General features: G+C 44.9%; 2 protein-coding genes across 2 annotated transcripts in view; both read left to right on the forward strand.

Moving 5' to 3' along the window:
* Window positions 1–1017, forward strand: part of LOC140247928 (uncharacterized) — a 12922-nt gene extending 11905 nt beyond the window's left edge. The window contains exon 19 of the mRNA XM_072328129.1: window positions 1–1017. This exon is cut by the window's left edge and continues 294 nt beyond it. Within this exon, the coding sequence (XP_072184230.1) occupies window positions 1–36 (36 nt within the window). The 3' untranslated portion in view covers window positions 37–1017.
* A 5840-nt stretch (window positions 1018–6857) lies between these two features.
* SPAG6 (sperm associated antigen 6) lies at window positions 6858–42010 on the forward strand. Its single transcript, XM_072330039.1, has 11 exons — window positions 6858–6968; window positions 7052–7147; window positions 16185–16351; window positions 19904–20087; window positions 26635–26840; window positions 27758–27931; window positions 29861–30013; window positions 32586–32777; window positions 33942–34058; window positions 36744–36889; window positions 39041–42010. Exons 1-11 carry the CDS (start codon window positions 6944–6946, stop codon window positions 39105–39107), a joined length of 1527 nt encoding a protein of 508 aa, XP_072186140.1. The 5' UTR covers window positions 6858–6943; the 3' UTR covers window positions 39108–42010.
* Window positions 42011–71576: the final 29566 nt, after the last annotated feature.

A 71576-nucleotide genomic window follows, 5' to 3' on the forward strand; every position in this document is an offset into this window, starting at 1 on the left:
TCCATAAATGGCTCCTCGGCCACTTCGTCCGGCTGATGGCCTGGCCTCGACCCTCCTCTCTATAGATCTCTCATGCCATTACAGCTTTATAGATGCTAATACACGTGACTCTCGTCCAAACTGCTTTCTTTTGTAGTGACACTGAACTTGGCTATGAAAGGCGAACTAGGTGACATTCGCTGTGGACGTTAATTGCGACGCGAGATTGAAATGTAAATGGTTTCCAAAGGACCGGGAAGCAAACAGAAGTGACACCTGGGTGTGCTGAGTGCTGCGGGGCCCTCAGCCCGACCGAGCTGGTAGAAGCCCTGGGACGTAGCTGGTTAACCCAGACTAACTCCTCCACCGCGTTCTCTTCGATTGTTATTGTTATTATGCCGTTTTGTGAACCTGTAGAAAGCAAGTGCTTTTTCATCTTGAAATTCGACGAAACAGAAAGGATATGCATAGAATAATGCATATATGTAGCCATGTCACTGTGAATAACAATTTTTGCGTATTAGCCATTTTGATTCTTATGTTGCATCCTTAATTCTCTGTTGCCGCGCAGAACCGATCAAACGAAAAGTAAACTTCAGTTTTACAATCTGTATGCCTAAAAGCGGGTATTACCGTTTTATTTACTGACTTGTTTAAATGATTCGCTTTTGTAAGAATCAGATGGCATTATGCTTATTGTACAATGCCATATTGGTATATGACATAACAGGAAACAGTATTGTATGATATATTTATAAATACTATAAAGAAAATATTGTGTTTCATGCACTCATGATATGGTTGTTAAATTTCAGAACCAGTTCGACCCTTGCAGATGCCGCCTGGTTGAGCTCTGCTCGCACTGCCATAGAGCCGCAGCGCTGAGGAAGCACAACCGCTCCGCTAACCTGGAGGCGATTGCCAATCCCCAAAGCATTTGACTGCCTTTGTCTTTTATTTTTCCCCCTTTCTTTCCCCCCCCCCTCCCCAGGTGTGGTTTATTTTTTACCGAATGTTGTTGAAGTGATGAAGTGAAGGAAAAAAAAAAAAAGAAAAAAAAAACACCAAAAAAAGAAAAAAAAAAAAGAAAAAAAAAATCCACCAAAAACCCAACAAAAAAAAAAGTGAAGGGAGATGAAAGTAATTGACGTGCTTGAAATTGACGTGCTTGATTGCCTTTTTATTACTCGGTGCGGTGGGGACTGTGTTTTTAAAAGCACACGGAATCACTCGAGAAGCCATAAACTATTTGGTATAAATTTTAAGGAGCCAGCGGTTGGCTGGGTGAAGGCGTTTTATCTAAATTTCTTTTTAATATATATGTATATGGTACAGTACTAACTTCATTAGAGCTTAACAGGTACTTGAATCCTTCCGATAAATTGCAGAGAATGCCTCCTCGGTGAGGGCCGCGTTTCCTGGGGGCTCCTGAGGGTGCGGTTTGTTCAGCAGAAGGGACTTTTCCGACACCAAACAGAACGGCCCGCAACACTTTTCAGTTTGTGCTTTGCTTTGGTCGAACTTCGTGTGTGTTCATCACCCACCAGTTATACATTTGTGAGGGTGTTTATTCTATATGGATATTGTTTCATGTTTGTACGGGGAAATTGTAGTTAAACATTTCATTGTCTCCAGTCTGCAAAAGAAGCACAATTCTATTGCTTTGTCTTGCTTATAGTCATTAAATCATTACTTTTGCATATAAATTGCTGTTATTTGTCCCGCTTGTTTTTATAGACCAGGTGATTGCAAACCCTCCACAAGGTTCTTGCTTATTGATGTATAATGTCTTGTTAAACAAGAGTTGATATTTTTTCCTGTAGTAAACATGTACAGTTCGATTTCAACGGTAAAAAACTTCAGTTTTATATACACGAATAACTTTCATTTATAGTTGATCAAAGAAATAAACAAATAAAAGGGATAATTCATTGAAAAAGAGCAGATGAACTTTGTCGGTAACGCGGCGTCGGAGACGTACTGCTCTCGTTGCGGGCTGTCGGGGCGGACGAAAGCCGCGCGACGAGCAGAGCGGCGCGGCAGTGCCACGGCGGCCCCGCAGGGCTCGGTGCCGTGGCGGCCCCGCAAGGCTCCGGCAGTGCCGCGCCGGTTGCGGCGCTCTCAGCGCACGGCCGCGGTGTGCCGGGCCCCCGCAGGGAGCCACGCGTCGTGCGGCACCGCCGAGAGGGAGAGGAGCGGGACAGGGCCGGGCTGGGGGAGAGCGGCGCGGAGCTGCGGAGCCGGGCTTTGGCGTCACGGTGCTCCGCACGGCCGTGTCTCGGCGCGGTTCCCTCGGCTGTCGGTTACCCGCTCCGTCCTGTCGGAAGAGATACGCGTCAAGCCCAGCCCCGAACCTAAAGCAAAGCGCTGCGCGTTCAGCGTGGTCACCGAACGGTGCTCGTTCGAACCGGGAGGAGCTGAAAATCACAGCTGTCAGAGTTTAAATCAAACTTCTCGTCGTAAAGTCTCCGTGCAGAGCGAGGCAGTGACACGGATGGATGCCTCCCTCCGAGGGCCGTTCAGCTCTCTGTCTTCTCCCCGCTCCTCCGCCAGAAGCGGAACGGCCGCCGCAGCCCCTCCCGCGTCGCTCCCGCAGCCGCCTCCTCTCACGCTCCCGCGCAGGGCTCGGTCCGGGAGCGGAGCGCGGAACTCAGCAGGGCGCTGCGCGGCGATCCTCTGCGGGCAGGGGCTGCGGCACCGCGAGCGGGTCCCCGCTGATGGAAAAGAGCTCCCAACCAACCGTGCGTGAGAGGAGGAGAGGAGGCTGCTCATCCCCAGCGCTGCGTTTGTTGGGATCGGGGAAGAAAAGCCGAAGTTCGCGGGACTGTAGGAACGCGTTCAGCAACCCGGCCGGATAAAAGCAGGGACGGGCGCGGTGCGGGCTGGTCTTTCTGTTTTCGCCAGTCCGAACTTTCCGCCCATCCTGGCTGCCAGAGGCTCCCAACCGTGCTCTGGGGATGGCGGTGCTGCCGGGATCGGAGCGGGGCGGTGGCAGGAGGAGCTCCGGGGCAGCGGGCAGGAGGCTGCCGGAAAGTGAGGCTGTGAGGAGTCGGGTTCCTCCTGGGGAGCGCCTTGCGGTAGGAGAGCTGTGTCCCGTCCGGCTGGGAGCCGTATCTGTGGCGGACACGGAAAGATGCGGGGGACCCCGCTCCCTTCCGAGAGGCTCTTCCCGGCTTTTTGGTGATGGAGAGGGCTCTGAAACGCTCAGGTGGGGACGTCAGGCGTCCTGCCTGGCGGAATCCCGTTGTTCTTTCTTTCTCCCCGCAGCCGTCGAGGACGTGCTGCTCGCCCTGGACAGCCCGGTCATGCCCCGCTCGTTTCTCTGCGGATTCTCCAGGTCGAGGAGCGACCGGCCCGGCTCGGGACCGCACCCCGCACCCCGCACGTCCTTCGCCCCTGCCTCGCTCTGTCCCGCGAGCCCGGGGCTCTGTCCACCCCCCTCCGGCCGCCGGCGGGGCCCGCGGAACTCCCGCACTTCCCATCCATGAACCGCACCGCTCTCAGGCCGGTGAGGCGGAGGCACCTCGCGCCCCCCCCGATGCTCAGAGGGTGAAATTTGGAGACAATGTTTACCCAGCCAAGTGTTTCCTGTTTCCGCTGTTAATTTTTAACGTCCTCGCTTCTACTCTGGGTACTTGAAACGGATTTCCTTCATTTAACTACAAACTTTCTTTTTCACGATCTCTCCGGAGCCGCGTTTGTTTTACAGCCGCGGTGATAATAAACAACAATAACAAGAAGGAGAATGAAGGGCGAACAGCAGCGGCGGGGCGGCACGGACCGGGCACAGCCTCGGGACCGCGAAGAGAAGGAGGCCGCCCTCGGGGCCGCGCAGACGGGGCGGGAGGCGGCCGCGCATCGCTCCACTTCGCGCCGGCGGGGCCAATACCGGCCGTACCGGGGCGGCCGCATCTCCGCCGACGCGGAGCGGTGCGGAGCGCGGCCTCCGCCCGGGCAGAGGCCATTTTGCGCCTGCGCAGCTCTCCCGCCTCGCGCCTGCGGAACTTCCCCCGCGCTCCGCCAGATTCGAAAGGGACCCGCGCAGGACCCGCGCAGCAGCGCGCAGCCGGCAGCAGAGCACCCCGTGTCCCCTCGCGAGGCGCCCGCAGAGCCCGACAGCCCCCGCGCCGGCCTTTCCCTCGCCACCTCCGCGCTAGGTGCTCGGGGCTCGCAGGCTGTGCAGCTGGTTTGTTGCTAGTGGCAACCACACGACAGCGATTTGCAGCTCGTTCTGCTGCCGGTGCCTCTCGTTCCACCTTCTCCCGCACACCGGCACGTCGCCGGAGGGTCCCCATCTTCCAGCGGCGGGGACAACGGTGGTGCTGGCGGACGGGGCGGGCGCCGGGCATCGCTCAGATTTTGAGTTTCCCCCGTTCGTTTGCGAGCTGCTCGCGGCTGCAGCCCGGGGCTGGGGTGGGCGAAGAGACCGTGGGACCCCGTAAGGATGTGCGGGAAGCGCGCGGTCTGCAACCGTAACCTCAGCGGTGGACACGAAGGGAGAGCTCGTTCCTTTCCTCTGCCCGAACAAACGCGGCTCCGGCTTTCGGTTTTGGACGGACTAAAAATATTTATCCTGTATTATAATAATTATTATTTTGATGGCAATGCGTAGGAGCCGGCGGTTCCGCAGGAAACCAGGGGTGCAACCATCCGCAGGCGGTAAAAGGGCTGAGCCCCAGCGGCTGGCATTTCCTGGCCCCATCCCGCAGGCAACCCGAAACACTCTGCCCATTTCCCATCAATTTCTCTCTCATCGTTTTTGTTCTGCCTTTGCCCACCGCGGCGGCGACGCACCGCACCCCACCGGCAGGAGCCGTGCGATGGTGGAACCGCGGAGACAAATGCTGATGTCCTCTTCGGTGAGGAAAAAAGAGGAATCTTCTTCCCAGTGCCCCGACGTCGATGCCTTCGCCCCACAGAACCACTTCGTTCCATAGGAGGGTCCCACAAATGGAATCCGCTGCCGGGAGCGCGGGTTGGCACCTCGGGACACCGAGAGCCTCTGAGAGCCGTGCGGAACCGCGGTAGCAGAAGCAACTGCGGGACAGCCCTGATGGAGTCACGCCCGGAGCCGGGCTGGTCGTGATAAAGCCGACCTGGGCTGCAAAATTAAATCATTTCTTGCAACGGTTCAAATATTTCTCTTGTAGTGTAAGACCTATCGCTGGATGCACACGCTCCGCTCAGCGATGGAGCGTCTCATTCCCCTACAGTCTGACCACTCGTGCCCCCCCATTCAACAAGCCTATCACCCGAACCCCGAACAGTGCGGGGAAACCCCGGTCTGTGCGCGTCGTCCTCCCACCGGCACGCGTTAAAATCTCTTTTTTGCAAACCTATCTGCGCTCAGAGACGGAACGATCTGCCGGACGGGGACACTCCGCGGGGACACCCCGTGGGGGCATCCCGTAGGGACATCCCGTGGCCGCCGTGCGGTGCGGCGGGACACGTTGCCTTCTTTCTGCCGGTGTCGTGATAGAAGCGGCCGCATAGCGGTACCGCCGGGCACGGGCTGTCGGGGGGCACCAGCTGAGAGGCGACAGCCGCGGAGCACCCCCGGCCGTGCCACCGCCCCGCGCCTCGGCTCTCCAGAGCTCCACGAATACCGTTACCGTCCACCGGGCCGGGGAAAAAAAAGCTGCTTCCCGGCACCCTCCGGCCGCTTTTCCCGAGGAATCAAAGGCAACGGTAAGGCACAGCCGCCAGAAAGCGAGCACGCGGTACCGATCGGGACATTCGGTGGCCGTCCCCCCGGTCCCTGTTTATTTCTGAAGCCGACGCGCCCGCTCACGGCGACGTCACCGCCATCAGAGATTTTCCGTTCTCGGTACTTTTGCGAGAACTCCGCTGACGTTTCCGCAGCCGCGTTTCCCCCCGCGGTGCCGTCCGCCCCGTGCGCTGCTGCGGCCACGCAACGTCCCCGCTCGGTGCGGTGCTGCGCCGCTCCGAACGTCGGCTTCAATTAAACAGAGAAATGAATCGATCGGCGATCGGCGCAGCTGCTTTTGGAAAGTAACCCGGCGAGCCATTCATCACCGTTTGTTTATTTATTTATTTGCAATTCGGCTCACTTCAGAACAGAACTAAGCGCACGGCAATGTGTTTAGCAGCTGTTCCCTGCCCGGCTCCACATGGCGATAATTTCCCCAACTATTTTTGTGACAAACGGTCCCGGCGATCCCATCCCAGCCGCCTCATCTCCCCAAACCCGCTCCGTTTGTTTGCTCCCGGGGAGCGACGTCGGCGTTAAAGGCTGCGGGCGGCGCGGGGCCCTCTGCGGCCCCGACACCGATCCCGCGAGCGGCGCTGAGCGCAGCCGGGGGTTAAAACTTGGGCGACTTTCTTACACTTCTCCGAACTTTTCCGATGAATTTTCCGAGCCGTGCCGCACAGCTTTGTCCCGTTACCCGCCGCACGGGGCGGCCCCTCGAGGTCGGCCCACATCCCAGCCCCGCGGAGCAGCACGAGGCCCGCGGGGTCCCGGCGGCCGCCCTCGGGAGCTCGAGCCGGTGTCGGTGGGAGCCGCTCCGAGCCGCAATGTTACTCAGCCCGCAGTTCGGCCGGCCCGGAGCCGCGGAGCCCCGGAGCGGCGTCAAACGGGAGGAGGGAAAGGGGAAAAAAGAAAAGGAAAAAAAAGGAAAGAAAAAGGAAAGAAAAGCGAAAGGACCCCGCGAGAATCACGGCGTGCCGCGCCCGCTCCGCTTTTCCCTTCTCTTTCCTCCCCCGGGCCGGCGGCGCCCCCAGCACCGAGAGCGGCGGCTGATCCCGGCCCGGCCCCGCCGCACTCCGCGCTCCGCACGCAGCTCCGCGCAACGCGCCGGGACGGGGCGGGGCGGGGCGCGGTGGGAGGGCTGGTGACGTCACAGGCAGCGGTTAGGCCCCGCCCCCCGCCCCGCTTCCGCCCGCCCGGTTGCCGGGGCGACGAGTACACAGCGCGGCCCTGCGCGGGCGCGCGGTCTCCGCCATGAGCCAGCGGCAGGTCCTGCAAGGTAGGCTGTGCGATGGGGCGGCGGGGCCGGGGCCGGGCGGGCGCTCGGTCGCTCACCCGCGGCCCCCGCGCTGCCGCCCGCAGTGTTCGAGCAGTACCAGCGCGCCCGGACGCACTTCGTGCAGGCGGTGGCCGAGCTGTCGTCAAGGCCGCAGAACGTCGGGACGCTGCGGGACGCAGGTACGGGCGGGCCGTCGGGGGCTAACGCGGGGTCCCCGGTGCGGCTCTCGGTGCTTGTCCCGGGGCCGCGGCTGTAGGACGCGTTTCATTTCGGGATCCGCCGCCTCGCCGTTCCGTTTTGCTGCAGGGAAACTTTCTTCTGCTCCTTCGTACCTCGGCCGCAGCCCCGCGGCAGGTCCGCACCGCGGGATCCCGGCACGGCGGTCCCGGTGCGGGCGGCTCCGCTGGGCGCCGCGCTGCCCAAAGGGCGGCTGTGCGGAGTGCGGCCGGGGCTGCCCACGGCTTTGAGAGACAGCGGGGCAGAAGGAGCGCTCGGTGCTGAGTGAGCCGACCGACGGCTCGGGAAGGGTTGCGCTCGGCTTACAGAGCGCTGTTGGGGAATCCGCAGCGCTTCGGTTTCTCCCGGCTCGGTTTGTGGGGCTTGTGTCCCGCACCCCGTACAGCTGTCGGCATCCTCTGAGGCGCGGGGGGAACAAACGCACGAGGAAAAGCGGCGCCGTTCATACGCCCAACGTTCGGCTGCCGGGAATCCAGCGTTCTGTGAAAATGGTTTTGCTGAGGATCTCTTGGTTAAGGAGCCATTGACGTGGGCCTGCTGTGCCGCCCCACCGCGCTGCTCCGTTTCTTTGCTTGTTCATTTGTTTCATCTGTTTTTCTCTTTCTTTCTTTCCTCCTCCTTCTTCTTTTTAATCTTTTTCGTATTTTTGTGCCAGTGCTTGAATTTACACAATTTACCCACATTTACCAAAGGGACATCTCGCCTATAGAGACAATGTAGTTTAAGACTTAGAAGAAGCAGCCTCCCTGTGTCCATTTACAGTTCTGGTTTCTGTCTGCTTGCAGACAGGGCTCCCATTCGGAAGCAGCTCTCACAGCATTTAAAAAATGCAGAAAATTTCTATTTTAAGAAAGCAGTCGAAGTGCCAAAGCTAATTTTACTTCCATTGTATTGCGTGCACTTAAAATAGTCATTTGTAGTCCAGTGGGCAGCTTTCCTTAGCAGTGCCTTGTTGTGAGGAGGAAATAATCACGGAGAGGCCTGAGACTGCCTTGGTCTGAGATCTGGCTGCACAAGGTTCTGTGCTGGGGTCACCGTGTGTAAATGTGCTTTTGTGAGCCAAGGAGGATGGAAAGCAATACCCTGGTACTGAGCTGCTTTCCCATAGGGTTGGAATCGATTTGTGGTTGCTAGAAGAGAGGGGAATGTCTACAAATACAGTCTTTCCTATTACTATTTGAGTGACCGAGGCCCATAAACATTTTAATTTCTCCCCCCAGCAGCCTGTGCTTTTAAAACTTAAAATTACAATTAAATTGATAACTGCTATCCCGATCTTTTCTGAATATGCTATAGAAGGCTTCAGCACCTTGCTCTAAATGACAGGTGGTTGCATGCTGTCAGAAAGAACCAACACAAGCAGTGAGGTTCTGCTGTGACCAGCAGATCGCTCCATGGCAGCAACCTGAGAACGAGAGGTGTCTGTCTACACAAGTATCTCTGTTGAAGTCCATATATAAACGAGTTGGGGGGCTTATGGATTATTCTGGTAAAGGGAGTTAATTATTCTTTGGGAAGCTCAGTGTTTTAAGAGGATGCAGGAAGTTTTTACCTGCTGTCATTTTCCATTGGCTGGGGATGCCTGTGGCACTTGGAGGGGTTCTCCTGCTGGATCTCAGGGGTTGTCAGGGCTTAGGTTTTTCCCAGCAGAAGCAGAAGGCAGCTCACGGTGAATTCGAACAAAACCGAGCCTTAAATTGTATTGTATTCTACATTTCTGTTGTTGGCTTATATTTGTGGAACAGCTAAAACTCATGCTGGCAACTGTAAAAGATCAGTGCTCAAGGAATAAACATTTGGTTCCATTTCTAACAGCCCCTTTGACAAATGCTTAGGATCTCGTGAAAAAGGAAAGTTTGAGACCATTTCCTTCTTTGCGGAGGTATCTCTGGGTATCAAGCTAACACCACACAAGAGAGAAACATGTTAGCGCTGTTCTTGTCCTCACTGTGCGAGGAACCATCAGAGCAGTTCCTTTGGGAGGACTTGCTCCAGTTTTTTTTTCAACAACTCTCATTTTTGCTGTTTTGATTTTGTTACGTTTGTTTCTTATGGTTAAACACTGCTATGAATATTAGCTGCAAGGTTTGTCCTTTGACTGTTTAATTGATCAATTGTTGGGAGAAAATTCTTTTCTAAACCTCCTAAACATTTTCTGTTTGGTAAATGTAAGCTTGGAACAGTAACAAGCAATTCTTTTACCAGATCTCGTTTCTGGAGGGATCCTGTTGGGAGAAGCTACTCTGACAAGAACAGATTTAAATGTATCTTTTTAGGAATAAATCTATTCCTCTGGCAGCTGCAGCTCATCAAGTTTGGTACTGGAATGTCATGTTGAGTGCTGTCTCCTCTGCAAGAAGCTGACTGTTCTCAGTTATAGTGGCTGATGAATTTGAGCCCTCTTTCTTGCACTGACATTCAGGCAGTTTCCGGTCTTTTAGAAATGTCAGGAGAATATCTGAACTGGTTCCAGTGCTCTTTGAAGGCTGGTGGTTCCCAAGGGCCTGATTCTGTTTTCTTCATCTGCCTTGGGAGGTGCAACATTGTAAATTGTTCCAATCATATTATTTTGATAGAAACTTTTACATTTCAGCATTAATAAATGCATCAGATTAAGACTTGTATTATTTATGTGTGTTCATTTTTTGTATTCTTCCATAGTCTGAATTAAGTAGTTATTTATTTTTGTATTGGAGTTTATGATAATGGTGTCTTTGCTCTCATTGTCTAAGTTATTTAAGTATATTATTGTATTTAAAAAACAGTTTTAGTTCAGCAATTTAGTCTTTGACCTTAAAGATACTTATGAGGTCAGCTCTTTGCCTTTCTAGGGGCTGTGGGTGTTGTAGGGAAGGCTAAGTCTGAGGAGTGGAAAAAGAAACCTGTACCCATGTGGCCAAGGAACCTGGCACTTTGGGTGCTGGCATCCTGCACACCTGGCTTTCCCTCTTATTTCTGCCGGGGTTGTATTTTTAATGCCTTGGGCAGATTCATTCCAATTTACTGTTTCTCAGCCATTCCTACTTGCTGACCAGCCTTCAGGGCTGTGGGAGCCAACTTCTGAAATGTCAGTGTAAAGGAGGGTACTGTAGGAAATCCTTGGGCTGTGGCAGTGTTCCTCCTCCTTCATGGCCTTTTTCCTTTGCAGCTGAGATTGTTCTCCCAGCCCCAGAGCTATTCTACTGGCTGTGGGTTTTAAAAGCTGCATTCCCAAACTTTGGGTTCTTATAGGCATCCTTATTGGTAAGAAAAAGCTGTTCTGATTTATTTCCCCTATCCAACTACATGGAGTCTTTTTGCTTTACTCTGACTTGTGATTATTCAAGATTCATGAGGGCTTTGAGGGGCTTCGGGAAAGAGAGTATGAGGATTCTGACTGACGCTCATATATCACCTCCTTCTCCCCTCCTCTCGCCCCCCCCAAGAAAAAAAAAAAAGCCACAAAAACCAACCAAGAAATCCCTCCCCCCAAAAAATCATCACCACCAACAAACCCAACAAAGCAGCCCTAATGAAGTCTGCTATCTCCAGAGCAGTAACTGTTTGTCTGGAAACTTGGAATGAAAAAAACTTGGAATCTGCTGCTGCCCCGAGTGTGACTTTTTCTTTTTTTTCCGACCTCCTTTCCAGATAGGCAGCAGCCAGCTCTTGCTTGCTGAAAGGAAGTGCATCAGGCCTGGGCACAACAGCTCCACTTGAGGAGCGTGTTAAGGGCGATTCAGCTCCCAAGTGTGACATTCTTTGAAACAATTCTGAGTGGAAACTGAGGATGGAAGGGGGAATCAGTCCTTGCCCGAGGTCAGGCAAGGTTATGTGGTGCAAGAGAGAATATTTGGCAGTAGTTTCTGCTACCTTGTTTCTGAGTTGCTGGTGGGAACTCTTCCAAAACAAATTGAGTCTAACAGTCCAAACGCCTTATTTTCTAGTTAACTCTGTGTTGCTGCTGCCTTTGAATTAGACTTAATGAATTCCCTGCTTCTGTCACAAAAGGCTCCTTCAGAAGGTGACCAAAGACTTCTCTTAAAATTTCAGGCACTAATGCCGCTATGCCTACTCTGTGGCCCTATTTGTGGGGGTCAGTGGTAGAAGAAGGAAGACACTGCTAGAAGGTTCTTACCAATTTGCAAGGTTACCTGTTCTTCTAAGTGCTACGGAGAGAAATACTTGGCTTACTGAAGATGTAAATAGAAAAATGAAGCAAATGAAAATAGTGAATCTGATGAAATCTTCTCAAGCAGCTGGTCTCACAGAGGTGTCAGATTCAGTGCTGTTGTACAGCTACTCAATGCTAGTTTTAGAAAATGTGGAAATTGGAGGTAAAGCTTTTAATTAAGATCAACGTGTAGTCATAATCTAGGTTTATATACATCCCTCAATTCTCAGTTAATCTGATGTCAATGTAAGGCTTGTACAGCAATAAGAATTGATTTTTCTTTTTCTTGTTACACCAAAGCTCCTGTCATGATAATTATTTGGTCACTGCCTTTACTCATATTCAGACATCACTCTGGGAAAATACATCCTCCTTGAGAACCAGTACAATTTCTATTCCATTCCTAGATCTTTATAATCCATTCACTCTTCTATCAACTCCTCTTTAGTGTTTTCTTCAAACAGTAACTCCCATCCCACTTCTTGTCTCTATCCTCACTTTCAGTTGCAACACCTAAAATAATTTGCAGTAAGACGTTTGTGCTGACACTCAGATGTCATCAGCAAGCTTGATGTGCTTTATTCTACAGAGAAATGACTGGCGGTGGTCACGGTGAGACACGCTGCTTGGCAGCATTTTAGAACGTGCTAAAGAGCCTTGATCTTGAAAAGTGAAATCTGTATCAGCCAGTCTTGAAAATGCAAATCTTGTAAATCTCATACTTAGGACAACTCAAGTTGTACATTCATTTAAGCTGTCTAGCACGTGGTTTTACCTTTTGCATTGACTGGGTATGTTGTGAAGGCTAAAAACATGTTATAATGTCTGGCTCTAGCTCATGGGTTCCTCTGCTGTAGACTGATTGCTTTGTTTAAATGTCACTTAAGTTTAAGACTGCCTTGAATGTGCCGCCTTGGCTTTTCTAGGGACAGAACCCTGCATGCTGTGATGTTGCCTTTATTCCCAACCGCTCTAACAATCTCTTTTTTGTCAGTTAAACATACTTTAAAAACAAAAAAAAGTGAATCTACTTTTCATATTTTACCTTAAAGGTTCAAATGTAATGTCTTTACAACTGTTCTGCCTGGCAGTATTTCAGTAAAGCAGGAGCAGTGTGAAGAGCTGGAACAGCGTGAGGGCCCTGTAAGAATTTCTGGAGGTGTCTGATCATAAAACTCATTAGTACCTGAGTGAACTGCTGGCTTGCCTATTCTGCATTGAGGGAACAAGAATGGTCTTGGGCTGCATACACAAAGGTTTCTCCAAAAGTAATGCCTCCTATTTATTTCCATGGAAACCACAACTGATAGTAACAGCACAACAACACAGTTTAATAGAGCAAGTTCTCAGCTATAAAACACTATTGTTCAATACAGTCACCACCATTAGCTATGCATTGATGAATGTCAATGGGTGCCATTTTTATCCACATGGAGGAATTCATTTTCACTCTTTTTCTTCCTATGTGCTTCCATGTCAGACACTGTTCTGTCAGACTACCCCTCTGCTGCCATCTGTCACACAGCAGCAATGGAATATTGGTGGGAAGGTTCCACCACTGCTGCCATACCACCCTCATCCACCTCTGCTGTTGTGGGCCAACATCATAAAATAGGAGGTGTTACTTTCAGGGCAGCCTGTTGCTGTGTGCAGTGAACCATAGAAGCACATGGCAACAGCAGCCTTCAGAAAATATACAATATAGTTCATGTATGTAAGTAACATAACCTATTTTAATCTTTAATATTTTTTTATTAGAACAACAACAAGCAAAAACCCAGGAACTAGTGGTATATGTGACCTTCCTTTTGTGAAACTAACACATCGCTCCCTGGTTTGGTGGCAGTGGCTGTAATTCTTAGTGAGGTCTCAAGCTGTTTGTCAGAGATTTTTGATCAATAAGGCATGATTGTGAAGTGAGGAATGTTTTTCTCTGTGAAGAGAGGTCTTACAAAAGTAAAGAGACGTGGTCAGATTTTTGAGTTGAATCTCTGATTGTAACTCCATACATTCCATTTGAAAATTCCCAGTTTCAAGTATTTATTTATTTATTTGGCAGTCTTGAAACCTATTCTCAACCCCCTCAATCAGAACAGAAAGCATGGCTGCATATTTTTCTTTGTTCACGGGACTGTGCTTAGCCAGTGTATCGAAATGTGAGGGCAGATGGGTTTGGGCCATGCTGCCAGCTGTGCTGGGCTGCCTGTGGGCTGGGTGTGCCTGCATTAGGGAGAAGGGCAAGGAGATGCTTTCCTGTAGAAAGTAGATGTGAGTGACTTACTAGAAGATCAGCGCCCCGTAGATGATATATGGCATTGGCACCAACTTGTGTGTCTTTCTGGTTTTATTTTCACTTCTAATTTGTTCTTTAAAGTCCTTAGTCCACCCTGAAATGAAGTGTAACTTACTATTGAGACCATACTTGCTGTTTGGAAGGTTCTGTGAGAGGATACCAGTAAAATGGCCACATTCTTAAATAGGGATTCCTGCAAAGTGCTCAATGAGTTCACACTGGCACCACAGAACTGGAGGACCAGCTTTTGTCTGCTGCTGCACAGGAGGCCTTTTTCAGCCCCGTGGCTTTGACAGGAGTGTAAGTGGGCCCCAGACATACTGCAGTCCTATTTCCATAGTCTCTATGTGAACGTTCAACTCGTGCATGCTATGGCTGTGGCCATTTTTGGTACTTCTCTAGTGCTATTTGGACATGACAATTTTATTTCACTTTCCCTTTTATTGTTTGTTGCTGCAAAACCTGTGGTGCTTTGACTTGTGAACATCCTGGGAGACTGCAACCACCACGCACAGCTTGCTTGCAGCGCTGACCTTGCTAAAACAAACTCAGTGGTGTCAGCACGGCCTCCTTGGTTAGTTTTTCACTCTCACTTTTCATCCTTCTTTTTTAGAGCCTCCTGTTGACTATTAAGTTATTTTCTTCTCACTAGGAGTAATATGGTTTTAACTTAGCATAAATGCTCTCAGTGAGAATCACCTTGCTACTTGAGTACTTTTTCCTTTTCTTCTTTTCAGGGTGCCCTTCTATACGTAAGTATGCTATAAGTATGATTTACTGTAATTTCAATCCCTTTGGCCTAATCCTTACTCTAATGCCATCAGCTTGTCCTTGTTTGATTGTGTCTCCTCAACATCCAGGTGCCATCTGCCATTAGGCAGTGATCCCTCTGCTATGGGACTGTTACACCAAAAGGCCTTTGGTAGTTGGAAGCTTATGAGCCCTTGAGAAGGGAAGTACTGCTTTCTTCCCTGGTCAGCCAGCTAAATCTTTATCTGATGCAAACAAATGTAGTGGAAAGAGCAAAGAACTGAGGCAGCTGATACGGAGGTTTAACTGCAGCTCTGAGTCATTTGGGGTTCTGGTATAGCACTTTTGCAGCTCCATGGAGCATTGCTTTCTGGCTGAGTTATAAAGCTCAGCAGTATTAATTTGTACGTCTGGCTCTTAGAGAGGCACTTTCAAAGAACTGCAATACAAATAATTTTCTCTTTTCAGACTTTACAAATCATATGCTTTATGTAACATCATATATCTTTCTTATATCTGTACTGAAAAGTCTTAATTTAACTGTAGAAATAACCTCTGTGTACAGAGTGGTCATCCTTGGTCACCCTTGTTGCCTTTTTCTGAGCCTTTTCCAGTTCTACTCTAGGGAAGGGTATGAAATGCAGAACAGATTTATACAGCAACATAGTGATGGTCTCTGATTTGGCATCTTTTCATTTCCATATCCCTGTATACTTCTGTGTGCATAATTATTTTCCCATGGCTGAGCAGTGAGCTGGTGTCTCCATGGAGCTGCCTGTCTAGCAGTGGGACCTTTCTCCTGAGCAATAGCAATGTGCTCAGAGTTCATCACTGTGGGACGTTGGGATCGGCTTTCCTGTATGTGTTTGATTTCACTTGCTGTTTTATTTTACAATCATTCAGTCCCTGGTTTCTTAGTTTTCTCCATCGATACTCCCTGGAATAACCTTTGGTCACCAGCACATGGTGTCACCTTGTGGCTTGTGCCCCTTCCAGAGCACAGGTGAGTGCTGCAGTGCACATTTCCATGCACAACTCATGAAGAGCTGCACTGTGACCTCCTCCTTCCTGTGGCTTGAATGGAAAGCTTACACCTGTTGTTTCCCAATTTAACCAAACTTTTATCTTTGAAAGCACTCTTTTGGGCTCTAACGGCTAATGGTTCATGTCATAATTGCTTGCCTCACCTGTAATTTCAACAACGTGTGTATATTGCAATATCCTCAGGATACATGAGGATTTCATCCTCAGGATCCTTTCGTGTTTAACTGATGTGATTAATAAAAAAAAAGATGGCACCACCACCACCAAACTTCAGTTCTTGTATCTGGAGTATAAGACCTCGTGGCCATTGGCCCTTGAATCAATGGTAGCTTGTAAGAGATGGAATGTAATTTGGCATAATACAAGGCAGAGGTTCTTGTGGCAGGCTGAAGGAGTGACATAGCAGTGGGAGATCACCAAAATCTCCTGATGGGATTTCCTGTATGTGTTTCTTTAACATGTATTTTATATATGTTTGAATATACCATGTTTCTATGTGTGATTCTTTTTTTTATATATTTCACAGTTGTTTTCTACCTATGAAAAAATGTGCAGAAAAACTGCCATGTCCACGTGCCAACTTCATTTCAGTGGAACACCTGCATTTCCTACAAGCTCTCATTATCTGGAAGAGTAATTTAATAGATTTTTATGAGTAAAGTTGATGTAAAGTTCAGAATAAATGATTTGAAAAATTTCCACTTACCATGTGGGCTTTTCTCTTCCTGGTGTAACTCAGGTGTAATATCTTTGCTGAGACCTCTTTTGCTGGATGTGGTCCCAACTATCCAACAGACCGCTGCTTTGGCTCTTGGGAGGCTTGCCTACTTTAATGATGACCTGGCAGAGGCAGTCGTGACTGGAGACATTCTTCCACCGCTCGTGTGTTCATTGTCTGAGCAGAATGTAAGGCATCATTGTTCGCTTAAGTAATCATTTTTGTTTAAACTGCTGCACAGCTAAAGGGAAATCTTTCTGTATTGGCTATCTGCTATTATTCCTAGCATAGCAAGAGGTGTGTGAAAGTCAGAGAGTGTGCATGCTTGAACTCCTGAGAGATCAGTGTGTATAACTTTGAGCTTAAGCAAGTTTGACTTTAAAATCTCATCTTACCTCCCGGTGCATTTATAAGAAATACACTCATGGCATTTTTATAGGTTTAAAATGTTGAGTGATACGTTATAAAAAGTCCCTCTTAAAAAATGAGACAATTGGAAAGCTGTAGTGAAAATTGACTGGGATTTGTCAATAATACTGAACACTTGTAAAATACATAGTAAATTTTTCATTATGGATGTTCAGTTTGTATCTCCACACATAACCACTTGGAAATCTGTAACATAAGAAGTATCAAACCACTGATACAGGAAAACACAGTAAAGGATTTGATATTTGTATTTAAAAAAAACCCTTTCTAAGCAATTGTGTTGCAAATAAATCTCCTGGTGCCTCTTTCTCCCCTCTTGCCATTTTTCCTTCAGCTTTTCCTTATATTCTAGTTCTTTGTTCCTAACCTAAATTGATTAAAAAAACCCCAAAACTTCCAGTAGAGTTTCTAGTGACTGGCAAATAGAGGAGACAGCTGACAGTTAAATCCACTGATACCATAGCCATACTTGAGTAGCAATTTTGGCTTATTAGATTTCAGGTATATTACAATTTCAATGGAAATATCGTTTGGAAAAGTGTATTTTCATTTTCAGTCTTTTGGGGAAGACAAATGCAAGCATTCTTTGCTTTTGTTTTTTCTTACATGTCTGGCCATTCCCTGCGCAGCCAATCAAAGCAACAGCAAAAAATCTGAAAAGCCTTGATTTCAATAAAATGAAGGTCTTAGACAAATTTATGACCATTCTGGTGAATTTCTGTTTTTAAGAGAAGGAGGGAAACAAAACTTTTTAAAAACTGATTTTATTTTATTTTATTTTATTTTATTTTATTTTATTTTATTTTATTTTATTTTATTTTATTTTTAATAATTTGGAAGCTACTCCCCCGCTGCAATTCAGAGCACTCACTAAATTAGCTTGAGTACCCTGATTTATCTGTTCCATGTTACTGCCAGTGCTGTTGCTACATCTGTGAGACGGCTGTAATTCAGAATCAGTTGGGGCAGCAGCAAGATTAGTGTGAGGTCATGGAAATCCTACTATGTCTTGGTGACTGAGGGCAAGCGAAGGAAACTCATTATCCAGTTCATGCAGAGTTTAGCAGTGCATGCAGTTTGTTACTTCCAGTAGGCAAAAAAACAAGACAACAAAACAAAAAACAACAACAAAAAAGCCAACCCCAAACCATTTTCATTCCATCTACTCCTAGCCTATCAACATCTATATTTAAGGAGCTGATTCTTGGAGCACACAACAAATACTAATTCAGCTGGCTTATGGAGAATAGTTACAGGGTCACATCCCAGCTCAGAGTTTTGTCAATTAAACTGAGCAAAACAGAGTTGTAAAACTCTGTATGTACTCAGTATGTACTAACTGTGCCTGCAAATACAGTTTGTTTGTAAACAAATGTGTTTTGAATAACAATACAAACAAAGAAGTGTTTTTCTTTGCCAGAAATGTAATTGCTTAACAGAAATAACGTACCCATATTTGCACAGATGTAGACTGGTGTAAATTATTCTAACTTCACTTATTTCAGCAAAACTGGAACTCAAACTAGCTAGGAGTTTGTCTGTTTGTGTCCGTACTGTTTCAATTAACATCTCTTGCACTAAGAGATGCTTAACGTCTTTCTTGTAAATTATGTTCACTGTATCTACTTGTAGGCCTTAACTTAGAAGTCTGGGATTTTGGCAGTAGGGAATTATATCTAAACTAAACAGAGACAGGGCATGCACTTGAGCATTAGAGGATGACTGCCCTTTATATGCTTAAATGATAGTGTTTGGGCCAGCGCTAGCCATCAAAGTGCTTGGCGGTGCCTGGATGCGGTTTAGAGGATGGCAGAGGCAGATCTCCATTGGCTAGATGAGGCCATTGTGCTTTGAGGCAGAAGAAGTTTAGGTTCTTGCACATGGTGTGCACCACTACTTGGTCGGAGTTCAATTACCTATGGAGCTGTTGCAGATAGTCCTCTACTGCCACACCTTAGTGCTTCGGGGAAGTTTTTCTAAGGTGTTTGGGCACCTGACAAGAGTCACAGCAGTGTTAACTTGGCTTCTCATCTGTATGGACTTGACCCCAAAGGGATACGGGGTTTTCTTTGTATAGGTTCTGGGTACCTTGACAGTAGGAATCCAGCACAGTTAACTGCCTAGGCTCCCTGTACAGAGCAGGGAACGAAACATCTTGGAATAAGATTGAAACCAGCTGGTGCACAGAGAAGAAGCCCTCCCAAGCTAGTCCACAGTGCTGCTGGGCCAGCTGCCAGGAGTACAGGGTAGTAGCAGTAGATTGGTTGTGTCCTGCTGAATCGTGCCCTCATTGCTGTACAGGGACATTATAAGAGGATCGAGTGGTCTTTCTGCCAGCACAGCTGTGACAGGAGTGCTTGAATTGGATTCTGAATTTTGAAACTGTATAGCAAGGAAGAAATGTAACCTTCAGCTTCCACATACTTTACACATTCACTTTGAAATTAAAAGACTGAAATGGGACTTATAAAATACGCTTTTAAAAGAAGCCACAGCCACCACTGCTATTTATGTGGAACCTCATGGTGCTTGCATCATCATAAATTGCAAGGATGCACCAGCACTGAGGCACAAAAGTAGAAAACCAGAGGCAAGTGCTCGGATTTTGCTTGAACTTGTGGCAGAGGTGCTAAGCTTAGTCTGTTTGGAAGTGAGCTGTTTCTGGACACGTGCAGGAATAGATTTTCATGTTGCCTAGTCAAAGCTGAGGACTGTCACGCTGGGTGTCTGCTGGTCTGGGTTTTCAGGATTTTAACTGGGGCAGTGGCAGTATTTAGGCATTTGGGGATTCAGTTTGTAAAGACTTTTGTTACATCGTATTCTCTGTGTCTCTATTTCCTGTTTGTAAGCAGTGTTTTCACACAGTGATGTTACGTGGGTATGCACGTCAGAAACTGTGAAGCCTTGTGGATGTTGCAGATGGGTAGAATTAGTTTTGGGAGCTTGCTCTGCGTAATCTATGTAATCTGGTTAAATATGTGAAGTACTATTGTTTTTGTAGCTCTTATCACTCACGACTCACTTAAACAAACAGACTTATCTAGACTATTATCTTTTCCTCATATCCTCTTAGCCCTCTATTTATTTATTTTTTTCCATTTGTTTGTGCACTTGCTGCAGATCTTACATCATGAGCTATCTCAAGGAAGGACTGTATGTTCGTTGTTTGTGTGATGCATGGTGGTCCTGATTTGGATCTGAATGAGATATTGTTGCTAATAAAAATCTAATTTATGCATGTCTGTGCTCTGTTATGCCATAAAGTACTAAATGTTAGTAAAAAGCATTTTTTTTCCCTCTCATTTGTATAGCGTTTCTACAAGAAAGCAGCTGCATTTGTGCTAAGAGCAGTTGGTAAACATTCTCCACAGCTAGCTCAGGCAATAGTTGAGTGTGGAGCGCTGGAAGCACTTGTGATTTGCTTGGAAGATTTTGACCCTGGAGTCAAAGAAGGTGCAGCTTGGGCACTCGGTTACATTGCCCGACACAATTCAGGTAACAGGTTCAGTTTGTTATCTTTTGACCTAATACTCTGTGAGAGTTATAAGAAATAATGTTACTGTGATGTCCGTAAATCAGAACAAAAGAGACTTTTTCTTTTCTGTAATAAAATCTTAAAGTGGGAATAAAAACCTGCTCTAATTTTACGAATCTGGCAATGCTGTCCCTTATGTGAGAAGCTGTTGTATCTGATATCCACAATGACCAGCTGTATGAGAGTTGCTCTAAGAAGAGATGCATTGGATGAGTGGCCAGGAAATGACATTCTGCTTTATTCTCCTTTGTGAGGAAATTTCAGAAGCTGTACTATTATGTAACTGTTGCTGTGGAACAAAATTTCTTGTGCTTACTGTAAGTTCTCTTTTTTAATGTACATAGTATAAGGAGAAGCCTAGGCAGAACTAAGTTCCATTCAGCTGACAGCACAGACTGCAGTACAAATGTGCTAAATTCATTGCAGTGATTACATTATCATTAGGCAGCACACCACACTCTTCCCTGGGAGTCAGGAACAGGTTTGAGGAATCTGATGTCGAGCAGCTCGCTGCTGTCTTACAGGCAGTTATATAACTCACTGGCAGTATCATGTTCCTATTTAAAAGCCAATCCACATGGTCAATAGTTTTTACCAGCTATTTATATAGTTCAAGTAAAAGTTTGGATCTAGAAAGCTAAGAACTGAGAGACAAAACTGCTGAATAGAAGGAATGGCGTAAATAGCCTGTGTTCATATTGGTTGAAGTTAAAATTATTCCAGGATCACAACAGTTTGGAAGCTATTCTTTTTTAATTGCTGTTAAGAGTCTGGCTGCAAAAGGTATGGGGCGTTTTCCTTACTGAGACCTAATCCAGAGTTGTCAGCATCTTCTGTGTGGGCTGCTTTTTATCTGGGAACAAATTTATTCTTGGTGCACCTGTCTGTGCTAAGAATCTTTTGCTTTTTGGCTATTGGATCAGAATCCCTGAAACCAAATGTTGCTTTCATCTGAAATATATTTGCATAAGTGTCATTTGAGAGTGTTCTTTTGTACAAATGTATGTAGTCTAAGTGTGTGTCTGTGTTACTCTTAACATAAACATGTCTGTAGTTTTGTTATATCAGTAAATCAATATTGACTCACCTCAATTGTCCTTCACGCTATTCATTGTGTGGATGCTGGCAGATCTTTAGGGTGATCCAGTTCACTCTGTGATGTCACTGTCTGCAAAGATGGAGATGTGGAGGTACTGAATACAGCAGAGTCCTTATACAAATTTTTATTCCATGGTTATAAATTATTTATTCATGTTTCACCAGTTTCTGCATGCAATAAGCACAGCATCTTCTGGAATTGGGTTGAAATTCTGAGGACAAGGACAGATCACTCAATATCATAAGTTAAAAACAAAACAATCAATCAATCAAACAACAACAAAAGAAAGCAAAACAAACAAACCCAACAACCAAAAATTCAGTTATTCCCCTGCTGTGAAGCTGCCCAACTACAGCCAGCTGTGTATCTACCTTCCTCTCTGACACAGTCACAGGAAGCCTCTAAAATAGTTACTACTGAAAGTAGAGCAGTTTTACTGAAAGGAGACCTCTCTGTGCATAGTATGTTTCTTCTACTGCTACAAGCATTTGCAACAGTATTGTTGGAGGTGGGATCCAAAGTTGGATCTCTCCTTATCAACACCTGGTACTTTCTGTTAAAGAAACTCTGGATTGGATTCATACTTTTGCGTTGACTAAATTTGGCAGTTATGATTTTCACTGACTGTAGGCACATACTGCAGTTTAAACTCTAAATGTAGAGCGGGGTGATAAATGTTTTTCCCCGCCCACAAGATGTTTTTCAGTTTCAAAAGTTGTTTCTGTTCTAAATAGGGACAACATTGAGGCAAGATCTTCTTTTTTTTTTTTTTTTTTCAACCTCAAGATGGTGTGGGGGACGTTTACTTGTCCTCAGCAATAATAGTTTCACAATTGGGGTATATGCCTGGGATGTGGGAGACAGATTAACACCCTGATCTGTTTTAGATGAGATGTGAACCTCAGTCTCTGGGTGCAAGCAAAGGCTCCTAGCATTGGGTGGTAGCTGCTTTGCAGTGGGAGAGTTTCTCAGTTTTTATCAGAAATTCCATTCAAGACACGATAAATCTGCTCTCTAGGAACTGCAATGCATGTTCCCTTGAAAAGACTTCTAGCTTTGAGAAACTGGGACCTTTTTTCTTCTCTGAAAAACAAAACAAACAAAAAACAACAAAAAAACAGCCAACAATCAAACAGATTAACAAGCTCCTTTCTGCCTTCATACAGCAATCACTCAAAATACAGTTCCTCTGTGAACAGATGTCTCCAGAACACCTGCAAGGTTTTAGGTCAAGACAGAGATTCCTAGACACTGGAAATTCTGCTAGGTCAGATCCCAAAGCCTAACCCGAACTCATGCAGTTCTGCTCACTCTGGAAGATCCCCTTGAGCTGAGTTCAGATACTCGTTTAACTCCAAAGTGTGTGGATCAGTGTATGCTTGAACTTTGTCAGTCATTATTGCTACTGTTTGTTGGTGTTTGCGAAGAAATGCAGTGTTTCAAATACCATCAAAATGCTATCAAGTCCATGAAAAAGATTTTATAAATTTTTACTTGTACCATTAATTTGAATGCAAAATTCTTGTTAGAAAGAACTGAATATAACAGCTTCCCACTTTGCCTGCACAAGAGCATGAAAGATGTAATTTGTTAATGCTTGTACCTGCTTCAGTATATGGTGAACTGATAGTAAAATGAAAATAAATGCTATTTATACCCAAACATATTGCTGAGAGAGGAGTTAAACTCATTTTCAATCACAGCGTGGTGCCCTTAGGATCATAGGGTAGTTCAGCTTGGAAGGGCCCTCAGGAAGGCTCTAGTCAAGATTCCTGCTTTGAGTAGGGTCAGGTACAACATTGCTCACATCTTCAGTGATTTGAGCCTAGTAGGAACTTTGTCTTATTCCAGGATCTAAGTTTGCCCTGTAATTAACAACCACCATCCCACTGATTTGAGCTTTTTCCACTGTTTGCAGTGAAATATTGACCACTGTGGTTGAAGCGGTCTGCGTAAATTAGTGATCTTGAAGTGCAGCCTTTTGGACTACTTGTAAGGATTAGAGTCTTCCTATGTGGTCATTACATAATCACGTTATTCAGAAAAACACAGTATTGGTGGTTGTTTTAGTCAAAACCTGTTGTGTCCTGTGGATACACCTGCCAACACAGCAGGGTCTGTTTGAGAACCATGCTCTGGATTGAAACATTCATTTGTTTCCAAGCAAAGAAGGTTTTGCTGCTGCTTTCTTGCTGGGAGCAAATGCCGTATTCCTATAGTGGTTTTCCTTCCCTGGGGACTACCATCACATTCACTTCCTCCTATTCATTTTTCTGCCTCTTTTTTTTTTTTTTTTTTTCTTTTTTGACCCATCCTCTTATTGCTAATTTGTTAATGTTTGTATGGATTTTTTGTTTCAGATCAATCCTATAAGACTTTCCATTGATTTCAGAGGATGTGTAGTCAGGAGATTATTGACTCCTCTTTGTTCACTTCCAACTCTTCCTGATCATGTAAACTCATGAGTAGGCCTCAACTTACTTTGAATTAATTTCTCAGTCCCTGGTGACTGCTGTTGTACTGAGACAAATCAGTACAACTCTAGTACATCCACTAGCTGAAATGGTGACATCTTAAACTCTGTTGGCTTTCTATATCAGTCTTCCTTGTAGCTTTGTGTCAGTCTGTCTTCCTGTCTGTGGTATCTCCTTTTGCTAAAATCCTCCCCATGTTTCTGGACAAAAGCAACTTATTTGCGGTGAGTGTTGAGTCCAAGCTCCATTGTCTCTTGTTATATGTAGAATCACTCTTACTACTTACTCTCATGCAAGGAGAAGTCCTTCTTTATCACCATGCAGCTGGATGAGTTCTTTGGTCTACCACAATTCCAACCTTGCTTTTTTCCTAAACTTCTGTTGATTTAAATAATATTCATAAACTAGTTCTCTTTTTCTGCTGTCTTTCTCCTGTTGGTTTGGTCTTTATCCACATCATGCATTCTTGGAAGAGTGTTAAGTCTTTCTATAATTTATTCTCTGATTCTATTTAATCTCTTTTAATTACTTTGTCTGAATATTTGGTTTTGAAAATTTCTTCCTGAAAACTGTGTTTTTTCCTTTAGCTCTTCCTCAGCATTCTTTATTTTTCTTTCCTGCATATCTATCTGTATTCTCTAATTGGGTAGCAAAGCTTTAAAAATCCCTATTGCACCATTTGAATTAAAGATTTTCCACTAAGTTGGGAGTTAATCATCTTTTTGAGAAACAGAACTGCAGTTATCACAGAATCATTTAGTGCTTAGTGTCATAGTTTTGGGCTGAGTTGGCAGGGGGAAGTGATGGGATAATATGGATTTTCTTTTGTCCTGCCTCAACTTCCCCAGTTTTCTGGGGAAATTTACTACTCAGTCTATTTACTACTCAGCTGTCTTTTGACACTTGGTATAGCCCTACATGTGGTAAGTTATTAGCCTTGAACTTTATAATCACCACTGGAAGAACAACCACTTAATTAACCATGACCAACAGTAACCATCAGTATTTAAATGATATCAAGCTTGTAACAGCAAGAGCTGATCTTAATTGAATCAGATTGAGTTTGCTCTTTTATGGTCACCTTTACATACCTGGGCACTGCTGTGACCTTAAGGTATTGCTCTTTCCCTCCTCATTTGATTTCAACTCATAAGGTATCAAAGAAACACCTTCTTCTAGAACTGTCCTGTACCTCTTGACATAGTTTCTGTGATATTAGCATCTCATCAGCAGACTGCAAGCAATTGAGATGGTTGATCTGAAGTTGCTTCTGAGATACCGCCTGTAACTGGGCACAGTCTGATGGATTAATCTGGACCTCTGGTCAGTAGTTCCTGAAAAAAAAATTGAAAAAATAAAACAGGTGTATTTTTTTTTTTTTTCATGCAAGCTGAGAGTAGCTTATACCTCTTGTACTATTTAGCTCGTTCTCCAGTCTGTTTTCATACATGCTGCAGGTACATTTTGTCTCAAATCTGTAAAATTGCAGCTGGACCTTCAGGCAGGGTTTTGTTCCAATCGTATGATGTGTTTATTTGCAGGGTGCACACTGTGTGCTTTCAGCCAAAAAGTTACTTGAAGGTTTAAGACTGTACTAATTTATTTAAAAAATCACTGCATTACTTACAATTTTTGAGGCGATGTTTATACTTTGCTTAAAATATTATATCACGTGAAATAACATATAGTGTAAATATTTGAATTATCACATGTGTGGGACCGTGTGACTATAATTCACTAATTGAAAACAAATCTGGTCAGGAATATTATTTGGATGCTAACAACCTAATGATGACATGACTTACAGATTTCATGAAAAACTGTATTAGTCTATGTATATTTAATGAAGTATGCTATATTTTTCTTAGTATGAAAATGTCTTTACGGATGGACTATAAATCAAAAGCTAAGTTAGAGTCTTGAAATACAACAGCTATATGTTGCCATGGTACTGCAAGTCAAGATAAATGTTAAAGATAATAATGGATATGCATAATAAGACATAGCAAACGTGAACTAAGACCTAATAGATTATTGAATTCATCGTGATTTTTACTGCTTTTCCACACTATTTGAAAACAGCACAGCTTTGTTATAGAAGACATTTTGCTTGTGGTATCCAGTAATTCTTATTTTAGGACTGTGCTTAATGCTGCATATATATAGAAAGAGCTAATGAATTTCCAATGGTGTAATTTTTGTCCCCGTACGCTAATCATGTGCTCAGATTCTTTTTTTCTTTTTTATTTAAGGTGCAGTTAGTTAAGGCTTTTGTTCTGATCTCAGACACGCAATATCGCAGTGATGATATTTCTCATTTATCTAATTGCGTGCAATAACATTTTGAAGCCACTGAGGGATAAATTCTGTATGTTCTCACGTCTGGTTGCAAAACCTCATTTTGATGGGTTCTGTTTTTTCAGTCTTTTATGTAAGATAAATCTTTTATGTGTGTTTTTTGTATTTCTGTTTTTGGCATTTGATCTATGCTAATATCTGCTTATCATTTAAAGAGGGTAAAATGCTCTCTAATTAGGTGGTTGGTAAAATTTTGGTACTTTGGCTTTCTGTGTTGTTGTTAGCCATGCATAAAATGCTTTCCTATTGATCAGTGTAGAATAGCCAGGGTTTAAACAGCTGACATCTGCTTACTTTAAAAAAAAAGAAAAAGAAAACAGAATAACAAACCATTTCAGCCTAATCTACCTCAAATGTGTGCATGTAAATGGGGGTCCATCTATTGACCTGCATTCTTTTCAGTTTTGGATTGGTCCACATGGTTTATGAAACCAGGAGGGCTGATTTGAAATGCAGATGTCGAGACAGTGAACTACACCCTCCCCTTTTTCCTTTGCTGTATCTGTCAGGGTGAAAAATGGCTTGCACAAGGGTCAGTCACCCATACTCACTTAATTACTTTCCTTGGACCTACAGAACTGTCACAAGCTGTGGTGGATGCAGGAGCCGTTCCTCTTTTAGTGCTCTGTATCCAGGAGCCAGAAATTGCTTTGAAAAGGATTGCTGCTTCAACTCTTAGCGATATTTCAAAGCATTCTCCAGAGTTAGCACAGACAGTAGTGGATGCAGGAGCTATCGCTTTCTTAGCTCAGATGATCCTGAACCCTGATGCTAAACTGAAGGTACATTTACAAATTATTTTTAATCTCCATTTTAGCAGTCGTTACTTGATGTTGAGTCATTGACACAGATGTGTGTATTTATTTAAAAAGCTCTTGTTTTGAATTTTAGCAAAATGTAACTACGCAGTGACAGAGTTCTGAACACGTTCACAGATTTAACTGCTGGATAAAAACTGCTGCCCAGTGAGGAGCAGCTAAATTAATCTTTCAATGATTAGCATTTTATTTATTTTAATTATAAAGTATCATATGAGGAATGCAAGCTGATGTATGAAACCCCGTCCTTTGATTTTCTCTAACAAATATTTTTAATAGACAAACTCTTCACAATTCAGTTACAAAAGAGGTTTTGTACGCGTAAGATTATACTATAAGGTAATATTGAATGTATTATTGTATTTTAGAGTGTGCTATCTGCTATGGATTGTTCTTGTTGAAGAATTCCTCACAAGTTTAATGGACCAAAATTCAAATTTTTTTCTGAATGTAATGTTCTCATTTAACAGTAACAAAAGACAATATAAAAACAGCACTTCAAACAAACAGATACTAGATTGAAATAATTGATCTGACACACCAAATGTAGACAAATAAAGACACTTTCTGTAGATGTCACTAAACTTTAAGTTATGGTTTTAAATGTTATTTTTATATATGTATATATATGTATATTTCTTCTTTATGACATAGTATGTTTGAATGGCATGAAACAAAGGAGAAACTTTTATTCAGGAACCAGCAAATGTTCTGAGCCATTATATTCGTGCATGAATTGATTCAGTGAATTGTAAAGTAGCTGTAATTGTTTTCTCTATCCTCTTTGTTTTCCTTGATGCAATAGATTTTTGTGTGCAGGAGGAGTGCACGTTGCAGGCTGTTTGTCTACTATTGATTTTATAACAATTTTTATTTACTAGTGTCAGGTGCTGTCAGCGCTAAGTCAAATAGCAAAACATTCAGTGGATCTTGCAGAGTTGGTGGTTGAAGCAGAAATTTTCCCAGTTGTGCTCACATGCCTGAAGGACTCGGATGAATATGTCAAGAAAAATGGTGCAACTTTAATTAGAGAGATAGCAAAGCATTCGCCTGAGGTAAAACCTTGAAAATGCAAATACAAGGTCATATCATTAGATTTTACACTTTAAATAAAATACAGGATTATTCTGTCATTTGCTTTTTGAAAGGGAGGGCAAATGGCTGTTTGGCATATTCATTGGGAAAATATGGAAATGCTTGCTGATATTATGAGATGTGTATTGAATATGAATTGGCTTAGGAAAATTGGGAATCGCATAAAATGCACCTGGCTATTTCATTCCATAAGATATCAGTGCAAAGAGGGAGTTTTAGGCTGACAGTACTGTCAGTGTCAGATATTAGAAATACCACAAGTAAAGCCTCACAGAAGTCGTGATAGCAGCTTATAAAGGGTACGAACGTGTTGCGGCAATAACAGACACTGAGAGTCTTTCTGAAAAAATCTTTCTGGGGTTGCATTTCATTTATTTTTCCTATAACAATGAAACTCAACTATTCCCTTATATATTATTAAACTGATGATAGTTTTTCCTAATAGCTCAAGTTTGTGATCTGATTCTCAGCATTTGCAGTCTTGCCAATAATAGATACAAAAAGGTCGTGAGGATCAGCAAAGCAAATGTAAAATGCATAATAAAAACAAATAATTGGAACTACATTAATCTGCCAAATCACAGAGTCATTTAAAAGACTCTAAATATGAGTATGGGATGAAATGCAAGCAATGTATTTGTGGAATGCACTAGCACTGTGCGCAGCCATTGTAACACAAGCTTAACAGCTGAGAATTGTTTAAACATGAGATTTTCAGCCTGCTTGTGTCTGTGCAGTAGTACTGTACATCTCTGCACATGCGTGAGCCCAGATGTAGAGCTTGGCCATCACTGGCTGCAGTTAGTCACCGTGTGAAAGCTTTTTCCTAAGGAATAACTTTAAATTTCGCATAGCTGTTACATGAATAAAGCAGTCTCCTTATAAAAGGCTCAAAGATAAGAGTGGAAGTCATGCTATTAGAAATCAGCTTGACTTGAAATCTACGTCCTCAACTTTTGTTTATGTAACTGCAACTCTTGAGCAGGTGCTACTTTTACTTTGGAATCTTTGTAAAGATGTGGTATACACCCAACAACATAGAAGGAAATAATAATAATATGGAATTGTTTTAATTTATATGTATTGTTGTTACTGTATTTTCTCTACTGCCGTCCCTTAAGTGATGGGAGAAGCAGTACCATTTGAAATGAAACACGCTGCATAGCTTAATGTACACAGCAAACATCACAGACTACAGACACAAATATCATTTATAAGCAAGGCTATATAACTCAGCATTCTGGAGAAAAGTCTGCTGCCCATCAAGTGTGCTCCTTGGACGTGTCCTTTGGAGTACCACAGTGTTGACAGAGTGACGTAGCCCAAGTTGGTTTTGGGCAACCATGACAGCTGTCTTTGGCTTCATGTCTCGGTGTGGGGGAGGAGGATCACAAAGGCTTTAATGCTGCTGAGGTTATCCATAGAGCACTGGTGAGAGGAGGTGTGGGCTTTTCCTTCTTTGCTTGCACAAGAACACATGCTGCTGGCTCGGAGAACAAATATGCAGCAGTATGAAAGTGTCTGACTCAGTAGTTGTGACTTCAAAGTCATTTGTGCATTTGGCTGTCATTTGCATGATACTTTGGTATAACTGTATAAGCTGCCTTGTATAATAATGCAGTTGTATAGCATGGAATGACATTTTCAACATCAGGAGTTCAGAATCCTGATTTCCTTACAGTAAAGTGAAGCAAAATCAGGGTAGCAAAACAGTTTAGTTCCTGAGGACTTCATGCTTCACTCGGTGCTTAGCAGTCAGTATGATACGTCAGTCTTATCCCAGTTTTATTTTCTAAGTCAGGAGCAATACATGTAAGGACTTCTATAATGTGATGCTTTATGCTTGTTGATACTTCACAGTATCTAATCTGTTCTGTTTATCTTTACAGCTTTCACAGTTTATAGTAAATGCAGGTGGAGTTGCTGCTGTGATTGATTGTATTGGCAGCTGCAAAGGGACTGTCAGACTGCCTGGCATCATGATGCTTGGTTATGTAGCAGCTCATTCAGAGAACCTGTCAATGGCAGTTATTGTCTCCAAGGTTAGCTATCACTTCGCCTTCTTCCTATAATTCTTCAGTGGTACTCTGAGAAAGAGACACAAATTAACATAGGCAGAGCATGTGTTTTGTGACAGAATTATATACTTGCTGTTGATTAATGCACTTTCTTGTAATATTGCTGCTTGCAGTGTCTGAGATTATATGGTAGCCTGATCGGAGTTGGTCCTTATGAAGCTGAACCTTTTATAAAATGACCTGGATTTATTTCTGAGCATCTATTTGTATTCCACTACACTATTTCTCTGTGTTGCAATTGAATGAATACAAGTCAGCGAATTTCTATGGTCTGTTTCCTCTTAAAAAGAATATTTGTGGCTACATCAAAACTCCTTATGAAACAAGAATGTTTAATGGCAGATTCTTTATTGCACTAACATAACTGCTACAATAGTCTTGCAACTGAAATCTTCAGACTTGCCAAGACTTCAGTTTCTGAAATGTAGCATAGTTTGATTCAGTTGTGTAAGTCATATTTCAGATGAGATAAGCTATGTTTTCAGTTTTAAATAAATTCTGCTGGGCACTGGGATAGAAGGACAATTTAGTAGGGATATTTGCAATATCTGCAATAGATGAAATTAGTGCCTGAGGTAATATTCTAATGTGAATGATGTTAACAACAGAAGGAGGTAATTTCACTGAGCACTGTTGGTCCATTTTCATGCTAGCAGGTTAAGGGAGGTGATACTCTCACTCTCATAAGACCCTACTGTCAGTTATGTGTTCAGCTGTGGAGCCCTCAGCATGAGGAAGACACAGACCTGTTAGAGCGGCTTCAGAGGAGGCCATGAGGATGCTGGAGCACCTCTCCTGTGGGGACAGGCTGAGGGAGCTGGAACTGCTCAGCCTGGAGAAGAGAAGGCTCTGGGTAGATCTCATTGTAGCCTTCCCTTATCTAAAGGGGTTCCACAGGAAAGCTGGAGAGGGAAATAAGGGGAAATGGTTTTAAATTAAAAGAGTAGATTTAGATTTGATATTTAGAAGAAATTATTTTCTCGGAGAGCGGTGAGTTGTTGGCACACTGTGGATGCCCCATCCCTGGGGATGTTCAAGGCTGGGTTGGATGGGGCTTTGAGCAAGTGTACCTGCCCATGACAGGAGACTGGAGCTAGGTGAAGTTGAATGTCCCTTCCAGTCCAAATCATTCTATAATTTAAAAATTACCATACGTATAGAGACAACGAAGCAACAAAAACTAAGGAATGGAAGCATTTTCTGGTTAAAAGATGAAAACTGGACAACATAACTTCAGTATGTGCACAGAGAGGGTGGGTGTGATCAAAAAGTTCTTTTCTGCATTTGAAGACTGAAGAAACAGTCTTTTGGCTTGCTCTTTGTGGAGGTCCACCTTCTGTGGGTGTGCCCATGTCTCACCCCTGTAAGGGGTGCCTAGAGCAGCTATGCTTTGAAGTGCTTAAGCAGGATGAATGCAGGGTTATGTTCAAGAGGAAGCACCTACGTGCTGCATTTTTTGAAAAGCAAGATTGTTACTGTAACTGAATGAGAGTGTAGTAAGAGGGTTTGTAGGGATCTGTGCAATCTCATCAAATGAAATATTTTAACAAATGATCCACAGAAGAAGCCTGAATAAACCTGAAACCCATTTAAAAATATACCTTCAGGGGAAACTGAGCTTTTCTGAGAGATGCATAATCTAAGGGTAAGGCCTAGTAAACTGGGACCATTTGAAAGATGTATACCTAAGATATTATAGCTCCGTATGGCTGTACTGTGTGCTAGAAAAGATGAATATAATAAAGTGACTTTGTGAGTCATACTGACCAAAAACTCCAGTGTGATCTTCTGCTGCAGTGCTGTTAGGAAAAAGACACGTGAGTCTTTTGCAGTACTAAGAAATAGAAGATGGAACACTGCTGGAACAAAAGTTGTGATTCTATCTGTATTGCAAGTGCATATTTTTCTGTTGTCTGTATTTGAGAAGAATCTTGAAAAAAGCAAAGTGGCTGCAGAAGGGCCATAGACAATTCAGAGGATGCAGGAAAAAGGGCTTCTAGTTAGAGATTTAGTAGCCTTGCCCCACTGTGAAGTGGTGATATCTGTTGAAGCATCCTGGACATAAAATACTGGCTAGTGAATGGCTCCATAATCCTGTGGAGAAAGGATACAGATTGTGACCCCCTGTCCACAAGAACTTCAGTCACTGCTGGAAGTAAGTGAGGTATTCTCCAGCTCTTGATGACTTCACATCAAGCACTGAAACCTTTTTTGGAAGATACCAGATGCATCAAACATGAACTGCTCAACTCAAGCAGATCTCAGTCTTAGTACAGCCTGAATTGTGCGGTGCATTCCTTTTATCCCTTAAAGCCTGTTAGCTTATACAGACACAATATTGATTCTGTTTCTCTCATTGTTTAACTAGGCTTGTAAAGATTTATTCAAAATTCTTGCTAGTCATGATGATGCAAAGATATGACAACAAATAGCAATCGTTCTCTTATAGCTTGTATTATAGGAAGAGTGTTAATAGAGAAACATTTTCTAACAGTCTATATCAGTTTAAAGGCTGTGCTTTTGGTTACTGCTACAGGGAATACCACCACTGTGTGCCTGTTTGTTAGAAGAACACGAAGATCATATTAAGGCAGCAGCTGTGTGGGCCTTGGGACAGATTGGAAGACATACTCCTGAGCACGCACGTGCTGTAGCAGAAACAAATGTGCTAGCCACACTGCTTTCTATGTATATGGACATACACAGTTCAGAAGATCTTCAGCTGAAAGCAAGTATATTCAAAGTATATGCAGTATGAGATATTCAAAGTAACCGACATATATAAGTGCTTAAAAACTATATGTGCTTTGTGTTTTTATTGATATTCAATAAGTTATGGATTTCCTGTGTCCAAAGGCTGTGTATCATTTATTAGGACTGATTGGTCCTAATGGATACATGTATGGTTCATGCCCAATCATGTGATACAGCCACAGCAATGTAATCTCTCATTTTCTTCCTACTTTAGATCAGTTGTGTATACTCATAAACACTGTTATTTCCTACCTTTTTTCTCAAGCATGGGCTCTTGTTTGAAGTGTTATAGAGCTCATAGTAGACTTGTTTACATTTTTATTATTGTAATAAAACTGAAACAAGTACGCAAAGCTCTGCTCTTGAAAACATGTGACTGTTCCTGTTTAGGGCCTTAATTCCATTGGAGCTAGTAAAGCTGGACTTTGATAAGGGGTAATTTTGGGTGATAGTAAATGAACTGACTGAATAGTATAATATGACAGGATATGTTCTTCCAAGTTGTACCGTGCCTCTTTACAGTCCACCACAGTACAACAAAGCTCAGATCTGTAAGATAAGATGACAACTTCTGTATTGCTTTTATCAGTGCTCACAAGAACAAGACCAAGTTAGCTGTGCCTAGAATCCTACCCAGTGAGGTCATTCCTGCTTCTTGTAGCCAGCATTGAGTCTGTCTCTCTGTCTCACTGTCTCTCTTCCTTTCTGCCTGGATGATAATTCACTTTCCTAGCCCACACCAGCAGGCTCTCCCAATAAGCCACCTGTAAAATACAATCTTTTAAACTGTATTTTGATTTAGATTTCTTATTATGTTAAAGTACTTCAATTTACTTAAAGGGTCTACTCTTGCTCCCATTGTAGCCAAAGTAAAATTGCCATTACTTTGACCGTAGATAACTTAATAAGAATATGATGCACCATAGGTTTTGAAGCTTAATAAATCTAAGTAAAAAATTGATTCTTCATTAAGTGACTTGATGGATATCATGTTTTTTATTTAAAAGATGCACTTTGAGAATTCTGATCAATTTGCTTTTTTTTTTTTTTTTTTGTTAGACTTCAGAGATATGTTTCATGAATTCTTGTTGTTTTCAATGATGTCTCATTGTAGAAATGTTATTTTGCATTTCAATAGACTAAAAGAGCCTTAAAGAACATCCTTCAGAAATGCACTTATCTCCCAGCACTTGAACCATTGCTGCACGATGCCCCTCCCAATATTCTGAAACACATAGTTGGGCAGTTTAGCAAGGTAAGAAAAGGCTCTGCTTGATGAGTAATCATTTTCCATTTATCAAGAAAGTTATTGTTCTAAATATGAAGCAACTATTAAAGTCTTAGTTGTTGTCTTGGGATCCTCAGGCTTCCCCTATAGAAGCAGTTTGGAGCATTGTGCTTTGTCGCCTGTTAAAGATGGATACTGTTTTATCTGGAACCTTCCATAATTCACCCTAAGACAATGGGGTAACAGTTAATTATAAATAAGGTGTTTTTTTATTTCTTTGCCTCTTGAGATGAAGCAAAATACTAACTCACATGCAAATATTTTCATCGAGTCGAAGTAGCACGTAAATCCCAGTTACATCTGTTTTAGACAAAGTGCAAGCTGTCTATCCAGGAGTGTCATAAGTTGGGTCTTTTACATTAGAGCACGAGGGCCTCACCATTCCTGTTCTCTTTAATTTAAAGTCTTGCTTAAGAAAGCTTAAAAAATCCCATATCTTTTCTTACTTCCATTAAAATTTGCAGTTTATTGTTTGTTGTTAATTATGTTATTGATTCAAGCACAATGTGTAAAGAGAAACACGGTTTAATCAAAATGCGATCAAAACACTTCCTTGCAATATCAAAATAGTACATTTGCAATGTAATGAAGTACAATCAAAATTCCAGTTTCTGTCACGATCACCAGCAATTGGAAGCCTTGTTTAACTGTAGGCCTTTCTTTTGTGCAGTGCTGCGCAACGTAATCTATTAGCAGGGGGTACCAGGTTCTCTTGGTGAGGTGTTGTTTTTGGAAATGGCCAAGCAAAACACTTCTCATTAGTAATCAGTTCCTCTTATCAAAGGCCTAGAAGTGCTACTGTTTGTTGTGTGTACTGGAGATTCAGTCAGAATCCAGTACCTTTGCTTCTGTGTGCTGACTGGAACTGTTAGAGAGCTGAGTGTGTAGTAATACTGTAATAGTGTATACATTTGAATGTTGTTTGCTGTTGAAGCAGTTTTGTACCCTTCATATCAGCTGATGTTTTGTTTAATTTTTTTATATTGTATTAAACAAACTGTACTTTTCTAGCATTTGTTCTTCTAAAGTATACATTTAAAATTAAGTCCTTTGCACTAAAAGCTTTTTTCTCTCTTATACCATAACTTAGGAATTTCCTATTTTTAAACCTGAGATGGGTTGGGTCTGTTGGCTTATTTAGAGCACAGTAAAAGCTTTATTTCCAAGCTGTGCTTCAGGGTGGGATGCTATGTGTTTTTGGTGCTGGACTGTGTCATTTTAATATTGCCCTTTCTGTGGTCTTTGCAATTCTGTGCTGTCTCATCTGGACTGGGAAGGGGGAGATACGAGGTCTCTGAGGTGTTGTCTATCTCTAGAGCCTCTTCCAAGAGACTTTTCTGCTGTCTTATTCAGCCTGGGAGCCACACTGTGGAGGCAGAAGGCAGAGGAAGGGCCAGATCCTGTCTCCTTGCTAGCTCTCCGTTGGCAGTTCTTGTAGGAGGCATGAAGCAGCCACTTGGTAGTTCCCAGTTGTTCCCAGCACTTGCATGGAACACAACAAGGAGAAGCATCTATGCAGTCTTGTGTTTTCCTTACCAGTCTGTTGATTTTTGCAGCTTAGAGGGACCAGAGGAGTGAAGGGTGTTTGCCTGTATGCCTGTCAGAAATCTCATCCTTATTTTCTTTCAGTGTTACAGGCAATTCCTTCCTCCTTCAAAGCTCATGTTTTACACTGACACGATCAAATCTGTGGCTTGATTTGTCCCATCAGTGTGAAGGCTTACAAAAAGATTTTGCCCACATACCATGTAGTTCTCAGAGTTGGCTTTAAACCTATCTGTATTTGCTGACATTTACATCTTGGATTATCCTTTTATTTTTATTTTTTAAATTTTTTTAAATAAAAACGATTTTTATTGCTGCAGCCCTGTGGGCCTGTAGGCTACACGCTGTTGCCCTCTGTTGCCTGGCCCAACCCCCACCTCCTTCTCTTTCGTCCTCTGGACAGAGCTGCATATTGGCATTACTCAGGGAGTGCAGAATGTATTGTCTGATCGGTTCTGCTTCTCATCTCTTTTGGCTGCAGAAACTTCACATTTTTGCTTTGTGTGTGTATGCGTGTGTGGAAAAAGGCTTCCATGGCTACACAGTGTGTTGCAGGATTTTAATATCCAGGAATTTAATAGTAGCATGTAATGCTTCAAGGCTGTATTGTTCACTTGCAACAATTCTCAGTATTGTTTTCACGCAATAATCTATACTAGATCATTATAACGATATAAAATTCTGCTCTACAATTAAACTGTGGGAATTGACATAAAAGATCTGAATAACTTGGTTTAAGTGGAACAGATGCTGTTGTTATTCCATGTTAGTATTCTGTTTTTATTATCTGTTTAATCTCCACAATCATCTTGTCTCTGTAGGGATAATTTGAGAAATATTATTTATGTAACAATAAATGTTCAATTTGCTATTTTTATCTATGTTATGTATTAAAGTACATGTTAAATTATGCTTTAACAATAAAGGGCTGCTTTATGATACTTGCTGTATAACCGTGTTAAAATACAGAAGTCGTTACAGATGTTGTATCTCAATGTGTTCCATTTTATCTGTCCTCTGAATTAAAACAGGTTAGCAATATTTGAGGCTAGTAGCACAGAGGCTGCTTTAAAAGAGTACATATTTTGAATCTACTTTTCTGTGTAGGTGTTGCCACACGACACTAAGGCACGTTGTCTCTTTGTAACAACTGGTGGGCTTAAAAAGATTCAAGAAATAAAAGCAGAACCTGGGTCGCTTCTTCAGGAGTACATCAACACTATTAACAGTTGCTTTCCAGAGGAAGTAGTAAGGTAGGGAAAAATGAAAATAAATAAAATCAAATAAAAAAGCACGTCTATAACATGAAATGTTCTCATTAGAAACAGCACAAAATGAGGATTTAAAATGTTAATTGAACTCCCACAGGACTTTAGATTTCAATAGAACAGTGTAACATTTGGTTAAATGCCCCAGTGGTATGCACAAATGTCAGAGATCTACTTCTAAACACTTTCTATTTTCTGATTGGTTTTGGAATTAGTTTTCTTTGTCTATAAACAAAGCCCAAATAGGCTGTTGCAGGAAATGGGAAAGAAGAGTTAGTCCTGCTCTACCCAGCCAAACTCTGAGGCTTCAGCACAACCGCTCAGAGCTACAAATACCTTTGGCAAGTTGAGTTTATCTTAGTAACTTATTTTTGGTTTCTCAGATGTTGGTGAATCTTTGGTTACACCCTTGACTTCCCTAAGAGCCTGGCTGAATGCTACTATATTCAGAGGCTCCTTTGAAACTCTGTCTGATGTACAGGGGGTCCAGAGGCTCTCCTACAGTTGCTCTGCCCACAGCTGCCCTTCCTCCCCCAGCCTCATCATGAGGCTTAAGTGAAATATAAAAGGACCATACACCAGCTGTCTGCACCAAGTTGAACTTTGCCCTGAATGAATACAGAAACACTATTAAATAGCTTACAGTCAAAATGTCACTATCCTAAATTGTAATAAGGAGGTAAGTGCCCTCCTAGATTCTAGATATCCATTTACCAGTCCTTCACTCCATCAACACATCAAAAGGGTGTTGTACTCATGCACTCCCTCTACAGGCTCTGAAAGTCGGCATCATCAGTTTTAATTATAGCAAAGGAGATCTTTAGCTAATGGTAGCTACAGTCATGCAAAACGGAGCCCTGTAGGTCTCCATGAGGAAAGGCCAGTGGCTGTCAAGTGGGTAAAAGCAAAATCATAAAGGAACTTTATTCTGCAGCTACTAGCACTTCAAGGGGAAAGAGGATGTTTATACATCTTTGGATATAATCAGTGCTTCCTTGTCCAACTATTTTATTTTTGTGTAAATGAAACAGAATTACTTGTGTAGACTGGGACATAAGAAATGAAAGGGCCTTTCCAATATCTCTTGCTTGACTCTTATTGCTAATGGCTGGTGGTGTTTCTGCTGCCCAAGCCACAGCTGCTACAATAGGCATCAGCTCCAGGGCTGTTTTGGAGACCTATTACTTCAGGCTGTTTGCAGCCCACATGTGATAACAGCACATTGAAAAGTTACCTTTACAACTGGAGAACTAATGTGAGTTGTTTTAAAATTTCAGAAAGTTTCATCCACGAAGTCAGCAAGTTAAATGGATCTTTGTTCAATGTGAATTTGTTGGAGTTTTTTGTTTGAGTACATTTTAGGCATATAGTGCATGGAAACATTTCTTTGTCCTTATAGTTAAAGCTTCCAGGGTGCAGAGGTGGCAACTTACCATGCCTGCTAAACAAGAAATGTACTGTGATTTATGTTTGTAGAGTAACACAGTAATAATTTTCACATACTCTTAACCTGGAAAACAAGAACTAAATGCAGCTTTGATGATGCTTGCATATTGGAGGCAAGTAGTTGTCCCATTGTGGAAAACTGAGTGACAGCAGAACAGTAATGGCACCACAGAGTTCTACTTTAATGGGAGCTTACTGGGTAATCTCTGTCCTTGAAGCAGAAAGTCATTGTGGTTTTTTGTTGTTGTTATTTCATAATGCCTTTTGAAGTGATGTAGACTTCACATTAGCTTTGGTGTGTGTGGTTATGTTTTGCAAACAGCAGTAGACTATTGTTCTCTGTTAGCCTATGGTTCGGTGTAAACTCACGCCGTTTTATTAAAGGCCATCATTTCAACAGAAGTTAATGTCTACACTTCCAAGAAAAGGCAATGCCTCTAAAAACTAGCCACTTACCTGTATGCCCTAAAAGAAGCCAAGCGTTTTCTGAAATCCTGACTTCCAAGTATAAAGGATACTGTAAGTTGAAAAGCAAGCTCTTACAGCACTGTCAGAGAATAACTGTAACATTCCTTGGCCACTATTTAATGCCGGGATTTTTTCCTGATCGATAGAAATATGAATAGTTTCATTACTTAGCACAGAACATGCTTTGTAGTCTAATGCACAAACAATATGTTTCTCTTTCAGGTATTATTCCCCTGGATATTCTGATATGCTTCTGGAACGAGTGGAAAATTACCAACCAGTTTTATAAACTTCAATTTTTATTAGAGCTGTATTTCACGTTTACGCTTTTATGACTGTAATACAAATACAGCTGCTGAAACTCTTGTTAGATTCTGAAATCTACTTCTACTGTTTGAACCACAGCAAGACCTCAGTATTTCCAGCAAGCTGTGTTTTGTTCTTTATAAAAATGTTGCTAAGATTTTGTTCCTATTTGTTTTTCTCTAACTTTGTGACCAGACAATGCAGTGTATATCGGTGGAATTTCATGCAAGGGTGTTGATTTATCACAGAAGCTTTTTTAGAATCAGTCATTTCCTTTTCCTTCCACAAGAAAGGTTTGTTATTATCTCATTCAAATTTTATCCTTCTCAGCACTTTATCAATTTTTCCCCCTTTTGTCTTTGCGCATTGTTTAGAGCTTCCCAAGCTTGATGAGGGGGAGGAAAAAGACGTCCCTTCTGCCTTTTCTAATTATAGAATTCATTCTATGCTGAGATTTCTTTTTTCCCACCACTACCTTTTGGAAAGTGATGCGATTTTTGCATCCCCAAACATATCAGTAGCTGCTAAATAGAGAAGTAATCAGATCTGATGATAATAAAAGGGCTGTATTCTGCGTGCTACAATAGTGTCACGATCCTGGCATGCTAAATAGTACATCTGCAAAACTCCTCCTAATTAAGGCAAGATTTGCTACAGAGGGAAGCAGCAATACATTATTTGGTGTCTGTGTCATTGTTCCTATTGGAAAGGATAGAGTGAACTCAGAATTCCCACAGGTACAAAGGGAAAGAAAGGACTCTGTGAGGTTCTGCAGTTTGGGTCAGCAGTACCGGGGCATCTCAGGAAGAGAAGAAAATTGCTAGGCTTCAGGAATGCTGTTGGTGAAATTTTGAGCACATCCAGAGGAAAGCTGACGGTACTTGAGTCCCACTCAACTGAGTAGTGGGACTAAGACTGCTCAGTACTTTCTCTTCAAGAGGTGAAGTTGCTGAAGAATTGAGCTGAAACACATTTGGAACTTAGTCATGAACCTGCAGATCATGTTGGCATGGAGATTATTGGAGGTATGAGCTCTTTCGTATACAACATCCTGAAAAGAAAATACTTTTGCCCTCTTATATAAGAGTACTTTCTATGTTCTACTTACTCTTCTGGTGTACTGTAGCTACAGGGAACAGCATACAAGCCTACAGCATTTACCAAGTAATAGGTAATTATCATTCACCATTTTTTGTTCTTCTAGACATTTTTTTCTCTTCCAAATATGCAGCAGGTTTGTTTTTGTTTTTTTCTTTTTCTTCTTCTTTTCCTTTTCTTTCCCAAAGAGCAATATGCAGTGTTTCTGGGATGGGATGTACAGCAATACGCAGTGTTTCTGGGATGGGATGTACAGCAATATGCAGTGTTTCTGGGATGGGATGTTGAAATTCTGGCAGCTGCAAGGGAACACAATACTTGAAAACCCCTGCAGGAGAAACTTGTCTACTTTCTTAAACATATTAGCTGAATGAGTTTATAAAACAGGGATAGCATCTTCTGTTACTTGTAAAACAGGAGCAAAGTCTTAATGCAGTTGGAAATGATTTAGAGTGAGTTTTTCTTGCCAAATTCCAAATTACTGTGTTCTTGTCAGCATATTTTTCATTGGTTCACAAAAACATTGGTGGGCTATGTTATGCTAAGGTTTACTTCTACAGAGGGCTGTGCTCCTGGTGTGAGGTTCTTGGTGCTCTCTGACTAGTTTGAGGAGAAGCAGAGGCTGCTCAGTAGTTGGCTGTACGGAGCATAACTGAGATGGAAACTGTTGGTGTCATGACTGCTGAAATATAAACCACACCAGATGGGTTCTTGCCTTAGCCTGCACCAGGTTTGGAACTGACTAACCAAATGTCTTTTCCTTTTTGGTATTTATATTTTGACATTAATAATGTGACAACACTGGTGGAAAAAAAAATGATTATGTGTATGAAGAAGATTGTTGTAATACTCAGTGAATTTTCCTAAATGCATTAGGGATATCTGAAAATCAAATCTTAAACATTCTTTGAAATGTCATGCAAGGACTTCCAGAGAGTCTTGAAGGATCTGAAGGCTTTATTTTCCCTAGCAGGGGAGAAATACTGTAGAAGGCTGAATGTAGTGCAGCTGGGAGGCTGGGTAGGCATTCAGCTGTGTACCATAGCTGTATCAGATGGTTGGGAGCACGTGCACAGCACACGATGCTAATGGGTGTGTTTTGTGTGGAGAGAGCACAGAGACTTCAGTCCCCTGACAAATATGTTACACCGTAATGATTCCCCTATGTTAAATTTCAATGCCTAAAGCCTTTGTCCACAGTCTTCTCACATTTTTTTCTGATTCCTGACAATGGAAATGATCACAAAAGGCAAACCTTCAAAGCAATCAGATTTTGCAGTGCAGTCTCGGTCAGACAAAGCATAAATCCCTTTTTATGCCAGTTCTGTCCTAGGCCAGAGGAGCTGTAAGGCCTCTTGTTGCAGGTCTCCCTCCTTGGTGATGCCACATCCCATTAGGCCGTGGCCGAGCCAAGCTTCCTCCTTGGAGAAACTTGCTCCGTGGAGAAGCCCTCAGCTCTTCTTCGCTGTCAGGCTGCTTCCCGGCATGGTAGTACACCTTGGGGCTGGAGGCTTCCCATGCAGAACACATCTGCATAAGGCAGACTGAGGCTTTTCCTACAGAATTATCACTAATTTGTGGTTTAGACTTACTTTACTAAAGCGAGAGTTACTTTTTTTCTCTTGGAGTGTTTCACAGGCTCTGATGTACAATGTTCCTGTTCTATCCTCTTGCTTGTCTTAAGTCATCATCTAAAACTATATTAATGTGTGTAATTGCTACTCTGGCAAGCTTCAAGTGTGTACCACTCGTCTCAGTTTCATAGAATAAAATGTAGATTTGCATTTTAATTTGTTGTGTAAATGCTGTTTTCATGCTAGTCTGTGACTGTGATGTTAAAGAGAATGAAGAACAGACTCATTTTGCAGCTGAGCCTGGCACCACCTCTGGGCGTTTGTCTCAGCATACCACCCAGCAGTGCCTACATTTCTCCTCCTGAGCTTAGAGACACACAAAGATTCTAAGTAAGAGTCTCTCTGGCAGAGGTAGCTTATTAAGACACACAAAGAAAATTAAGCTAGTGCTTTGGCAGAAGTAAATGTAAGCAGAGACAGCCCTTAAATCATTTTGCCAGTTGCTTTGACTGCAGCATGGGGACTTTTGAACCTCAGTCTTTTAAGGTCTTCTCTGGGGGCCCAAGCTATGATTTTTGTCTACGTTACTACATCTATTATTACATCTACAGATGTAAACTAGGGCCTCGAAAGAACATGTGGATGTGTAAAACTTGACTGTATTTCATTCAGTGGGTGGATTAACTGGCCTACAAAAGCTCCATTCTTTATCTGAATGACTGGAAACCAAGAGGATCTGCAAAGGGGAAATTCAAGGAGTTCCACTGTTATGCATGTAATATGTTCTGCATTTCCAAAGGGATTTACCAAGCCATTGCTTTGTCTTATCTGATGTGATCAATCTGCTGGAGAGCTGCATCTTAACAAATGAACAAAATGCTGAGGGAGCTGAATGGAACTGGTGAAAGAACAAGTGAATCTCCTTTTTATGAAGTAAAGCGTAAAGTTACTGTAATGAAGGAAGCCAATAGTGTGTGTGAATATTCTCAGTATTCTTGCTTTGGTGCTGTGGGTTGTGAATGAGCTTGGCCAGAAGGGAGTTCTAGGCATGGGGGATGCCGTGGGGTGGTCCACAGCTTCTGATGTAAGCTGGAGTTCTCTGATTTCTGGGCATGTGGAGGTGGCTGACTGCAGTCGCTTACAGTGAGAAGTCTGAAAGTATGCTTGCCTTAGTGTCTTCCTTATGAGCTGCTCAGAGCCCAGTGTTTTGGTTGCTAGAATTTTAGATCTCAGTATGTGACCAGGGTAGAAAGGAAATACAAAGTAGCACTAGACTGCAAAGCTAACACTTCCACTTCTTGCACTGACATAAGACTGCTTTTATGGTCCTGGATAAGTATTACGTCTCCCTGTGCATCGTCTTCAGCAGTGGAGTATAACCGTGTTAATTTGCATAAGTGCTGGAAATGCTACATCCCCATAAGAGATTGTGCAGCAGGACTTAAATGCCGTACTCCTTTCTGAACACGATATTAACTATTTTGCTCAAGAACCTTCAAAAACGTACCTGAGATGCTTTTGAGATGCTAATTTTAGAGTTTGAGTTGAACTAAAGACGAGGGGGTTCTGTGCGTTTCCTCACCTGACACAAAGTGAAGGAATCTCCGAAAAAGAGGAAATTACAATGTCTCTCATGACTGCACTAAGAGTATCGATGTCACTTTGTATAATACCGAACTGTTAATATTGATATTACTACGCTACATTCTGCAGTCAGCTCTATAATTTAGCAAGTGAAAATACTAATTACGTTATTACTGCCGCACTGTATTTCTAGATACTGCACAAAAGAATGAATTAGGAAACACAAGCAATTCTAAAGCATATTTTGGTGAGCAGGATGCTTTTTAAACCAAGAAATTGTGCTGCGTTGGCTTTCATGAGAAGCTGCTCTTACAGCAGTTGAGCATTTCTTAGGTGTTGGTGTTCCCTCCTGCTCAAAGGTCCGGCCACGAGGTGAGCCGAGTGCTCGGCGCAGTGCTGAGAACCATCACATCTGCTGTCTGTTGTAGGAACTGGTTGTGTTCCCTGTGATGCATCAGCAGGCTGTGGAGAGGAACAGTGTGAGTGTACTAATGGCATCATCATAATGGATTTCTAAAGAGATTCTGATGGCTTGCTTTTTCGCCATAAAAATACGCTCATTCCTGCTAATTCCTGCCTTCAAATGGAGTTAAAGGATAGGTACTTTGCTCCTTTTATCTCAAAACCAACCAAAGGTAGTGGAAAATTGTGCTAATATCCTTTTCTAAATCAAAGTTCTTGATGATTATTTTTGTGACACAATAGGTGATGAAACTCCTCCTGACCCCATGGCAAGATCAGTGTCTTTTGTTCCCTGAGGAAAGTTTCATCTCCGTAGCTACAGGCCAGTGATGTGTTTTATCCCTCTCGTCTTGTTTATAATTAGGTCTGATGTCCGCTGTGCGTGTTCACCTTTAAATATTAGGTCAGTGTTAAAGCCATTATCAATCTAAAACGTTGGACTATTACCAGGATTCGGCTTTTGTTGCCCCACACTGCTATAATTATATTACTGTCTATTGTTAAAAATTAATAATATGCAGCATAGAGGTCTGATGGAATCATGTTAATGAGAACACTGAAGCTTCATTGACTTGCAATATCATTAGAGCTCTGAGACAGGTTTATAGCCCTGTGCAAAGTGTATTTGTGTTGCTTTAGACGCAGTATTTATTTGGTCACACCCAGCCAAATGTTTCCTTACTAAATTAAAATAAATGCTGGTAAGTTCAATGAGCTACAAAGATGTATAGTATAATTTCAGGTTCTCAAGTCACAGAAAATGAGCCCCAGCAATGGAAATCGGTAGAGGGTCAAAAATGATGGATATACTAGAGAATATGAACAAAGAGGGAAGGCAGTTTACAGAGTTGAGGGAAGCTGGGTTGTTGGGGTTTTCTTTTATGACTCAAGCAATGCATAAAATTTGGAAAGAACGTCTCCCGTTTAAAGTCTGTTCAGATGTTGATGTAACCACTCCCTGTACACACGTGCATACTCATTTACAAGCATAATTAATGGCAATCATAATTAATTGAGTTGTAATTGTTAGGATTTCTGTCTTTGTTCTCAAGAGACTTGCCCCTGTAAAGCATCGTTAGTGGCTGAGGGGAGCAGGTTGCTGGCAGGCCCTCCGCTCCCTGGTGTGGGTTTTGTGGGACTGATCCCCACAAAGGCACAGGCCTTTTGTATAGGCCTGCCCACCTGCAACAGGCAGAGTTCAGAGAGATCACGCTCCTTGCCAACCGTCACAGGCAGAGGTGGAGCTGAAAGATCCATCAGGCTGTCCATCCCTACAGCTTGCACCTCCAGGGATCAGGGTTGCACAGATTCCACTCTGCTTCTCTATCCTATGTCCAGGAGAGCATCACCCTCATCTGTTTGGGTCTGGCAATGGAGGGCTTCCTTCTCCTCCTTGGCATGTCCCAGAGTGTTGTGTGAAGGTTCAGAAGAGCTCTGAACCTGAAAGCTGGTATGAACGCTGTGTTATTACTGTTTGCAATGTGATCAGTGTGCAGCTGACCCTAATTCATTTTTGTGTGGTAGCACTCTTGTTTAAAGTGGAGACATTTGCACAAGTTACAGCTATGCTCCGCAGCAAGGGTATGAAACCTGGCCTTCACCCTGAAATGTGAGCTCCATTTGGACCTTCTCCCCATATTTATGCACCTCTGTTATCACACGTGATCTACTAGTAACCAAATCTGTTGTAACTTTGTCACTGACTTGAATTATCACGAGCTCATGGATCCTTTAGGCCTTACCTTCCCCCTAAGTGTTTTTTAAATCCTGATGCTGTGTTTATGCTGGTAGTTGTGCAATGGGAATGTTTGGTAAACTCACAGCTTAATTTACAATTGAAGAATGCTTTAGCAGCTGTTTTATAACAGTAGAACTACTCTGACTTAAATGACTGTTCTTAAGAGATTAAAAACTAATTGAAAAGGTGAAGAAGTCCAGGACTGTCTTCTCTCTCTCTCTCTCTCTTTGCATTTCTTGTGTTTATTTTTAAAGACGTCTTTGAAACTGCTTTATAAATGGTTTGAGTTCCTCTGCGTGATTTAGATGGCAGAGAAAGCCAGTTAGCTGGCACTTATTCTCTGACCACCTGAGAGAAAGGAGTTTTCCATCCTCTTGAACATCATCTGGAGCTATAATAAAATGTGCTCTCAGCTGGGTTCCTTCTGCGTGCAAATAGAGCTACATCATTGCACACACACCGAAAGGAAGGACACAGAGCTACAGAACCAAGCTGAAATCTGGATTTTGCCTTCTCTTCAGAGACCACAAGTGATTTTCTGGAGTCTTCATGAAAATCATTTGTATTTTGAAGGAGTGATATACCTCTCCCTTCCCCTCAGCCTGAGTAGGACCAAAGCTGGAGATCCTTTTCTATACAGCAGTTACAGCAATCACCTGATGGGGTCGGTGTGAAAAACCCCAGCAAATAATTATTGAATGAATTTTAAAATCCACAAAGCAAAAGAAGTAATTGAGGAAAAATCAATAGTAGGATCACACTAAAAAAACAAAACAAAAAACCAAACAAATGTTAATTAAACTTCAGTTGAATTTTCAGTCCAATCTTTGCAGATGAATGAAGTGCGGTGCTGGTGTGGTTGCATCCTGGGGTGAGAGGCACATGAAGAATCCACACGAGAAGGATGTCAGCTAACTGGTGCTGCGGACGGGCCGTTCTGTTTGTATGGCGGCTGATCCTGCAAACCCGCAACCAGGAAGAGCTTTTGTTGATGTGAGGGTGCCTGTGTGCTGCGGGGAAGGTTCGCGGGCATATGGCAGTCAGATGAGGGCGGCAGCTCCCGTGATGTGCTGTGAGCTGGTGGAATCGTCAGATGACAAAACTCGGCGACTTCACAGGAGCGCGATGTAATCTGAAGCCATTCTGCAGGGAAACTGGAGACAGCAAGTAAAATTTTGGAGCCTGATATAAATTCCATCCCGTTTAACTGCCATCGTTTTTACTGCTGCAGATTAGAAAACCATTGTTTCATGGTATAATTGAAAAACTCCTCATTAGAGGAGCGTTTTTCAGAGCCCCCAGACGCATGGCTTTAAGGCCGTAGCTGTCTTCTGTATATCGCTGTGCCCTGAGCTGGACCATTTGCTTCGTTCCCTTTCTCCCACTATTGAAATAGTGGTTCAGTCTCTTTCTTCTGGATTTCCTTCATCTTACCTCTCTCTCTCTTTTTCCCCTTTAAATACTTCTTGTTACTTTGATTAGTTAACTCATATTCATTGATATATGCTTTACAAGGGATGTAAACTCTCCTTCAGCTCCTTCTCAGTGCTTTTCTAGACCTCAAGCACTCTCTGTTCTTTGCTTTGGAAAATGTCCTTGCAGGTTATGATGCACTTTGATAATTTGCCTTGTGTTTTTATTCATTTGGCTAATTGCACTTCAGATTTTCTTTAGCCCTCCTAAATTACGCATCTTCCTTGTCAGAGCTCCTTAGGATTGCTGTTGCTTTTCTAAGGGCAGTTACTGAGTCCTGGCAGCCAGTTGTTGCTGTGACAGTCGGCTGATGTATGCCTTGAAGTCAATACGCACAACTGCATGTTAAATGCTAACGGTGCGGTGACAAGGACAACCCGCTTTTAAAAATGCTTTTTCAAAAAGCCAAACCCAAATGTGGAGTTAAAAAGACTTTAAAAGAGAAAAACTGCAAAGCAGCGCACCCACACCGAGGAGCAGGAATCCTCGAGATGAGCCACACAGTGTGATTTAATCAGCTCCCTGCAAAATCTCAAAGGAAATCTCGTCAGTAAAAGATTTCAGGAGCAGAGGAAAACGTCACAGGCCCCACGTTGTCCTGTGGGTAGGAAATGTTGCATGTGAGTCCCTGCACGACTTCTGCTGGTTTGTTTCCCAGGACGGGGTTCATGAGGCAAATGTAGCTCCTCCAGCAAGGCAGGAATTCATTCTTTGCTTCAGATGGACTGTTTCATCAGACAACTTCATCAGGACCCCTCCCTGTGTGTTTTAATGACTGCTTCGTTTTAAAGCTGCGCGGAGCCAGCTACTGCCTTCATCTTTCTCTCTCTCTTCCCTGCATCTTTCTTCCACCTTTCCATTCCTTTTCCCCATTACCTTCTGAGGCGTGCTGTAAGGTATGTCTGTCGGTGAGTATTACTTTCACCAGCTTTGCTTTGTAGCAGCGTGTCTATAAATGGCAGACAGCATCACTCCTAATTACACATTGCCCCCAGATGCTCCGCGGGTGATGCTGATGGATGGCTGCGTGGGTGGTGCTGAGGGGGGCTGGGATGCAGCTCTAAGTGGTAGCAGAGGTCTCTCTTTGGACTGGCCTCGGCAGCCCTCCTCTGTAACAGGAGCCTGGGAGCCTCCGAACTCTTGAGCCCTGGGCTTTGGCAGCGGGGGCATAGAGCTGGAAAGACTTTGAGGTGCAACTCAAACAGATAGGGAAGAGGAGCAGCTGGGAGAGGCAGAGAATTTACTTCTTACCCATCGCTGTGGAAACGACACAGCACGCAGGGCTGAGGAGCTGCAGCAGACTGCGCAAGCTGTTAAACCTCTTTGCTCTCTTGATTCCAATTCTCCCATTGCCTTTGCTTCCAAGGGTCTGCCCTGCTGGCTGCATGAGCTTGGCTTCATTTCCTTAATAATGTTTCAGACAGTGTCCTTCTGTATGGACTGAGATATCCCCCTCATGGAAGAAGCCACCCTCTTTGGAGGACAACCTTTGGGCTTTGGAACTGACTCTGTTCTGTCCTGCCCCCAGCTTTCTATAAGTCTTTCCTCCCGCCCTGTGGCAAGTTCTGTTCCTGGGTAATTTTTGGTGCGGAACCTTGTCAGAACCATTTTCAAAACTGGACTGTGCCACACCTGCTGGATCCTCTCTCTGTGCCCTTATCATCGTGCACCCAGAGCTCCAGCAGGTCGGCAAGGCAGGATTTCTCTCTGCAGAAGCTGTGCTGTCTTCTCCAACAGACCATGTTTATCCCTGTCTTTAGTGACTTTATTTCTACAGACTCTATTGCCCTTAGCAAGGGTGGATGGCAAAATTCCTGGTCTGCTGCTCCCACAGTCATTTCTGCTGTCCTTTCTGTGGATGGAGGTGTGAGGACAGCTTGCCAGCCCCCGGCAGCTCAGCTCCTTGCAGTGATGCTGGGTTGCATTGCTCATCCTGCAGCCCTGGGGCTGAGGGGTGAGAATGAACTGCAGCTGGGGACAGAGTGGGGCTGCACTCAGGACTGGAAGCCACCATCATGAGAAATGCTGGCAACTTGTAACTTTGCTTCTAAAGGCATTTGTTTAGTTTCTAAAGGGGGTACCGAGGCACCAGTTGTTCTCTTGCACTTCCCTCCATAGGGATTCTCCAGGGCATTCTGCACAGCTTCTCACACTGCAGTCTGCAGAGTGCAGAGAATGTGCTTAGAGGTATGGTGATAACGTCAGTTCTGTCATAGTTTTCATGTGTTGTATTTCTCTATTTGTATGCTACTGGTATTTGATGAGGACATTTCCTGCAGTGTGGGGGAATGTCTGCATTGACAGCATAATGGAGTAAAGTGGGAGAGAGTGAAACTCTATCCTGGAATCCTATGGATTGGGATTTAGAAGAAAAAATGAACACAAAAAAAAAAACAAAGAACAGAGCGAATTACAAGCCCGTTGGGTTAAACATAAAGGTTCTGGCCATTAAACAAAATGTTTCATATGTGACATCCAATGGGTGACAGATGCTGCTGAGGAGGGCCCAGAGGGGCCAGGAGGCAGCTGAGCCTCCCCTGATGCCTGCACACAAGCAGAACGGTTCTCCAGGTAATGTTCTTTACTTATCACCAAAATGGTCAGAAAATAAAAACAGCAAATTAAAAGCTAACAGCAAATAAAAATGCAGGAGACAGCAGCGAGAGACTGGGCTGGAGGTGAGGTGGCTGCGGGGGCAGCTTTGTTCCAGGAAGGGAAGGTCCCACAGCATGATGAGAATGCTTGGCTGGGGCCGTCTGTCATATCTGTCATTGTTATGAGCATGGACAGATGATGATGATCTCTCCATTCTGTTTCTGGTTTTTCTCAGTCTCCCGAGATGCTCATCCAGCTGTTTTCACCACAAAATTTATTCAGCTAATCTGCCCCTTTTCCTTTCTCATTTTCTTTCAGTGCTCCTTACCTTCCCCAGGCTGTTGCTGTCCTCTCTCTGCTCCTCGCTGCCATCGGCCTTCGCTGCTCATGGGGAAGTTGTCTGCTTCCCAGAGCTTGATGGTGCACTGCTGCCTTCCTCCTGCCCTGATTTTCAGCTCACCTGACTGCAGCACATGGACCCTGTGCTCTGCCAGGCTGTGGAGGGGCAGGGGCTGTTTCTCCACAGGAAGCTTCTTGCAGACCCTCAGGAACCTGAGGAACGCTGAGGGTAAGATCTGTATGCAGCAGTTTGGTAGAATTAGAACCAGACTGGAGCTGCGTGTCAAGGTGTTCTGTGATGAGCAGCACCTTAAAACAATGGCAGAAGTCCCCCACTGGCCAAGCTGCCTCCACCTGCTCCCTGCAGGACACGCACGGTGCCGTGCAGCACTGGGCTGTGTGGTGGCTGGTGCCTGGGTGTGACCTCACCTGTTACGGTGGCCAAAGATCTTTGTGGGAAGAGTGCGTGATGGAAGATTATGGGACCATCAGATAAAGACTGGCCAGGTGAGAGATTTTGTTGTTAGGAAGGCATGAAGTATTTCTAAAATACACAACCCTCTGGCAGGCCGGGCCACACCTGAAGGCCCCTTGCGATAAAGCCACGGGGGCTGGAGCACCTGGTCTGAAGGGCGGCTGGGCGGGCTGCAAAACCCCAAAGGCACCCGAGGTTTGTGGCTGAAATAAATACATGATGACCTGGAATGCCAGCTTCTCTACTCAGCTCCATTGCTGCAAAAGAAGGCTCTTCTAGCTGGACTGCTGTGCCACGTGCGAGAGGTCTCAAACTGCAAATTTGGAGTTGGTGTTCTGCCTGTTTTGCAGTGCCACCTTCCAGTCATGGTAGTTCATAAAACACATCACATACGGAAGAGAAAGGTGGGGAAAGGGGTTGTGCTTGTGCTCTCCTTGCTTCAGGCACTCCCTTCAATGAAATGTGTGCAGCCATACCTCTTTTTCCTTACAGTACAGCTGCAATAATGTGCTTTGCGCCTTTAAATGTGTGCAGCACCATGCCTGCCTGGCAGGACCATGAGAATTCAAGATGGGAGAGGCAGGCTTTGTTTTCTCTCTCATGGAGATTTTGCATTTGTTCCCGTTATGTTGGCTTGCAGAGCGGGTTAGTAAACACTCCCATCCTGTTTGCCAGTTTCTTTATATTTTCTGTACACAGGGAGCAAAATGCACATTTTCCCTCTGCACAGGAAAATGAAGGGGAATCAAGATGCACAGAATCTGTTGGGGAAGCAGTGTCTCCTGCTGCAAAGTCTTCCTGCTGCAAACAGGCAGCCCGCGCTCTCTCATTTGAAACTGCAAAGCACAGAAAATAAACCAGCAGATGCGCGTTCTTCTGTGCCTGATGCCTGTACCTGTTCTTACCCCTGCTGTCAATTCGTTTTCAGGTTCTTTCATTTTCCTGCTCAGCTCCTCATTGTTCTAAGGTATAAGACAATCCCCACGGAGGTCGTCCTTGGCTCACGGTGGGTGCCAGGTTACACTGAGCAGTGGTCAGGCTCTGTACCTCGCTGTGATGCTATCTGGTGTCCCTGGGGCCAGGTCTGGGGCTCCTCTGAGGACCACAAGTTCCTGAGCAGTGCGGTGGCTCGGGGCTGGAAGGAGGTATTTGTACAGTCTAAGTGTGTGGAGCCACATTAGCATTAGAGCTTGTTTGCATGGTCAGAGGCTTACCCATGCTGTCAGCCCTGATGAATTCATGAGGATGTTATGACAATTTGCGGAGAGGCCTCCAGGCTTTCAGAGGAGATGTGGATTAACTGTGGTCAGAGCTGTGCTCTTTTTTCCCCCTGTGCCTGTGACCTCCTTGGGAAAAAAAAACAACACAGAAGTTATGTCAGAAGAGCGCTCTCCATTCATTAAATAAAGACGCAGCTGTCGTGAGTGGATGTGTGTGTACATGTGTGCAGAATAGCAGCGGCTGCCCCAACATCCTCCCTTCAGAATCCTGCTGCGGGAGGGCGGCCATAAATAACTCAGGCCCCTGCAGTGTGCAGCCAGGATGAGCTGCCAGTGCCAAGCGAGAGCCTTCCCCAGCAGTGCTCCTCACAGGCGCTGGGTGCCGTGGGCAGCCCGCCCTGCCCGGCTCTGCTGGCTCCAGGTCAGCACTGGGAGGTGCACTGAGGATACAAGAAGTGCTCGGGCACTAGGCAGAGTTTCATCAGTCACAATCCTAACAAGCACTGCACTGATGCTCAGGGTTTCTTCAGGAGAAATGTTCGTTCTTCTCGAATCTGCGCTGCTCTAAGTGGGATGTTGCCAAATGAAAGAGAATCCTTCCCCACATTCATGTTCTGAACTCAGTGTGATGCCCTGAGAGTCCTTGCAGCCCCTCTGCCTGCTGCAGGCTGACAGGAAAGGTGCTGTGCCAGGCAGGAGGCTGCAGCCCGACCTGCTGCTGCTCCTCAAAGCTTGATTTCTTTTTACAATTGCAAAGGGGATTCTTCTTCTTATTTTAAGAGTTTTGTTCAAAGTAACCATTAGGAAGCTGTTGTCACTCTTCTTTTTTTCCTGGAGACACTGTAGATGTGATTTGCCTTTCAGCTCTTAGAACAGCTAGGAGTGAGTGAATTCCAATGTTCCTTGAGAAAAGGGTTCCTTTGTTAGCGAGGCTCCTCTGCTGCTCCCTTCAGGGCCCCGTTCTACCTGCCTGATTTGAAAACATTCCCCGACCTTTTTGGTTATGCAAACCTGCTTTACTCTTTTATTCTGCTAAATCTCAGTCTCCAAGATGGCTTCTTCCACTACTACTATCTCCTACAAATAATCGGGGAAGGGTTTTATCTCCAGAACACCACTCTAACTTTCCAAGAACCTATCTGCACATACACACCACGTTCCTTTAACCACCCAGCTGCACCAAAGGCAGTACAATTGCTACCTGTGCTGCGTGCTGTTCTTACGCGTATCTCTTGCTTGAAATGGAGATGGCATCACATATGCTAACGCATCAAACATTTATATGAGCAGAACTGCATATGTGGTAAATGTTTTACCAGTGCAGCTACCTTGGTAAAATGAAATTATAGCCCTGCCTAATTATAATGAAATAAAACCAGGCAGTAGACCAAGACACAGTGGTTAATTCTTTATTACAGTGTGTTTCCAGCTGCAACAGGGTATAAATATCACCTTTTCCCGTGTGGGTTATTTTAATTTTTTTCCATAATGTCAAGGATTTATTATTTCTAAACGCAATCATGACATCAGTTGCAATGGGAACATTTTTATCTTTTCCCCGTGTTCTGAATAGACAAACCTCTGTAAGGCAAACAGCGAGCTTTCAAAATCCAGCTTATCTCCATGGTTAGACAAGGTGTGGCCGCTCTTGGGGCCTCCTGCCCCACGCAGATGCTGCTTTTGCAGCCCCTCACTGCGGTCCTCAGTCTATAATGCGAGGAAAGTTTTATAGCTCTATATTTACACATTCTTAGTGCCGCCGTATACTTTGTTTTCAATGGAGACATTATATTTAGAAGTTGCTCAAAATGTGGAGCATGTGTTAAATTTCTTTTGCGTAATCTGTCAAGACTAATTTGATTCGAGACCGGTGCCTTTTTTCCCCCCATCTGTTTGGGAAAGTGCAGTTGTAGAGACATCAGTCATGTAACACTTTCTGCAGAACAGCTTTACTGACAGTTGGGAGTTGTCAGTAACCATGTGCACTTCAAGCTCCCAGTCTGGCTGCGGAGAGAAAAACCCTCTGACACACAGTTTGCACAGAGCAGAAGAACTCCGGGCCGGCAGCACCAGCACCATCTTCAGAGTGACCTCCTGCCTCGTGGCCAGTCACTCGTGCTTTGTGCCTTGAAGATGCAGAACCACCAGTGTCTGGGACCAACATAGACTGCACCTAACAGCATTCGCTCACCAGTAATGTATTCCACTGGTTAACCATCATTATGTACTCAACTGTGTCTTGTTTCCTGTTTAAACTGATCTAGCTTCAGCTTTAAGAGGTTTTGGATCTCTGCTCCTCACCCACCTATGGAGAAACCAAGGCCTGTGCCGTGTGTAGGAAGATGTCTCAGACAGCAAAACAGACCCACAAAGAGAAAAGCATGATCCTGGGGCCAGTGCCTGCAGCTCTGCTTTCAGAGCTCCTTCAGTGCCGTGGCAGAGCCAGAAGCAGGGGCTGGCAGGGCTCAGTGCAGGCTCATGGGGCTCAGCATGGGTTCAAAGGGCTCTCTGGTGTTGTCTGCATGCAGGAGGTGGAGGAATCACAGAACCACAGAACTGTAGGGGCTGGAAGGGATCTCTAGAGATCACTGAGTCCAACACCAGGTTGCACAGGTAGGTGTCCAGGTGGGTGTTGAATGTCTGCAGAGAAGGAACACTCCACAGGCTCTCTGGGCAGCCTGTTCCAGTGCTCTGTCACCATTACTGTGAACAAGTTCTTACGCACATTTGTGAGGAACTTCCTATGGTTCAGTTTGCAGCCATTTCCCCATGTCCTGTTGCCATGTGCTGCTGAAGGAAGGGACACCAAATTGCCTGTGGAAGCCGACTGGCAGCTGGTCACCAGTGGGGTTCTGCAGGGCTCTGTGTTAGGGACAGTTCTCTTTAATGTTTTCATTAACAACTTGGATGCAGGACTTGAAGGTACTCTAAGTCAGTTTGCAGACGATGTTGAACTGACAGGAGCTGTTGACTCTTTTGAGATTAGAGAAGCATTGCAGAGAGATGCTGATAAACTGGAAGGCTGAGCAGTCACCAACCACGTGAGGTTTAACAAGAGCAAGTGTTGGATTCTGCAGCTGGGTTGGGGCAACTCTGGGTACCCGTACAGACTGGAGGACGAGACGACAGAATGCAGATCCATAGAGAGGGACATGGGGGTTTAGGCTGACAGCAAGATGAATGTGAGCCAGCAGGGTGCCCTGGGGTGCACCAGGCCCAGCACTGCCACTGGGAGAAGGAGGGGTTGTCTGCTCTGCTCTGTGCAGCCTCAGCTCCAGCACTGGGTGCAGTTTGGGTGCCACGATATAAGAAAGATATAAAGCTATTAGAGAGCATCCATAGGAAAACTACAAAGATGATGATGGGTCTGGAGAGCATGATGTGTGAGGAATGGCTGAGCTGCCTGGGTTTGCTCATCCCAGAGCAGAGGAGCTGAGGGTAGGCCTCATGGCAGCTGCAACTCCTCACAGGAGCTGCACATTTCCTTGTTGAACCTTGAATTTTTAACGGACCCTCCTCACTGAATCTTTGCCCTTTGTCCTGTCAGGCCAAATAGTTTAGTGTCATCAACATATATGACTGTGTCACCATCAAAGTTGTGGATGAAGGTACTAAATGATGTGGATCTCAGTACTGTGAGTGATCTGGTTAGTGGTGCCCTGCCTTATACTGGGCCACTGAACTACTCTTTGAACCCGGTGTTTCTTCCACGTTTCAGACAATTTTCCAGTCTGTCCTGGCAGCCCACACACTCTGAACTTTCAAGTGACAATGTTGTGCAAGATACTGTCAAAGCCCTACTAATGTCAAGGGTAGATTACATGCAAAACTTTCATCTTCACACATTCAGTCATTTCCTCTTAGCAGGTTTGGCTGGGTCCAATTTGCTGTCTGTAAATCCATACTGACTGTTCCCAAGTACCTCTTTGTCCTTTATAGCCTTAGAAAGGGATCCCAAGATGGAAACACTCCATGATCTTCTAGTGACTGAGATGATGTCCACCAGCAGATAGTTCCCCAGTTTCCCATGATAGGTGAAGCGTTAGATCTTTTCAGCTATCGGGGACTTTCCCAGCCACCAAAGCTGTCACAGACAGCAGTCAGCAGTCACACAATGACCCTGAGCAGCTCTTTCAGGAAATGGGTGCCTTCCCTCGTGTCCAGCTCAGCTGTGCTTCCTTTCTGCATTTTGTGTCATCAGGAAGACGCTCATGTAGCTGATCAGGTCTTCTGCCCAAATTCCATCTTCCTACATAACAGGGTTGTTTTTTTGCTGAGCTCTCAGCAAGCTCTCTTTAAAAATCATTCAGATCTTCTGGGCACGTTTCCAATTTGTGGTTGCATCCCGGGGGATTCTATTTAGCAACTCCCTGAGTTAACTGGGCTTCATTTTCTGTGAAGTCCAGAGCTTATGATTCTGCTGCTTACTTCCCTGCCTTCCTCCAGATCCTGAATTCACCTGTGGTCTCATCACAGAAGCCTAGGCTGATTCACCACTTCCTAGTGGTGAATATAGTCACAGTATATATACATACATACAAACATATATATACATATATATAGGCCTCCCCTGCATTCACAGCAAATGAACACCAGTGCAATGTAAGGAGCTCCTGCACTGCATGCTTAGTGTTGTGTTGTCCTTTCAGCACATGCCTGGATGGTTGGAACCCTCCAGAAGGAGACTTCTGACGATTGTCTCTAGAAAGCCTGTGCAGGGGAATCTCCTGGGTAGGTGCTCTGTGAGAGGCTGCCTTGTCTCCATTGGGATTTTCCTCTGCTCTGCAGTCAGAGATCTCCTACCCTCAGCTTTCTTGCTGGAGCTTTGTGCCATTGGGGAACTCCTCAACAGCAAGCATAATTCATTGCTCACGTTTGATTCTCCGTGACTCACTAATCTTGACTCATTCTGAATCTCTTGATTCACGTCATTCTCCTTTTCCTGATCGAAGTGTTACCAATCTCTAGCCTTATAGTCAAATGCAGTTGAATCTCAGAAATCTAATTCCCCTCCTTATTATCTGCCCTTCGCATAGAACCATCTGTGACAATAACATACATTTTTTTGTCCTCCAGCTCTTTGAACCTGAACTGCACAGAATCCAACACTCTCCAAGTCAAGACCCTCGTGCACGATGACATTCAAAGACAGCCATACTGTCCACAGACAGCTGCACTTGCACCCCAGCACACAGCAGCTGTAAAGGTGGGAGGTATCAGAGGGAGATGAGAGCAAAACTTTGCACTAATGAAAGTACCACACCAACGTTAATTCCGGGCTGATCAGGCAGAATTTTGTTCTTTATTGGTTAAGCTTCCAAAGCCCCGAACAATCACGCACAGAACAGACTCTTTGGAATGAGAGTCACATATTAACTCGGTGTTTATATTTTGCTCCAACTCCAGTTGAGTGAGCTTTTTTCCCCTCTCTCTCCCACTCGTGGGTTTGACCAGGACTGCATATCAAAGAAGAACAGAAGCAAAGTTCATAACTCTTTGTTTTAAACCAAAAATCCCGATGCAGAACTTGTGCTGTTCCCGCTGCCAGGAGGCAGAGCAGCCTGTCTGAACGGTGACTCATGGCCCTGTGCCACATCACAAATAATGCTTGTATTAATCTCTCCTTGCTTTGTTCTGGCCCCCCTCCTCCCGGTGTCTGATTTCACGGTGCGGCATAGCCAAAGGTCAGATAAACTACACGATGGCCGGAGTTGCTACTGAGGAAAGAAATCGGAAATGCCTCTCCCAGCATTTCCAGCAGCAGGAATGAAAGATCATTCATTTTACTATCAACCTGCCTGATTTTACATCTCTGGTTACCGTTTCAGTACAGAAAGCTGTGCTACAGACAAGGGGAAGCGGCCAAGCCCAGCTCTGCTAGAAACGTTTCTTGGTCTGCCTGGCTGGGTACATTTCTTCCACAAAACATTTTTTCTTCAGGCGTTTGATCATTTGCACCAAATGACAGTCCCGAGCTACAAGAGATGCTGAGCTCTGCCTCTGTGCTGATCTTACTGACTGATTCATTAATTACCCACTTTTCCCCAGGTTTGATTCAACGTGCTGCTCACAAAAAGATAACTAGTCACAAATTAGTCAAGCTGAAGTTCCATGCGCTTTGCTACGGGGCAAATGTTTTAGCTACCAGTTTCAGATGACTGATTGCTCCTGTGAAACTCGCAAGTGTTTCTTGCATGTTGTTTCTTTTCCTCCATGGCTACCAAAAGTGTTTTTATTCAAATGAGAAGGAGCACATACGCACCGGGCTGGAGCGCTGTGCCAGCAGTTAGCGTGAATGGATCAAATGTGAGCGCTTACTGTAAAGGTTGCGTGGTTTTCCTTGCTTTCCTTTGAACCAGGTGGGCCTGTGGCTTCTGATGACAGCTGTCTGTGCTACAGGCTCTGGGTAGTGCTGACACATAGAAGACTTATCTGGAAAAAGGGAGAGGAGCAGAAGACAAAAATCACTTCCTGTAAGCAGGCTTGTCTTTTTCTGTCAAATGGCAGAAACCTGTCAAAGCTCCTTCACAGAGAAACTCCCTGGGTTGTATCTGAGTGACTTCAGGGCCAAGAGAAGCTGCCTGTAGTTAGCAAGATATGGAAAGCAGGAGGCTCTTTCTGCAAAAGATTCACGAAGCCATGGGTAGGCATTTCAGCTGCAGCTTCATGTTATGACCTTCAAACCCACTTGTGAACAAGCTGACAGCATGCGGGGCTTTGTCTTGCAGCAGGGCTCTTGCTGCCCATGTAGATGTCAGGCTGCTGGTGGCCGGACTGGGCAGCATATTGTTCCAAGTTATGGCTCAAAGCACACACAAGAGGAGGGAAGGATCTAAGCAGTCCACGTTCAGTTTGGCCTTTGTGACAGGCAGTGCCAGACAAGGCTCTGCGATGAGCAAAACTGGGGCTTGTCCATCTGCTGGCCACTCTCAAAGGCTCACTGTTCCCGAGCTCACCATCCCTTGTCCCACAGCCAACATCTGCCCCAGTGCTCACTCTGGGCAGACTCCTATTAACTCTGGATGGTAGAAAAAATGGTGTGGGAGCCCTGCTCTGTTCAGTTAGCTTACCTGGGGGGATTACTTCGTGGGCAGGGGCTATTACTGCTCTGCATTTGTTCTTTGTCATTGGTTGTGCCTTATTTTTATATGCATTAACTGTTAATAATAACAAGATGCGTTAAGTTTTGGCAACCAGCAGAGAACTGCAAATCCAAGGAAAATGCAGCCATGACCACACAGGCAGCCCCAGCAAGCCAAGTCCCCAGCTGGCTCCAGCAGGAGCAGCACGGAGGGCAGGCAGGTACCAGCTCCTTGAAGGCCCAGGCATCTGCCATTGCTGTCCCATGGGGCTTCCCAGCTCCTCACCATTGCCCATGGATGCTGTGCCCGCCCAGTGTGGAGGGAGTGGGAGAGGTGGGATCAGAGCCGGCCTTGCCTGTGGGTGCTGACATGGAGAGAGGCACAGGCTTGGCCATGTGGATGGGCAAGCAGAGGTGATTAATGATGATATGTGTTATTTTAATTGAGTCATTTTTGGCTTCTCGCTTTTGTCAGCACTCTATTTTTTCTGTCGTGGTGGTGTGAATTTGGAATTTAAGTATAAGAAGAGTCCCTCAGCTGGCAACGCGGACAAGACTGAAAATTAAACTGCTATGTAAATCTCACCAGATTAGGGCATAAACTGCAGCAGGTGGCAGGATGGCTGAAGCTTGAAGATGCTGGAAAGCCGCTCTCTACTTCAGTCCTGTTAATATAAAATCAATTTACATTGAATCCGTTTTTCTCAAATAAGCACTCACCCCGCGTGATCTGATGTTACTAATGAATGCAGGAATTGGATCTTAACACGTTCCATGGAAATATTCTGCGGAGGTTTCATTAGTTCTAAAAATACGTTGTGGAATCACCATACTTTGTCATTAGAATTGCCAGGTTCTGCGACACAAATATGCTGGAATTGTAATTAAAATGCTGCAGCAGCAGCAGCATCATTCTATGTTGAAATCCCAGCTCCTTTCCAAGGGCTTTTGAACCACTGTTCGTGAGGTCCTCCTGCCGTAGCCCTATGGTGTTTATCGGAGTGAGATCCTCTGTACTGTGTAATGGTGATGGCGCCCTGGGGGATTTCTGCCAGGGCCACACAGGGTGCTGAGCTCATGCACATCCTCTGCCTTGGGGTACCTCGTCCTCTCCTGGTGCCCATGGAGAACAGGCCACCAGTGCCATCCGCAGCACTGGGATGGGGAGCACATGGAGGCCATGAGCTACAGGTGAACGGTGGGTCCTGGTGCTGGATGGCTGCTGGGGAAGGCTGCGGCTCTGCAGTCCCCAGGGAAAGCGTGAGGGAGCCCCACGGACACAGAGGCACACGGTGGTGAGAGATCCCACTGGGCCTGGCGATGAGAGGCACGGCCAGCGCAGCAGCACGCCTGCCACGCTCCATCCCCATGACGGCCGAGATGGCTGCTGAGATTAAAGCGTTCTGGCAGGGCGGCCGGATCGCAGGGGAGTTCAGTGCAACCATACAGAGCCCTCTGCTTGTAGGTCACCGGCTTAAACCTGCCTCCAGTTCGGAGGAGGTGGAAGTCCCCGCTCTTCGACAGTTGCTTGGAGCTCCATCTGCAGCACTGTTGGGGAAAATAACATTTGACGTGTGCCGCAAACTCTTCTGCTGGAGACGGTTCGGTGTCGGCAGCGTCCGGCTGTGCTGCGGGGCGGAAGCAGGGCCTGCCTGCTGCGGGGTGATGGCGGCCTGCCCGACGGGCACGACCCCTGCAGCGCCCAGGCCTCGCTGTGCCCGGGGCTGCCCCTCTACTGCCTTGTGAGCTGAGCAGTCACCCTGCCCGCGGGACCCTGCCGTGCTGCAGCACGGAGCCATGGAACGGGGCTGTTTGTGGCTTGGACTCACATCGCTTCTCTTTTTTTCTACTTCCTACCCGTGAACACTGGAGTGAGCTGAGCGTGAGGCACCTGAAAGACAAAGATCCCGTGGGATCTCACTGGGGCCTTTTGAAGGTAAAGCTGGCTGCTCTCTTAAATGTGTTGTTATGTGTACAGGCCCAGGTGAAGGTTAAGATCCCCAAATGAAGACTGGCAGAGGAAAAGAGCGGAGATGGTTTACAACAGCAGCGTTAATATTTTCCAAATCCTTTTCAGCCATAGTTACAGCTCCCATTTATTCTGTCACTGATTAATTTGATCAAACATTGTGAACAAATAATTTGTATTAAAAATCATGCAAGTTCCACCCTTCGCGTAGTTGGCTCCGGGCAGGTATTTATTGGATAATATAGTCTCAGACTAGTGAATGTTGACATTTAATTAATACGGAAGCTTAGCACTGTGAATATGAAGAATAGAAAAGGGCCCAAGAAAATCCTGTGATAATGAAAGGAGATGACAACCAGGTTCTGCCAGTCAGACAGTTCTGTTGACATTGAAGGGTCAAACGTAGATATCTGGTGGAGGGCTGCAAATAACACACTGCGGGTCAGGGTTTGCATGTACAAATAGCTTCGCGTGATGCCTGACTTACACCTGCTTGAGCTGTTTGCACTTACGTCGGCCGTGTCGTGCGGGATATTTTTGTTGTGCCTGCACAAGGAAGATGCTACCAAAACAGGGAGGTGGTATAATGTACTGAGACGAGTGCCGTGGTTATGAACGTGTGCTGCACAGCCGTGGAACTGCTTTCCAGAGACTGTTCTGGTAAGAAAGGAAAATTAGGTGAGTAAAACAGCATCTGTTTGAGGGGATTAGCCATCGTGACCTACATACCTATGCCAGCAGAACTCTGTAGTAGCTCACAAGCACTGAGTGCTGTCTAAAGTGTGACGGGTAACGTCCACCCCCACAAAAAGCAAACAAACACAAAAGGACTTGATTGCAAGAAAAGGAAAACATTTCATCATAGAAATCTACACGAACTGTTTCTCTTGTCATTCGTAAATCACAAGCACGAGGATGTCTGAATTTTCCATTCCATTAACCCCGCAGTTCTTGAGTTTAGATGAAAACAGTTTTGGAGAAAGGAAACAGAATGAGCTATTCTGCACTACATGGTGGTGATGCAGCGAGACATGCTAAATTGCCCAGCCACGCTGATGGGCATAAACCTGCCACTAAGTTCTATTCATTCTGTGGCTTACCTTAAAACAGGGATTGTATTCAGGATGCAGTTTATGGTGCATCCAGGAAGGATGCTATTCTTTCCTTAGATTATTGGGCTTTATACTGGGCTTTATTACTTTATACTGGGCTTTATAACGGCATCCCTGTACTTTCATCTGTTCCACGCTGAAATTTGACAGAAAAAAACCAACAAATTAATCCCAATAAAACAAAAGATAAGTCTGTCTTCCTCTGTGTCACACTGAGATTGGACAGAGAAGTTTCTACTGAGTGGAAACAGATATTCCATTAAAAGTCCACTGCTGCTGTGTAATTTAAATGCTTTTTCAGCACCGCAAACTACCTCAAGCCAAACAGCTGGTGTTGACTAAGAACAGTGTTTCAGACTGTTACATGCTGTGATTATTACTTCCCAAACAAGAGTTTATACTTCATTTTCAGTGAAGATTAAATTAATTAGGGTGGCAACGTGAGATGGGAATAAGGAGGTGAGTGAAATTAACAGTTTTCACCTACTCTGAGGTTTGTTTAATTAACTGTTTCCATTTGGAAGAGTTCTTTTGGGACTGTCTTTTAGCAGTCATGCTTCTTTTTGAGCAAATATTAGACCTCGCAGGTCACACAAAACCCAAAAGCTCACCAAGAAGAGTTACTTCCGTTTTGACTATATGTGATGTGCTAAAAGGGGAAAAAAAGTCATGCTGAACAGACAGCAACGATGTCTTTTCATGGCATGTACTGCAAAGCAGCAGTGATCTCCTGATAAATCAGAACTAAGGGAATGTATGTAGAAATTGTATTCTGCTTCTTTATTATGTTTGAGGAAATTCTTTCCTTGTGCTGCAGGGAAACTGTCACACAGCAGAGCTATTGATTCCTCTTTTCCTGATTAAAATATAGTGAACATTATCCTAAGCCATCAATATCGTTTGGAATGCTTCTCCTTCCGTGGAGCAAGGATTATTCCCCCGTCATCAATAATAGAATGCAATGTTTAAAAGCTTAGCTCTGCATTCACAACGCACTGCCGAGATAAAAAATCCTCACTATTCTTACAGTTGCCTCAGTATCCCAGCAATCATTTAGAAATGGCATAGAACATCTTTAGGGACCAACCCCTCAGAACGTGACTGTACACAAGCACTGGTTGCCCTCACATGCCCTTAATGACCACTTATTGGCAGTAACATAACTTCAGGTTTAAATGGATGCTTAACTAGGCTTTTCACTACACAATAGCATTTGTAAAAAATCTAATTATCACAATGCCGTAGAAATTAGAAAGCAATTTGTAAACCTTTAGATCGGTGTGATTAATACAGTAAAACCACAGCAGCCCAAGCACGTGTGTAGCTCTACAGATGGTAGCAGCCTGCACCTAAGGGAACCGCCTACAAATAACTGCAGGTTCAGGTCACAGAAGGTAAAGCAGCATTTGTTTGACCGGGTTTTCATTGCCATAGAGATGTGGTATACAGCATAGCCAATGCTCCTCCAGCTCCATAAGAATGGTTTATATCCCAACAATTGCGTGAACAATCTCTTTTCCGATTTGACTGTCAGCCGTGAATGCATGTTGAGATTTGAATACAACTGTTATTTAAAATCACATGAACAGTACAGAACGAGTTCATCTCAGTTCACAGTCTCTTCACAAGAAGTTCCAGATGAGCATTTTGCCATCAGAGCGGGATCCCAAGGAATGCTTCTTTCCCTCAAACGCAGCCTGGAGGTTCCACCATCCATGGCAGTCAAATACGGATTCTTTTTTTTTTTTTTTATACATGTATTTTTGGTTTAAAACGACCATATCAGTAAGAGTGTCACAGGGGCTGGGCAATATTTTGTCCCTCTGAAGTACATTTGAAAACGGTGGCTACAAAAGGAAAGAAACAGTGAAAACAACTTAATTAAACAGCAGAAACAATCTGTCTCATCGCTCCAACGTAGCAGCCCTCCATATTTCCGGTGCTTTGCTTCAAAACTCACCATTGCAAAAAAGAGCAATTTAGATGACAGGTCTGCTATTCCAAACAAGTTACAGTCACGCAGTTCCTTAACAAATTGCCCCTTACTGATCGCTGACCAGGGCTATTGTTGCTCATCTGCCAAACCGCGCTCTGCCTATGCAAAAGTCATCCATGAGCAACGCTTGGCAGCATAGGACCGATGTTCAGAGTGGTGCTTTTTGACAGAATCCTTTTAAAAATGTGTTTCCTTTTGTAATTTGGATACGACCGGAGCCACCCATATTTCATAGCGACAGAGAGGACAGAAACATTTTGTTTCTGTGCAGCGCAGAGTACCTGTTTTGAGTTAGCTCTGTCTCGTCTGCCTCCCCTGAATGATTCTATTGATTTCGAGGGGTCTCCTCGCATGAGAACAGTGAGCACAGAGACTGGATGCTAGTTTTATTGTTTCATCCAACACAGATTCATTTTCTAGGATCAGTTATTCTGTGTGATGAATGGGAAGTGCGACTAAAAAATGGAACCTAGAAGCCTAACGTTAGCAGAGACCCTACGAAAGTCTGCCTGTGAAATATGATCCAGAGCGCATTTCCTAACAGACAAAACTTGAGAATCATTTCTCACGCGGGCAAGACTGTTAAAGTCAGTAATAGTTTGCTTTTCCACTGCAGCCAACAGGACTCCTGCTGCACAAAGGCTGAGCAAAGCAAAGACAGACAGATCTGCTAATCGGAGCAGCTCTACTTTCATTTACTGACACCTCGTGCGTGCAGAAGGTGAAATTAATTCAGTTGCAAATAAAAGTCAAGAAATAAATTAATGGAATGGTACTAAATTTCGCAACAAAAATATGTTACGCGTAAGATATTCCTTTGTGTCCCTCGTCTTACAGAGAGCGAGACAAAGGAAACAGGGCAGGGGAAAAAAGGCTGTGCTGAAAGCACATGCAGAAATCAAACACAGGAAAACTGTTGGGGACTTAATAGTGCTAGAGGTAAATTGGCCACTATTCTTTCTATCAGAAAGAGACCAGAGTATTTGATTAAGTTAAACAGGAGCCATTTCTTTGTTCCTGAGAAGAGAGAAAGCAGCATTTCAACCAGACAGCCGAGACAGGGAACCCAGGGAAAAAAAATCTATTACAGAGATGACAAAAGGGAAAAACACTTAGACTAATTCTGTCAAAATTCATACAGCATCCTGAGGGGTTTATAAAGGCACTGTTTGTCTCAGGCACATACAGACCACACCACAGCAGAGTATTTAAGGTAGGTGCAAAAGGACTGGAGATTTCTCTGCGTTTTTAAAAGTTCAAGGCCCAGTAAAGCCTCTGAAATAAGCCAAACAACTAAATCTACAAGGGCCAATCGAACGGCACAGCTGCGTGGGACTGAAATTAAATGTTACGAAGACAAAAGCATTCCACCTCCAGAAACACTGAGCTTTTTCAAGGGGCACTGAAGATAGACAGGGCAGCAGATCTGATGAATGTCTGATCTATTTCACCTAGAACAGGCAGCTCTCCAACTGCAACAAAGGGGCCAGCGCTGGCAGAGCTGGGAATAAGAGGGTAAAAATCTGAGATCTCTTCAGATCAGTCACATCATATTGGTGCCCTTCTGCCTCCACAACTAGTTATAATATTTAGCAATCAGATTGTAAAATAAAGCAAAACCCCTGCCTACACCTATATTCAATTGCTGTTCACCCTAAAGCAAAACCAATTCTAACCATCCGCTCTCATTTATTCTTTACAATTTTATATGTGATGAAATAAGTCAGCTATCTTAAACAACAACAACAAAAAAGCCTAATTCTTCTATTCCTTTCGAATTCATATAGAACGTATTTTACAGCCATCTGTATATTGAACATGTTTGGTGCAAACACCTCGCTCTTACTGGGACAAAACTGGAGTAGGTAGTGATTTGAGAGCAAAATATAGCCCACTAGCTTCCATATTTAGGTTAAATGCAAAGATTTATTAGTCCTCTAGGTAAACATTGACCTTGGCTTCACCTTGGTCAATATTTACTTCTCAGGTTAATAAATCTTTATATTAACTGCAATTGAAGTCACTCTCTGCTTAAGAGATAAAGACCAAACAGGACCTCATATGAAGACAGCATTCATCAGATAAACTCTGCAGCTTGATTTATCTTTGTGCCCACTTGTCTTAAAAAATGCTAATCCAGAGATACTGAAAGATGTTTCCCTCTGGAAAGGGAGGGATTTTGAACCAGTCGTTCTGCGCACTTCACCTGCATTTTAAAGTCATGGCACATGTTTGTGTCTCTTGTGCTTGGGAATGGTGAACGTTTCCAGGGCATTACTTGAAAATATATCTTCACAGAGTCTATTTATCTATGGGCAAAACATGGAGACTGTTTTAGCAGTGACCACCCCTCTGCATCACAGAGCTGGTCACTGCTCAGTTGTTTGGAACACACTGTTATTTTGGGGGAAAAAAGGTGCTCGTTGGGGATGGTGAGAATGACCCTGCAATCAAACAGCAATAATAAATGAACCAACTAACAGGTGGTGACCTCGAAAAGCAGGAAGCACTGAACTTATCAGAAGAGAAGAGACTTCAAAGACTTCACCCAACTACCAGGAATGGGGATCTCCATTCCTGCACAGGAAAGTGCCATGAGAAGCAGCTGAAGAAGCAAAAGATGAAGTTACAATTAGAGATTTCCTTGAAATTAACAGTGAAAAGGAAAGTCAGAAAAGAACAGCTCTGTACATCTCTCTCTCTTTGCAATTTCAAACACCACTGCACTGATTAAAATCCCACCATGCTGTTTTCTCCGCATTTAAGATGTACTTAAAATCCAACCAACCAACATACGTTCTGTCCATGGGTCTATCTGGCTGAATCCAGACTAGATCGTACCTCATTTCACTTTCAAATGGATTCTGTGTGCTATGAAGGATTTCTGCTCAACTGCTGTCCAAAAACAGAGGACTCGGGGAGAGATAATTGCTCAGATTACAGAGAAATTAAAAATGGAACTTTCTGAGGAACAGAATCAAAGCAGCATTAACCTCACAACCTGAATAGCCAAGCTGTTCCATTAAAAAAAACACACATATTGAAGATCTCACTTAAATAAACATCAACCGCTTTACTCATACAAGATTCCCTTTGAAGTCAATGGGATTAGCCATGGATAAAATTCAGCCTAAATTCTGTGCGGAAAGACAGGTACAAAGTCAGTGAATCATTTAAATCCCGCAGATTCTCAGCATTAGGCTTAAAAGCTGCAGAAGTCTCTTGTTAGTCCTTAGCACCGCAGTGTTTCATCAGCTGCAGATGCGAGGGGCAGGACCTGTCCTCTGACACACGCAGGGACGTGTCCTGCGTTCCTCTCCTTCTCCGAGCTGTGCGTTCCGGATCCTATTGGCTTCTCCACGCGGTGCTGATGAGTTTACAATCAAGTCTCGACGCTTTTCTGCAGGCAGCGCCGGGAAATGTCACGCAAACTCCATTCATAAATCATTCTACGGGCGTAAACTAGTGGAATGGCACAGCCAGCTCTTCTCGCCAAGGCGGTTTATTTTCGTGGTTATGCGTGCGAGAACGGGTGGGCAAAATCTATACAAATACGCCGAATCGTCTCCCAAACCCCAAACCAGCCGAGCCGCATACCTATGGCTTGTTCTTGTTTTCCCTTCGCTGAAAGCAGCAGCTTACCCGGCGTGCGCAGGGCTGCGCGCTGCACGGAGCCGCTGCTGGCTGCTGAGCGCTGCCTCTCCCTACGAGTGGCGGAGCTGCGAGCACTCACTGCGAGTACTCACTGCTCTGCGCGCTTCCTCATTTCCAGCTGATGGAAATAAAACACACACAGGGTTCTAACGCCATTTAAAACATCAGCCGAGATTTTAAGAGGATTCTTATAAGGATAAGCGTAAACATATATATATATAGTTTTAATTTAGTGGCACTTGAATCCCGGGGTGGGAATTAATCCGCCTGTTTGAAGCCCATACTGCGGGTAAACGGGAATCTGAGAAAGGGACCGGCAAACAAATCGCGGTGTTGGCTGCCGATATCGTGCTGCAGTTGGCGGCGGCTGCCCGAGAGAGACGGGAGCAGCGCAAACAGAGCGGAGCCGCACCTGCGCTGCACCCCGCTTACAGCCGCGGTGCTACAAAGCGCAGAGCTACGGAGCGGCGCGGGGAGCGGGGCCGCCCCGGGAGGAGCTCGGCTGCCGCCCCGCCGCGGAGCAGCGGCGTCCGCAGGGTGCGAGGGAGTTTTTCCCTCGATACCGGCAGCGCCCGCGGTCCGAGCCGAGCCGCCGCGGGTCTCGCCTTTGTTTCGTGCGGCCCGGCGGCAGCCCCCGCCCGCACCGTCCCCTCGCCGGCCCCGACCCACCCCGAGGGGACGCACCGGCTCCGCAGCCAGGCGCGGCGGTGTCAGCAATAAAGAGAATTAAAGGGATTTAAAAATTAATTCTCCTCATTTAGCCACCAATCTGTTAATGAGGCGCGGAAACCCCCCGGGGATCGATAGTCGCGGGTGAAAACGAAGTAGGTGAAGGAGGCGCCTACTGAATGGTAAAAGGCTTATAGAGGAAGTATCCGCGTTTCGGACGATGGAAGCGTACAGGAAGGATCCGTATCGATCCTCCCCCGCTCCCGGGCTCTGTTTCCCATCAGCGGCCGCGCCGTTCCGCTCCGCTCAGCGCTGTGCGGTGCAGTGCCATCCACCTGGGCAGCGCTATCGTCCCTCAATTGCCAGCGCAACCAGAACTGGAGCCCGCTGCCGAGTGCCGGGCCGTGCCACGCGGGCACCTCTGCCTCCTCCTCGTTACGTTTCTCCGTTTCTAATGCCGCACAAACCCCCGGGCCGACTCCGCGCACCCAGCGGTTGCGGCACCGAGCCGCGCTGCCGCCGAAGCCCGGCGCCGGTCACAGCCCCCCCACAGCGACCCGCTCCCCGCACCGCGACATGGCGGGCACCGGGCGGCCGGGAAGCGGCGGCGAGGCGGAGCTCGGCGGGAGGCCGTGCCCGGCAGCGGGCGGAAGCGCGCAGGCCCTCGGGGGCGGCACCGCGTGCGGCCGGAGCCCCGGCGGTGTGAGCGGAGCGCTGGGGCCGCCTCCCGCCTTCGCGCCCTTTGTCTGGCGCTGCGGGGCGCCGCAGGGGCGGCCGCTGGGAGCGCGGGGCGGGGCGGCCGCGTGGGGGTGAGGGGTGAGGTGTGGAAGTCTCCCGTTGAGCGGAGGAGCTGTGCCGCAGCGCCCGGTGTCGGAGCCCTGCGAGGCGGTGCTGCCCGCCGTGCCTGCGGTGCGCTGTGGCAGGGCTCCGTGTCTCCCACGTACGCGTTGATTCTCTCACGCTGCCAGCTGCGTTGCAGCTCTGTTGCCGTGAGTGCTGCACAGAGACATTGTTATGGCTATTTTCTTTATTTATTTATTTTTCCTAGCGGACTTTTGGTACATCCTGAGATTTCAGATCATTGTTGTTAGAAAACTCTTTAACGCAGGACACAGACCACGTCCTCCGTGTGGGGGAGGCTGTGCCGAGCTCAGTCAACGTCCTGGGCTGGGGCCTGCATGGATCTGGGCAGCCCCTCCAGCTCCCAGGTATCTGCCGTGTTGTGGTGTTTGCTGGTGGGACTTCAGCCCCAGCCGCCCTCCTGGCGCAACTGGCCACAGTGTAACAGCTCGGCTGCAAAGAGGTTTTGAGATCTCCTGTGGGGAAAGGTTGAGGCAACTGGGCTTGTTTAGCTTGGAGAAGACTGGGGAGACCTCATTGTGGCCTTCCAGTATTTGAAGGGAGTGTATAACCAGGTGGGGGAACGGCTGTTCGTGTGGGTAGACAGTGATAGGGCGAGGAGGATTGGTTTAAACTGAGACAGGGGAGGCCTAGGTTAGATACTAGGAGGAAGTTTTTTGCACAGAAGGTGGAGAAGCACTGGAACAGGTTGCCCAAGGAGGTTGTGGATGCCCCATCACTGAATGCATTCAAGGCCAGGCTGGATGTGGCTCTGGGCAGCCTGGTCTGCTGGTTGGCAACCCTGCACATAGCAGGTGGGGTTGAAACTGGGTGATCATTGTGGTCCTTTTCAACCCAGGCCTTTCTATGATTCTATGACATGTACCACTAGGAGAATAATGCCACCTTTCCTTGCCGTGATGCAGCACAAATAGTTCATCGTTTCTAACAAAATGAGGTGGGGAGGCCAGAGATAAACCCCCAGAGCAGCAACTGTACAGCTGGCACTGGAGGGCCCCGACAGAGCTCATCTCCAAGCAGCCACATGGGAATGAAGAGCTGCATGTTTCATTGCTGTTGCTCTGATCAGATAAACTGTTCAAGTAGAGGTCCTTTAAAAGCCACTGTGAGTGTTGGCTGCTCTGTAAATTGCTGTGGTATTTGTTAGTACACAGCCTGTCCTTCCCCCAAGTTTTGTTGGTGGGATGGGATGCAATGCCAGTAGGGCCCTATTGAAGTCAGTGGGAGTTTTCCACTATCAGTGTTTTATTTGGGGCAAGAAAAGTCCCACTCCTTTGCTTCCTTAAGCCAAGGGCAGTGTGGACATGGTGAGCCCTCAGTGTTACAGAGCTGTAGATACTGGACAGGCCTGCAGATACTGTTCCTGCTTTAGGTAAACCAAATTGTTTTAAATTCCAGTTTCAGTAGATGTGATAATGGCCACCTATGAGGAGAAAGCTATGACTGCATATGGATCAGCGTGCTGCTGCCTGGACTTGGTCCAGGGAAGTGCTTTGTTTATGTTATGGAAGCCGTGGTTTATTTAGTAGGTAAGTTTGTTACTTGGATGGGACACCTCCGTATGGGGACAAGTTGAGAGCTGGGGCTGTGCAATGTGGAGAAGAGGAGGCTCTGGGGAGAGCTGAGAGCAGCCTTTCAGTATCTACTGGGGGGCTGCAGGAAAGAAGGGACAGACTCTTTAGCAGGGTCTGTTGTGGTAGGACAAGGGGAAATGGTTTCAAACTAAAGGGGGGGGGGGGGGACATTCAAATTGGATATGAGGAGAGAGGTTTTTACGCTAGGGGCGGTGAGGCACTGGCACAGACTGCCTGGAGGGGTGGTGGACGCCCCATCCCTAACGGCACCCAAGGTCAGGCTGGATGGGGCTCTGAGCAGCTGATCTAGGGTAGGTGTCCCTGTTCATTGCAGGGGAGACTGCCAGATGACTTTTCAGGGTCCCTTCCCTCTCAAACAGTTCTGTGATTCTACAATTCTATGATTTTTAGATTAAATCTCGGCCTCTGAGCAGCAAGTATGGTCACTGTTACTGGCCCTCAGTCCTTCTGCAGCGATAGCAGTTGCTTTGTGTTTTACTTGCCTAGTATGTTATTCACAGTAGTGTTAATAGCTTTGTTTGCAATATTAATAATTCAGGATTGCTGTAAACATGGGCTTAACTGTGTGTGGAAAAATGTGTGGGGTGGCCCTCACACAACTATGAATGGTCTTTCACAGTGCAGTCCATTTACCAGCACACTGAGTGTGGTGAGGAAGCACAGCTATGCAGGCCCCGCTGCCATACCCACAAGAGGGGCACCAGCCCAGCAGCAGCACAGCAGGAGGCATCCCGAGGCGCATGGCTGGTCTGCTGTGCCTGGAGCTGCTCTAATGACATGTAAATGGCATGCAGGTGTCTCTGGCCTGCCTGGTAGTGGAGGAGGGAGTGAGGGTGAGCTCTGAGAGAAATGAGGATGCTTTCCTTGAAAATGTATTTTTGTGCTGATAATGGCTTTCCCCTGAGTACCTCCAAAAGAGATGAAAAACAGTTAATGAGATGGTGCTGAGATGCTTTT

This window comes from Excalfactoria chinensis, chromosome 2 (genome assembly GCF_039878825.1).
Source record: "Excalfactoria chinensis isolate bCotChi1 chromosome 2, bCotChi1.hap2, whole genome shotgun sequence".
Lineage (NCBI taxonomy): Eukaryota > Metazoa > Chordata > Aves > Galliformes > Phasianidae > Excalfactoria > Excalfactoria chinensis.

Coding starts and splice junctions, on each gene's coding strand:
- SPAG6 (XM_072330039.1), top strand. CDS start 6,944: ATGAGCCAGCGGCAGGTCCTGCAAG. Junction 26,841..27,757: donor ACCCTGATGCTAAACTGAAG/GTACATTTACAA, acceptor TTTATTTACTAG/TGTCAGGTGCTGTCAGCGCT. Junction 30,014..32,585: donor TGGCAGTTATTGTCTCCAAG/GTTAGCTATCAC, acceptor TTACTGCTACAG/GGAATACCACCACTGTGTGC.